General features: G+C 34.3%; 3 protein-coding genes across 3 annotated transcripts in view; 1 reads left to right on the forward strand and 2 right to left on the reverse strand.

Annotated features, from left to right (window-relative positions):
* Window positions 1-4205, reverse strand: part of LOC104907951 (hypothetical protein) — a 4285-nt gene extending 80 nt beyond the window's left edge. Inside the window, exons 1-2 of the mRNA XM_010696979.4 lie at window positions 3774-4205; window positions 1-553 (exon numbers count right to left, since the gene is read on the reverse strand). The exon at window positions 1-553 is cut by the window's left edge and continues 80 nt beyond it. Of these exons, the coding sequence (XP_010695281.1) occupies window positions 269-553; window positions 3774-3899 (411 nt within the window). The 5' untranslated portion in view covers window positions 3900-4205 and the 3' untranslated portion in view covers window positions 1-268. The remainder of the gene's footprint in view (window positions 554-3773) is intronic.
* Window positions 4206-12697: 8492 nt separating this feature from the next.
* On the forward strand, window positions 12698-13204 carry LOC125494043 (secreted RxLR effector protein 161-like). The gene has a single exon (XM_048637542.1). The coding sequence runs from the start codon at window positions 12698-12700 to the stop codon at window positions 13202-13204; it is 507 nt and encodes a 168-aa protein (XP_048493499.1).
* A 10162-nt stretch (window positions 13205-23366) lies between these two features.
* Window positions 23367-41075, reverse strand: LOC104907952 (NEDD8-activating enzyme E1 catalytic subunit). Its single transcript, XM_010696980.4, is given in 11 exon segments — window positions 23367-24031; window positions 26910-27027; window positions 27897-28018; window positions 28530-28586; window positions 28669-28731; window positions 28822-29054; window positions 34957-35159; window positions 40404-40512; window positions 40515-40566; window positions 40698-40744; window positions 40747-41075. Coding segments are annotated over 11 exon segments (1392 nt in total). The 5' UTR covers window positions 40847-41075; the 3' UTR covers window positions 23367-23743.
* Between the last annotated feature and the right edge of the window lie 31014 nt (window positions 41076-72089).

Genomic DNA, 72089 nt, shown 5'->3' on the forward strand with positions numbered 1-72089 from the left:
AAGCTGCTATCGACTAAAACTATGTATTATGATCATCATTATTTCTGCATATACATAATCTCATACTCCTTGCCCTTACCATTCAAACAGGGAGTGTAATTGCACTCACATCTTCTAAGCTACCATCATCTATAAAGAATATACTTAATCATAAATATTGAATTTTCAATCCTTATTATTAATTACTAACAGAAAATTAGCATAATCTAGTAGTACTAACATGAATTCCAGAGCATAATTAATATAATTAACTTGGTTAATTAATTAATTAATTAAGACTCCACCTATCAACGTTAGTAGCGTAACCAGGAGGGAGATTAGTATGAGCAGCAGGGTTTGATCTCCCTCTTGAATGAACAAATTGCTTGTTGTTGGATTTGGTAGTGTAAGATGGTGCTGCAGAACGCTTTCCTTGCTTATATTTCCTTCTTGGTTGTGATGATTGTGGAATAAAAACACCAGTTCCTTTGCTCATTTCTCTCCTACAACTTTCTTGGTACAAATATTGTGATGGCATTATTGGTGGTTGACGAATCGTTGATCCTGAAAACCCCTGCAGATTTTACAAACAGACCTTGAAAATCACTAACGCAGCATGACTTGGAATAATACTATTTAATAGAAAATAATATGTCCGAAGTATGTTTTTAGAGGAAGTGGCTCTTATTTTTTTTAGCCTCTTCTATAAGATAAAAGGCCCTTCCAGACTTAGCTTGGTGTGTATATATATAGATATATATTTTGGAATCTTTTTTGGGAATTCCGTGGTAAGATGAATTTCTTCTATGTCCTCGTACAGTGTTACTCACCCAGAGACCCAATAAGCCCCAAACCCTCCAACCTCACAATAATATTGAAATTTTTGCTTCTATCAAGATTTGAACCTTAGTCTCTCATGTAAAAGATAAAAAGTCATACTATTGGACCCAAAGATCCTTGGTGCTTGTCTGCTTGATATATATATATGTGTGTGTGTGCGTGCGCGCGTGTGTGTATATGTACATGTACATGTACATGTACATGTATGAACAGTAGGTGATAGCCTAGTGGTGTTGGCATCGAGTCTCACCCCTTATAAGGAGGGATCCCATTCCCCCCCCCCCCTCCCCTTTTCCTTGCAAAGAACTTCATCTTACTTTTAAAAAAATGTATATGTATATATGAGCTTTTTATTTATCCCTTTCGCTATACATGTTATTCATCAAGTTGTAAATCGGTAAATGAATTGGTATGTGAAAATCAGGGCTATTAAAAAATATTCGATCCGAAAATCCACCGATTTAATCCGAAATTTTGGATATTCGATGCAATTTTAAGATTTCGGATATTTTGAATTGGATATCCGAAAATATTCGGATTTTAGGATCGAATATGGATAGGATATATCAAAAACGTCAACGGCACGATTCGAAAATCCGGTAATCCGATTCGATAATTCAATCGGATTTGGATTGCAATTCCTCCGATCCAATATCCAGACATTGAACATGAACAAACAAGTGAAAATGACAGCTTTGGACTAGTTAAACAAAAATCAAGTAGAAAATCGCATTCCGCGTCTTCCATCATACAACAAATTAGATAAAACCGCAATCGACCATGCGCTAAGTTTTATAGACAGCTATTGGAGCTTGAAATTGGATTCAATTATTGGACAAGTTAATGCTCAATAGCTATACTACTTGATTGTGTAATTTGCAAGAAAAGTCCTACTTTTTTGTATTTTCTGGTGAGAAAATTCCTTCTTGAAAGTACGGGATCAGCCGGGTTATTAAAAGAAAAAGGACACTCCTCAAATTGGAGATAATTCCGACATTTTTTTTTCCTTTGGTATTTGCATCTGATTTACCCTTCTCCGTCCTACTAAAGTCAGTCCCCATCACCACTAGGCCAACACTTACTTGTTGGTCCGACATTATCTTAGTTAATTCTAACTACGATCAACCACTCAATTAGCAAAGTGACACTTTTTTTCTATATTAAAACTTTTTAAAATTTTAAATTACACTATACAATTACTATTTAACATAATAATTATTTTTTTAATACAGTTACTCTTCTTACATTAGTTTATCATAATAAAATTTTCATTTTGTGACATAGTAACTTTTTTTTCACGTAGTCAATTTCACCATCTATATCTACTCATCTTTTATATATTAATGACCTTTATTTTCATAAATCACATGAATTGATAAAAGGTCGAAACTAATCTAGTCTTGACCAAGTCTATATATGCTTTTTACCAATTACATAACTTGTCTTAACATATATATATATACTAGTCTTAAATGCACGCAATGCGTGCGATAACGTGTGATAACAAATGAAGTAGAAAATAAAATTAATTGGGTAGAAAAACTGTTTTTACATTTTATTTTCTCAAGAAACTGATATTTTAAATGTCCTACTTTCCCCCCTTTTTTCATTCAAATGAAACAGTTAGTTATCCTCTGTTTTTTTTTTCTTTTTTTTTCTTTTTCTATTTTTTGGTGTCCCCCATGTGTTGCCTTATATAATACTAGCCTTACATGCACGCAATGCGTGCGATAGCGTGTGATAGCATATGAAGTAGAAAATGAATTTTTTTGAATAGAAAAACTCTCTTTACATGTTATTTTCTCAAAAAACTGATGTTTAGTTTAAATATCCTACTTTCCCCCTTTTTTCATTCAAAATTGAAATAGTTAGTTATCTACCTTTTTTTTCTTAAATTCTTTTTTCTATTTTTTGGTGTCCCCCATGTATTGCCTTATATAATAGATATATATATATATATCTTTTGTACTTGCTCTCTATATCAATATACTTGCAACACTTTTACTTTATACTATAAATATACTGCATGATCTCTTTTTTTATTAGTTGCGGCATTTTAAATTTTGCACTATTCATGTATTAAAATTGACATAAAAACAATGGTAACTCATATAAAACAGGCTTAGCATGTAGATATGCTAGAATTATCTCTATGTATATTTACAAATATCAATTTTTCATAATATTTTCTAATAAAAAGTTAAAGATATTATAGTTATAGTTATGATGTTGACATAAATGAATGTCATAACATTGCAATAAATAATAAATGGACGAAGTATTAACTTTCACCACATCTATTTGACAATATTAATATAAATATTATTATGTAAAATATTGTTGGATTAATGTTAACATATGTTTTCAATACATAATATTCTTACGACTCTTTTACTACCATATAAATTAATATTTTATTGGTCTAAATTGTACTTTGACAAGCACAAAGACAAAGTATCTCAAGTATTTTAAATAGAAGGAATCGACACTTATAAATTAGTTAAGCTCATTTTGACCAGATCAGTTAGCCTTTCTTTCACTAGTAAAGATACGACCTTGAATCCAACCTAAATATATATAAGTTGTAGCATTTTAACTAAATTACACGTGTATTATCATTTTAACCATTAATATATATTTATAAAAATCAATCAGTAAAAATTATAAAAAAAATAAACCATTTGAAAAACACTAAGATAATTTTAAGTATATCTCACAAACGATAATATGTTTTTTTTTTTTTTTTTTTTTTTTTTTTTTTTTTTTTGCGGGGAACGAGAATATGTTTTTGTATATGAATATGAAGTATTAGTGAAAGAATCCGCCAGTTAGTAAAGAAATGATACAGATTCACAACGTTGTAACTTGTAACTAAAATAACAGAAGATGTATATAACTCCAGATATAATGAAACAAGAGCAGAAGGGTGAAGTATATGCAGGAGTAAAAAGTACCTGAGGAGAAATTGAAGAGAAATGGACAGCAGGGTAATCCTCCTCATCTTCATCTATCAAGAGAGATATTTGCCTGTTTAAGTCTGCAAAGAAAAGATCATCTTCCAGGGCTACTTCTACAGCCATTTTTAGGAACTCAAGTAAAAAAAGAAATAGCTTGATTTAGCTTCCTACTTCTTGTTTAAGCTAAATTTGTTAGCAATCAAACAAGGAAGAAAAATTCAGAAGAGAATAGTTGTACTGTATATTTCTATCTTTGTTTTCTAAGCTTTATATTGAGTGGGAAAGGAAATCAAATAGGCTTTTAAATAAGAATGGGAAAGAAAGGGGTCATGTGAGTTGGAGCACATGAGAAAGGAGGTGGTGGGATCGGGCTTGGGCCCGGGCTCACACAAGTAGGAAAGGTTGGACGATCTGTCTACAGAGAGACTATGAATAAAGTGGGACCCTATAAGAATGATGGGTTCAAGTTGGGGAAGTAGAGTAAATTATTGTTTGTATTATCCAGTTGGAGATTGCTATAGATGGTGATAAGTAGCCGGCAAAGCTCCACATCCATGTTACCATAGTCCATATGGATCTCCTAAAGATACTAAAAGATAGAGTTTCATCTTATATTTGTTTTTAATACTTGGTTGTGGATGGATGTGTATAGCCCTCATATCCAAAAATTGTGGTTTATAGATTGAAGCTAAGTGGTCCTACTATGATATTAAATTAGTAATAGGGTACCAAATTATTGCTGTATGAGGAAGAGGAAAAAGTTTTGATCTAATTAAGTATGGTACTAAATTAGTTCAAAACTATCTAACAAGGAAGAAATTAGTCAAAAATAGTATATATTTAATAATGTACTTTTAGCATTTCAATTTCGTAAGCCTAGTCCACTATATGCCATCTAATAGCATATGTTTAACATAATACGTTAGTCAGTTCATGGTCAGATTAAATGGAACTTTCATGATAGTCAGTACATGATCAAACTAGTTTGGAACCTTCATCCTATTCAGTTTTGTTTAGTTCCTAGGTCGCACCATACTTGCTTTCGGATGGTTTCGCGAGGCAGATCAGTTTCTAGTAATTCTACTAGTTTATGGCCTAGGCTTATCTCAGTATCTATTATATATAAGAAAAATAATTGATGGGTTAAACTTGAATATCTTGAATTAAATTGGAAAAGAAAACTAGTTTATCAATTGAAAAAAATATCTCCGGGTTATCATGAAAAATAGTAGTTTTGTTCAAAATAGTTTATATCCTAATCTGTAATTAATTTCAAATGCATTCACCTTCAAATTTGGTCAAGTTTGGATATGATCAAGTGCAACTCAAATCAACTTTGGATCAATCAACAACGAAATCTTTCATTTTAGGTTTCTGTCAAGCTAAGTTTGTGGTTTAATTGAAACTTGATTGGATCATGTTATAAATCAATCAAGTGTTGTTTAGGTGGTCCAATTTCGAGCTTTATCATAAATCGTATCATTCATATGTTTGTTTGTAATTAAGTGGATTAAGATTCAGGTCCAAGTTAATTTTGTTGAGTCCAATTATGGATTTGGTCATCAAAAAGAGTGGAACAATTATTATTCTTTCGTTAAAACCATTGTTGTAATATGTAAATTGGAAACGCAATTCCAATTATTATGATTACTACTCTTATTAATGAGTTCATTGTAAAATTGTACATCTTCATAGTCCTTCTGTTTCACATTAATTGCAACAATTTCTATATTGAATCATCCCATATTCATCGCAACTATTTCGATCTCCAAATGTCAAATATTAGTTGTAACATTTCCATTTAAGTCAAAGACTCACAATTCTATTTATACTTTCTCACTCTACAACTATATCCACACTTTTATCAAAATTGATGAAACGATTCCGGTTAAGATGCTCTTAGGGAAAAAAGAAAAAATGTGTTTTAGAGAGAGAAAGAGAGTCCCCCCAAATAGCCCCAAAAAAACCCTAGAAAATCACTCAAAGTTATTGCATTCAATCCGATTATTTCCTTCCAAAACAGCCAAATCTCTTCTCGATTTTGCCGATTAGGCTGTGCTTTTGTTCAAATCTCTAGTTTATTTAACCTAGGTATAATTACTAATGGTTAGCTACAAGAATAGCCTCAACTCTATTAATTGGAGGATAGGTGGTTACGATGGTTCAGTACCATCAAAGCTTCGTTTTTCATCCATAAATGTGTGCAGAAAGAGTGTAAAAGTGGTATAAAGTTGTTGGCTTGTGTGCGATTAATTTGTGCTTTGCTGGCTAAGTTGATTATAATCCTATGATTTCTAGGGTTTAAGTTCAAATTTAGGGCTAAAATTAGGGGGGGGGTTTAGCAGAGCCTTTAATTCTCTGTGGAGTGGTACCTTTTATGAAGGATATTTTCCTTCGTTTGTTGTGCAGTCATTCATTCTGGTTTTAGGGTTTGGGTGTTGAAGTTGCAGAGTCATTTTGGTGAAAATTTGTTTGTCCTTTAGGACATTATGGGACGAATTGCATTTAATGTGATTGAAAGTCTCAGTTCTCTGTTAGTTTCAGTCATGATTATCTCTGTTTTACTCCAAAACCCTATTATGTATATAAGAAGGGTTCAGGTTGGTTTTCTTTACAATTTCTCTCTAATCTTTTAACATATAGACTTCATAATTTCTTGCTCTCTTGTTGTGTGTTCTGCTTTGTTTGTTGTGCTATTATGGCGAGCGAGAAGTCCTTTAAAAATGTCCTTCTCTCTGAAAAATCTCTTGAGTGTTGTGAGACTTCTAAGGCAAGTGGTGTAGAAATCCCTATTCTGCTAGTATCTTTTGCTGGTGAAGTATTGGCGAGGGAGGAGGTGGAGGATGATCCTCCTTTCCCTGCTATATTTCCTAGGTTTCAAGTCTTAGATGATATTCCCCAAGTCAAGAAAGATGTTAAATATCTTTCTAAGTCTTGTTTGGTAGGTAAGATGTTGGGTGCTCCGGTGGAGTTTCGTACCATAATTTCTAGAATTAAGACAAACTGGAAGTTTGTTAAGGGTGATATTGAGTATATGGAAATGGTAACAATTGGATTATGGTTCATTTTGCTAATCCTAATGATTATTTTTTAGTTTGAAGTGAGAGACCTTGGCATGTTCAAGGTCAGTTATTTGTCATTCATTGTTGGAAGCCTGATTTCGATCCCTTTTGTGAGGAGCTCAAGTGGGTGGAGTTGTGGGCTTGTATCCCTCGGTTCCCTACTCAGCTTGTCGTGCATGTGCATGTTAAGTTTTGATGATGAAAAATAATATAATATGTTATAGTATGAAAGTTTGTAACAGATGGTTGAGAAAGGAATAAATAAATGAAGACTTTGAAGAAATGAAGAATCAAGATTGAAGTCCAACTTTATATTCCTAAGTGTAGTTACTTTATGCAAAGTGTAATGTACTTGAACTAGGTGATATACCATGTGCTAAATAAAGAAATATAAAATTAGTATAATTATTATTTTCTTAGAGTTAAGGATATAAATAATTATGTTAATATTATATGTCTATATAAAAGGAAATTAACATTCGAAAAACAAGTTTATTAAAAATAATAAAGTTTTAATAAAAACCTTTTATATAAAAGAATTTTTCATTAAAACGTGTTTTTGATAAAAACGAGTAAAACAAGTTTTATCAAAACTGTGTAAAATAGTTTTTATAAAAATAAGATTTTCAAAAATTGTTTTTGGAAAAAGAATTTGAGATAAAAAAAAAGAGTATGAGATAAAAAGAAAATCTATTGGTTATTCAAGATATAGATAAACATTGATTTAAGGAAAACCTATCTTTTTAGAATTGAAGATAAAGATGAAAAAGGATAAAGTTTATTTTCTAAAAAGAAAAGGTTTATCCCTTAAATTAAGGAGTAGAAGATAAATATATTTTGAAGGATTTTCGTCCAAGCCATGTACTATAAAAGGGTTTTATAATTCATTCTCATAACTCACATTTTTAGAGAGAAAAATCGAGATATTAAGAGCTGAAAACAATTTCCTAAGGCACAGAGTATAGCACTGTTCGAGTCAGTTTGAGTTACTATTCTACGATTGTAATTGTCCTCTAAATTGCTTGAATAAGAAGCACACATTTGAGGATCTTTTCTTTCTGTAATTTCTACATTATACAGAGTCGCAACACTTATAGTTAAGAGTTGGGGAACACTACTAGGGTTAGTAGTGGGGGAGTCTTATTGTATCAAGAGGTTGGTATTTTAGGATTCAAATAAAGGAGTTTGGTTCCTGTGGACGTAGATCTCAGAGGTGAGATTGAACCACGTTATATTTGTGTTTGAGTGATTTATTTCATATAGTTTTCGTTTTAATTTTTGCAAAAACTCAAATCAAAGATTTACAAGTATTTCGCACAGTGCCATAGAAGAAGTTTTGCGAAAATCGATTAGATTTCGTCACTCAATTCAACCCCCCTTTCTTGAGTGTCACCTTGTGTTCTAACAAGTGGTATAAGAGCAGGTTATTCTCGTAAGACTAATCTCTAGAGAATAGAAATCATGAATATGCAAGATGACTCTCGCGATAGGCAATCCAAGTGTCCTACTTTCAATGGAAAGGATTACGGATGGTGGAAGACACGAATGAGGATATACATTTAAGGTTCAGATTATGAGTGCTGGAGAATCATAAGAACAGGACCTATTCTTATCCAAGTCAAAGATGTTGAAGGAAAGATGGTCGACAAGGATGAAGATTACTACAATTCGGTCGACTATGCAAAAGCCGGAAAAAATTTCAAAGCCATGATTATTCTCCAATATGGAATTGGATCTGATGAATATTCAAGAACTTCGGCATGTACTACTGCTAAGGAAATATGGGACACACTGGAGTTGGCCCATGAAGGTACGAATGAGGTAAAACAATCTAGGATAGATTTGCTCTCCAACAATATGAATTGTTCACTATGAATAAGGACGAATCTATTAAAGAGATGTTACTAGATTCACACTAATACTAATGAACTATGCTTCTCTAGGAAAAACTATTCTTCTGAAGATTAGTAAGAAAAGTGTTAAGGAGTTTAACAAATGATGGCTTCCTAAAATCACTGCTATTCAAGAGGCTAAAGACTAACTAAACTCTCTACTAGAACAACTTAATTGGCTCATTAATGATTCATGAACTTGTTTTAGATTCTAAAACTAATGAACCAAAGAATAAAGGTTTTGCCTTTAAAACTGAAGTAGAAACTGATGATAGTGATAGTGATGATAAGGTAGCATTTCTCACTAGAAAGTTTCAAAATTTTCTAAAAAAGAACAGGAACAACAACTTTAGAAGAAGTGGAAACTTCAAAGGTAATGGTACTACTTTTAACCCCAAGAAAAGTGCTACTAACTCTGGTTGTTTCAAGTGTGGTGAGTTCGATCACAGGATTAAAGAATGTCCCCTATGAGATGATGAAAAGCCCAAGGAAAAACGAGAGCAGTCAAAGAAAGATTCAAGAAAGCTATGATTGCTGCAGTTGGGGAGATTCGGATTCTGAGAGACAGAGCGTGCACAGTGCCACGAGGCCAAACTATGTCTGAATGCTGTACAACAACACTAAGAGGCATGTGCCAGACGATCACATCTATGCTTGATGGCTAAAAGTTCGAACCTCTCGTAAAGACAGTGAGGTAAGCCTAACATTCCTTAAAACCCTCAATTCATCTTCTTTCAAAAATCAACTTGTCACCTTGCTTGGAAACGTATTGATGATTGTCAAAACATGAATGATAATTTTGATATCATGAAAAAGGAAATAAAAAACTTGACCAGCAAAGATAGATAGAACTGGAATATAAGGATTATTGAAAGAAAATAAAACACTATGAAAAGATTGATGAGAAAGACATAGAGATAAACACACTAAAACACGAAAAACTCTTGCTGATACATCGTAAATGGCACAGTGCCATCCACTGTATTCGAAACTGAAAAATCGTGTCTTGAAAAACAAATTGAAACATTAAATCATGAGTTAGTTGAACTTAAGAATTCAAGACAGAAGTATAGGATTGTTCCACTAATGCTGCCTAGTGATGCTAAGATAAGTGAAGAACTTGACAAAGTTAAAAGAGATTTAGAAATTTCCAGAAAAAAGTAGTGACTTAAATATCTCAGTCGAATTCTTGGAATCACAACTATCCATTACTCGAAATATGCATGAAAAGTGGACTAACGGAATAAATGCTCTAAATCACTTAACAAGCACCACAAACAATGTGAACAAAAGTGGGTTAGGATATACTAGTCAGCAACACAGTGTACAGCACAGTGCCAGAACCTTCGAAAGAGACTTTCGAAAAAGAAAATACGTGGATCTACCTGAATATCTAATTTGCAACTTTTATGGAAATAATGGTCACTTAATTGATGACTATAACATAAAGAAAAAACGAATTGCAGAGAATGTTAAACATGTTACTCAAATATGGGTTAGGAAAGACATACTACATGCTCAACGAAAGAAAAAGGGATCCAAGCAAATCTGGGTTCCTAAAACTAACAAGTGATTCTTTTGCAAGTAAATGTGAGAGGAAGCAGCCTATGGTACCTCAGCAGTGGTTGCTAAAGACACATGACTGGTGATAAATCTCAATTCCTCTCACTAGTAGCCCACAACGGAGGGTGTGTTACATTTAGCGACAACAAAAAGGGAGAAATAATGGAATAGGAAACGTCGGTAAATCCCTAACACACTCCATCGAGAATGTAATGCTGGTAAATGGATTAAAACACAATTTGTTAAGTATATCACAATTGTGTGATCGAGGTAATGTTGTTGAATTTCAAGCAAATATGTGCAGAATCATTAACAAGGACACTCAGGGAATTAATTTGGAAGGTAAGGTTAAATAATGTTACATAACTTGTCTAAACACCTTACCTAACGATAAAATTTCTGCATGAGGCTCTACAAGATAACCTCTACTTTGGCATAAAAGACTTGGACATGTTATGTAGACTGCTTAACAAATTAAGAAAAATGGATTTAGTTGATGGCCTACCATCTATAAACTTTGATTGGGAAGCAATTTGTGATGCGTGTGCTAGATGCAAACATGTTCGATCATCTTTTAAGTCAAAAACATTTGTTAGCACCTCTAGACCATTGGAATTAATTCATATGGATCACTGTGGTCCAATGAGTGTAAGGAGTAGAGGTGGTAGCAAATATGTATTAATACTTGTTGATGATTTTTCTAGATTGTTGGCTTATTCTTGGTGAAAGATGAAACTTTGATGTATTTCTAGTTCACATTCGAAAAGTTCAAAATCAAACAAATTAAATGTTATCTGTCCGATTGATCATGGCACTGAGTTTGAAAATACAGATTTCGAGAATTTTGCAATGACAATGGAATTGATCATAACTTCTCTGCACCAAGGACACCACAACAAATGGAGTTGTAGAAAGGATGAATCGTACTCTAGAAGACATGTCTCGAACCATGCTATTATATAGTGGCTTACCTAGAAATTTTTGGGCCGAGGCAGTAAGTACTGCATGCTATATATATAATAGAACTAAAGTACGATCCATCTTGAATAAAACTCCATATGAACTTGTTAAAGGTAGGAAACCAAATATATCTCACTTAAGATGTTTTGGATGTACTTGTTATGTTCACAACAATGGCAAGGATAATTTGGGTAAGTTTGATCCAAGGAGTGATGAAGCAGTGTTTATTGGATACTCTCCTCATAGCAAAGCATATAAAGTATACATTAAAAAACAAATGCGTATGGAGGAGAGTGTGCACGTCATATTTGATGAAACTGATAAAAGTTCTCAAGATGTGCAGGTAGATGATGATGATGAAGACTTCTCTATTGGACTATATAGAGAGTCACTAGACAACCAGAATGTTGAAAAACAAACTGACACAGTGTATGGCACAGTCCGAGGAACAAAACAATAATTGTGATGAGCGTGAACAAAATACAGAAGAAGTAACTGAAATTGCCGAAGGTCAAACCTTATAAGAACCAACAGAAGATAAAGGCAATCCAATCAGAGCATGGCACTGTGCCATCTAACGCAACCTTCACTCCAAGGAAATGGAAACATCAAGGCTCACATCCTACTTACTTAATACTCACGGACATCACAAAGGGAGTTCAAACTCGTTCATCTCTTCATAATTTTTGTGCTTTTAATGCTTTTATATCTGAAATTGAACCTACAAACTATAAAATTGCATTAACTGATCCTGATTGGATTCTTGCCATGCAAGATGAATTGAATCAGTTTAAGAGAAATGAAGTTTGGCACTTAGAACCTCGTCCCAGTACTCAATCAGTTATTGGAACAAAATGGGTTTTTCGAAACAAATTGGATGATAGTGGGATGATTGTTCGAAATAAAGCTAGACTTGTATGTCAAGGATTCAACCAGCAAGAGGGAAATGACTATGAAGAAACATTTGCTTCTGTGGCCCGTTTAGAAGCTATTAGAATTTTGATATCCTTTGATGGTTTTAAAAATATTAAATTATTTCAGATGGATGTCAAAACTACCTTCTTAAATGGCTACTTGAAGGAAACAGTGTATGTTGAACAACCTCCTGGCTTCATTGATCAAAATTTTCTTAACCATGTTTTCAAACTTGATAAAGCACTTTATGGTTTAAAGCAAGCTCCTAGAGCTTAGTATGAACGCTTATCTATATATTTAATGGAAATGGTTTTAAACGAGGTTCAGTAGATAGAACACTGTTTCTGAAAAGTAAGGGGGAAGAATTGTTGGTTGTCCAAATTTATGTTGATGATATTATCTTTGGGGCAACTACAGAATTATTATGTCATTATTTTGCTAAACTAATGAAAAGTGAATTTGAAATATCTATGATGGGGGATTAAGTTTCTTCCTAGGTCTACAAATCAAACAACTTGAGAATGGAATAATGATACATCAACAGAAATATGTGAAGAAGCTATTGAAAAAGTATGGTATGGAGGACTCAAATACTTATCCTACACCTATACCTACTGCAATTAATTTAGATCTGTACGAAAATGGTAAGAAAGTAAATAAAACAATCTACAGAGGTATGATAGGCTCACTTCTCTACTTAACTTCAAGTCGACCAGATATTCTGCACAGTGTATGCCTTTGTGCCAGATTTCAGTCTTGTCCAAAAGAACCACACTTCAAAGCTGTCAAACGAATACTTAGATATTTAAGAGGCGCTAATAACTTGTATCTATGGTATCCTAAAGGAGGAAATTTTGACTTGATTGGTTTTTCTGATGCAGATTATGCAGGATTTTTCGTAGATAGGAAGAGTACCTCTGGAATAGCCACCTTTTTAGGTCCATTTTTTATATCATGGGCCTCCAAGAAACAAAATTATGTGGCTCGCTCCACTGCAGAAGCTGAATATGTTGCAGCCGCCTCATGTTGTGCATAGGTATTATGGGTAAGACAACAACTTCGAGATTTCGGAATTATGATTGATAATGTGCCTATTATGTGTGCTAATACAAGTGCAATAAACATCTCAAAAAATCCTGTTCAACATTCATGTACTAAGCATATAGAAATAAGTATCATTTCTTACGTGATCATGTCGAAAAAGGTAACATAGCCCTTGAATTTATATGTACTGAGGCCCAAATAGCTGATATTTTCACTAAAACCACTTGCTCGTGAACGATTTGAAAAACTTAGAATTGCATTGGGATTGATTTCTGGTACTTAGTTGACTTATATGTTTCATTGACCCACCTTCACATGTTCAAATGAGTTTGAAAGATTCTACCTAAACTAAGTCAAAAAAAAAATTCTATTATAAGCCAAGACTCCTGAAAAGGCTATTGATGTTGTCCTGACAATCTACACCTAAGTTGCTACATAAAATTCAATAAAAGAATCATAAATGTGTCACACGTTTTTTTCTTTAAAATTCTAATTATGTTTCTTTGACAAAATTACAAAATCCTTTCGGAAGTTTTAAATTTTTTTTCAAAAAATAGTATTTGCAAGGTAGTTTGTAGTGCATGGTACACCTTAGCCTAAACACAAACCCAAACCCTCACCGGTCTACTAACAATACGGCCCATCCCCCATACCACTCTAACCTACTTCACTTCCAACTCTCTCTCCTTCCCTCCAACTCTCTTTCTCCCTCACTCACAAACCCTACCTATGGGACAGAAAACTACACGCCGGTTTTTCAAAAAGCCCACTGATGCTACACCGGCGACACCTCCTTCTTTCTCTTCTTCCGTTTCACCACCGCCGTCTACACCTCCTTCTCCCCCAAAAGTACCTACTCCTCCTCCACAGCCGTCTGTTTCAAAACCCCTCAAATTGACAAAAACAACCGTCTCAAAACCCCCACCCAAAAAACCATATGTCCGAAAACCCTCCACCCGCAAAACTCCTGAACAAAAAACGCCACCTCCGTCACCCTCTGTTGTGCCTGACGGACCGCCCTCAACCCCAGAGCGGAAAACTTCTGCTGCTACAGGTCCATCTTCCTCTGCCCCGTCAGCGTCCAAACGACAACGCTCTTCTTCCTCTTCCACCGGAATTAAAGTTCTCTCTGGACGGGTTTTCCCCGAATCTTGGATATCTAAGCCAGAATTTAAGTTTTTGTTTGACTCTGTTGAAACTCATGGTTGGTTACAATTGCTTTCGTTTACTGATGCTCTTTATGAGTTAGAGGTCAAGGAGTTTTATCAATCTTTGGTTGTGTCTGATGATTTCGAACTTACGGCTACTATCAATGGAATAGATATTCATATGGGTGTTGACAATTTGGCTCAAATTTTAGGAGTTCCGTATGTAGGCTTTTCAGATTATAAATCACAAAATTGGCCTTTTATAGATGGGGTAGACAACGCTACTATTACTCACGCGCAAATTTTTTCGGCCTCGCTTCTTTCGGCCAAGAACAAACTTCTTAGAAGTTTAGTCACCAAAACCCTTCTTCCTCGAATTGAAAATTGTGGGGATTGTCTAATAATGGATCAAGTATTAATGTGGATATTATCCCATGGCAGTCCAACTAGTCTTCCTCACCTTATCTTGCTTCATATGAAGCATGTGTCTACTTCTCCTCCCTTCTACCCTTATAGTATATGGCTCACTCGAATTTTTAGGGCCTTTGATGTGTTTATTCCCACCTCTAAGGGAGTTGCTTGCCGGGATATTATGAGCGACGGGATGTTAAGCCGTATGGAATTGTGTCATGGGAGGGGAGCTGTTAAAGAAAGATTTTTTGGGATTTCAACCTAAGGAAGCTTGTGTGGGTTGCCTGAAGATGCAAGAAGATGTTGGGCAAATAAAGAAACAACTCCAGCAAATCCAGGCACGTATGCGGGCCCGTGATACACTTGCGGTGCAGTAACACAGACAGCTCATGTCTGCTCTCTCTCTCTCATTCTCAAACCATACCCACCTTGATCTTGGTTGTACTATGTGCATCTGGCTAGTCTTGTAGGTTTTTTTGCTAAACTTGTCGGTTTTGAAAAGGTTTTTTTTTGTGATACTTTATGGTTTGTTTTTTTTTTTTGGATATTAATGTTGATTGTGAATTGGTGATGATTGTAGCACTAGCATCACTAGCTGGATTGGTTGAGCTTATGGTCTTATTTTGGAAAGGTTTGGCTGTGTGGATGTTTTTTGTCTTTTCGTGCTTTTTGAAGATGCCAAAAGGGGGAAAAGGGAATATATAATATTCTGCTTGTGTTGGTAAGATATTTCATGTTATGATATGTGGATTGAATATAATATATGAGCATGTGTTGATATTGAAAAATTGATGCTATTAATCTAATGTATAAATGGATGATAAGGGAAATAAGAATCAAAATAATAGATGCATATTTTGAGGGGGAAAAGTGATTACTTAATAATATTATATTTAGTGTTTGTCATCATCAAAAAGGGAGAATTTATTGTGTATGTGCATGTTAAGTTTTGATGATGAAAAATAATATAATATGTTATAGTATGAAAGTTTGTAACAGATGGTTAAAAAAGGATTAAATAAATGAAGACTTTGAAGAAATGAAGAATCAAGATTGAAGTCCAAGTTTATATTCCTAAGTGTAGTTACTTTATGAAAAGTGTAATGTACTTGAACAATGTGATATACTATGTGCAAAATATAGAAATATAAAATTAGTTTAATTATTATTAGTTTCCTGGAGTTAAGGAAATAAATAATTATGTTAATATTATATATCTATATAAAAGGAAATTACATTCGAAAAACAAGTTTATTAAAAAATGATAAAGTTTTAATAAGATCATTTTATATAAAAGAAATTTTCATTAAAACTTGTTTTTGATAAAAACGAGTAAGACAAGTTTTATCAAAACTATGTAAAACAGTTTTTATAAAAATAAGATTTTCGAAAATTGTTTTTGAAAAAAGAATTTGAGATAATAAAAGAGTATGAGATAAAAAGAAAATCCATTGGTTATTCAAGATATAGATAAACATTGATTTAAGGAAAACTTATCATTTTAGAATTGAAGATAAAGATGAAAAGGGATAAAGTTTATTTTCTAAAAAGAAAAGGTTTATCCCTTAAATTAAGGAGTAAAAGATAAATATATTTTGAAGGATTTTCGTCCAAGCCCTGTACTATAAAAGGGTTTTATAATTCATTCTCATAACTCACGTTTTCAGAGAGAAAAATCGAGATATTAAGGCACAAAGTGTAGCTCTGTTCGAGTCAATTTGAGTTACTTTTCTACGATTGTAATTGTCCTCTAAATTGCTTGAATAAGAAGCACACGTTTGAGGATCTTTTCTTTCTGTAATTTCTACATTATGGAGAGTCGTAACACTTAGAGTTAAGTGTTGGGGAACACTACTAAGGCTAGTAGTGGGGGAGTCTTATTGTATCAAGAGGTTGGTATATTATGATTCAAATAAAGGAGTTTGGTTCGTGTGGACGTAGATCTCATAGGTGAGATTGAACCACGTTATATTTCGTGTTTGAGTGATTTATTTCATATAGTTTTCGTTTTAATTTTCGCAAAAAACTCAAATCAAAGATTTACGACTATTTCGCACAGTGGCACAGTGCCATAGAAGAAGTTTTGCGAAAATCTATTAGATTTCATCACTCAATTCAACCCCCCCTCCCCCCGTCTTCTTGAGTGTCACCTTGTGTTCCAACAGAGCTCTTGCACTTCAAGTCAGTTGCTAATCTGTTTGCTGCTAATAATATTGGCTCCCTAATTAAGCTTGATCAAAATTCTTTCCTAAGAAACAAAATTCGTTTTGCTCGTGCTTGCATTCGTGTTGATATTACTGCTCCTCTTTCTAAATATACTGAGATTGTTAGGTCTAGTTGAAAGATGTGTGGGTATGTAATTTGGTATGAGGATTTTTCCTCAGGATGTTCGTTTTGTGGTGATGAGGGTCATGCTATTGAGAAGTGTCCTTTATTGTGCTCTCCGCAAAAGTATTTTCATGTTAAGTTGTTGAAAAATCCTAAGCAGAAGATGATGTTTGAGAGTTTATTGAAAGCTAAAAGGCAAGAAAATGATATTACCATGGTTGTGGAAGCTAATGTGGTTCATGTCAAGCCCAAAGTATTCATTAGAAAGACTATTAATTTTGCTAGTGTGAAAAATTCTGACATTAAAGCTGGTTTTAAGCCAAGTAAGGCTGTTGGTAAGAATATTAAAATTGTTGATTATGTGTTACCTATAAAGAAACATTCTATTTCTCCTTTTGCATTGGGTAAAGATAAATCGATTTTGATGGCTCCTTATCCTAAAGTAATGTGTGGGTCAAACTCTGATGATGAGGCTTCTTTTGATCCTATTCCTTGTGATGTTACCCCTCCTATTTCACGTCGATTGGCCTTGGTATGTCTGATGTGAGTGGGGAAGGCCTTGATTTCTTGTGTGATGCTCCCCCTAGTCATGAGCAAGCTATTGTGGGATGTTTCCCATCCTCTTGCAATGCTGATTTGCCTTCGTATGTTTGGTGTGAGTGGGAAAGTCCCTAATTTCTTGTGTGATGCTCCCCTAGTCATGAGAAATCTATGGAGGAATTCCCTATTCCTCTATAGGTAAAGTTTCCTGGTGAGTTTGTTACTGAAAACCACTTTCTGCCCCTGATGCATGAAAATGTTGATGATGAGATCTCTCCTATTCTTATTCTGTCTAATGATGATTCTGCTACTTACTTGCTGGATGAAGTTGAGGATATTATTCAAGGCATGGGTACCTTGCCTACTACTTCTTTTTCAGTCCTTGTCTTCTAATAATTCTTTTGTGAAAAAAATTGAGGCTATATGGGTTGCTCCACAGGATCAGTTGGCTATCTCTTCTACCTCAAGTTCTACTAAGAGAAGGAAGAGTAGCTTAAAGGATGAGGGACACTCCTCAGCCCCTGAAGACAACTAGGCCTTAGTGCCTTAGTTAAGTCCTTCTACCGCCCTATTTTTATTTAAATGTCGGTCGGCTTTTGGACTATAAGGGGAAGTAAAAGAAAAAATTTGTTTGCTGAAATTAAGAGTTTTTGTGTTATAAATCATCTTGATATTATGGTGCTTTGTGAGACAAAATCATCAGTTGCCCCTATTCATGCTGTGCTATCAAAATATGGATTTGTGCATTTTGATTTTGTCCCTACAATAGGGAGATCAAGTGGTCTTTGGATTATCTGGAAAGATAACATTAGAAATCCTATTTCAGTTAATGTAATATTCAAAAGCTTTAGGTTTTTGGCTTGTAATATAACTCTGATATCCTTAAATTTCTCCTTTTTTTGCATTATGTATTTATGCGCCTGCTGCCATGGATGGCAAGCAAGCTTTTTGGGATGAAAATTATGAGTATGTTGCTTCGTTAGATTCTCCGTTTATTATGATTGGTGGTTATAATGAGATTAGTTTTAATTCAGATAAACTTGGTGGTGCTTTACCTAGTGCTACTAGGTTTGAGCGTATGCATGCTATTAAAAATCACCTTGAGTGTGTTGAACTTCCTTTTATGGGTCCAAGATTTACTTGGCGGAAAAACGTGGGGGGAAGGCAATGTTGTAGAACGTTTAGATAGATGTTTGGTCAATTTCGATTGGCTCCATCACTTTCCTAATGCGAAGATTAAGCATCATATTTTTACTTCTTCGGACCATTGTGCTATCTCTTTTGTACTTATGTCTTTTAAATAAAGAATTTTCGTTTAGGTTTGAAAAAATGTGGTGCTTAATAAAGGACTTTGATATGCTTATTAAGAAAACTTGGTGTACTCAGTTAGATGGGTCTTTTATGTTCAGATTAGTTAATAAATCTGATCTTCTTAAAACTAAAGCCAAAGAGTGGAATAGAACTTGATTTGGTAATATAGCTCGGCTGATTAATGTTATTGATGTTAAGCATGAAAGTATTCAAAAGAGGATAGAAATTGATAGGGATAATATTAATTGTCAAAATCTTCAAGATCAGTTTTTAGAAAAAAGGCGTAAGTTGTTTAATTTCCAAGATAAATTTTGGCATCAAAGGGCTAAATCTATTAATTTTGGCCAAAGGGGATGCTAAATCAAAATATTTCATACTTGTGCTACGATTAAGAAAAATAGGAGTAGTATTAACTCGTTTACTACTAAGGATGGGTATATTCTTTCGGATCTCAATTATATTTTTAATGTTATTTGTATGGAGTTTAAGGAAATATTAGTTCCAGATATTACTTGTTGCTCATTTAATTCAGATATTAATTTTTCCCTAATTACTGATATAATTTCGGAAGCAAATAATGAATTTTTATGTCAAGTTGTTTCAGGGGATGAAATCAAAGTTGCGCTCTTCGATTTAGCGCCAGATAAATCTTTGGGCCCCCGATGGTTTTCAACCTTTCTTTTTTCAAAAATATTGGGGTCTTGTCGGTAATTCGGTTATTAAAGTCGTTCAAGCTTTTTCCCATTCAGGTCATCTTTTGGCTGAGATTAATCACACTTTTATCACTTTGATTCCAAATATTGATAATCCCTCGGCAGCTAACCATTTCTGACCTATTAGTCTTTGTTCTACGTTGTATAAAATTATTGCTAAGTTGTTAGCTAATCGTCTTAAAGTTGTGTTAGGTAAGATTATTTACCTTTTACAAGGTATCTTTGTCCCTGAGAGATTAATCCAAGATAATATATTGTTAGCTCATGAGGTATTTCATTGTTTTAAGAATAAACCTGGGAAGGAAGGTTGGATTGCCATTAAGCTTGATATGAAAAAAGCTTATGATTGTTTAGAGTGGAAATTTATTCTGGTAATGTTGGAAAAATTGGGGTTTGATCAGAAATGAATTTATTGGATTAGGCGCTGCATTGCATCTGTTTCTTTTTCTGTTCTAGCCAATGGTCTTCCAGGGGAACGATTTTCTCCTTCCAGAGGGATTAGGCAAGGGGATCCTTTATTGCCTATCGATTTTCTTAGTGCAGAAAACCTGGCTAAGGAAATTTTTGCTTTAGCTATGAGTGGAGATAAATTACTTGGTGTAAAGCTTGGTAGGTCTGGGGCTAAAATTCCTTTTTTGACTTTTGTTGATGATACGATGTTGTTTGCCAAGGCCTCTGTTCAATGTTGTGAAATTATTAAGTCGGTTCTTGATAAGTATTGTGCTATGTCGGGTCAATTTGTTAAATATAATAAGTCCTCTTTCTAGTGTGCGAATAATGTTTCGGATGATTCTTGCGATAGTTTTAGCTCCATTTTACAAATGGATAATTCTTTCTCGTTGGGTAATTATCTTACCCCATCATTGATTCTCATGTCACTAAGAATACATTTGAAAAAGTGGTACAGTCTTCCAAAGCCCAATTGTCTGAATGGAAAGCTAATTCTACTTTCCGAGCTGGTAGATCTATATTGATTCAAGCTAACCTGGCTACGAAGGATAATTTTCAAATGCGTAGTTTTTTGTTGATGTATTCTATTCATGTTAATTTGGATAGAACGTATATAAATTTCTTTTGGAGAAAAAATCCCGATTCAACTTCGAGTAATTTGATTGGGTGGGATAGGATTTGTGTTCCTAAAAAGTATGGTGGGCTAGGATTTTGTAAAGCTAATGTTAATAATATAACTCTTCAAATGAAACTTTTATGAAAAATTATCAAGAACCATAGTAATCTGTGAGTTGATCTTGTTTCTAAAAAATATTTGAAAATTTGTTCCCTATTTGAGTATATCCCTTCCAATAATTGTTCTCGGCAATTAAAAAAGTTAATGTCCATCAAAGAATATTCTAAAAGAGGGCTTAGATGAATTGTTAGTCTAGGTGATTTCATTTCTTTCTGGAATAACAATTGGGTTTTTCCCTATCCTATTTCAGAAGTTTACCCTCAGGTGGATGGTTGGACTAATATTAAAGTAAGTAGGGTGATTTCTAATGATAGAAATTGTGACAAGGAGCTTTTGGATGAGCTTGTTCCTATGAATATTAGGAATGCCCTTTTGGGGATTTTCGTTCCTGTTGTGGCTGAGGAGGATGTTCTTGTGTTGGGCCTTACTCCGGGTGGAGAGTATTCAGTTAAGTCTGGTGCTTTATTAGTTCAGGGTCTGGCTATTGATCCTCCGACTCCGGTCTTCTTTTATTGGATCTGGAAACTGGTTGTCCATTCCAAAATTAAGAATTTTCTTTGGAAAGTTTGTTTAGATGGTTTACCTACTAAGGCTAGATTGGGATTTGGAAACTGGTTGTCCATTCCAAAATTAAGAATTTTCTTTGGAAAGTTTGTTTAGATGGTTTACCTACTAAGGCTAGATTGGGAAAAAAAAAAAGTCATGTTTTTATGCCCCAAGAGTGTTTGTTTCTGTAATTTTCACTCTGAAGATACGAATCATTTGTTATTTCATTGTCCTTTCATGATTGATACCTTCCGAAAAATTAATGATTTGTTTGGTTGAAAGTTGTTACCTGTGTTTCCAGTTTCGGTTGATGTGGTGGGTAATGTTAATTCTGTTAGAAAGGGTAATTTTGTTTCTGATTTTGCCAATTTTGCTATGATTTGGCGGTTTGTCTGATTTCAGCGTAACAAAGTAATTTTTCAGGAGGCTTCTTCTTCTGTGATTAGCCTTGCATATTCTATTCCTAATTTTGCCAGAGACTGGGAGGCCTCTCATGTTAGTAATGATGTATGTGATGTGTTGGTAGTGCCTAGCTCGTCTCCAGTGGTTGATCTTCTTGTGGTGTGGTCCTCCTCGACTGAAGGGAAGTTCAAGCTTAATTTTGATGGTTCGAAGTTAGATGATGGTAAGGCCTCGTTTGGTTTTACTATCCGTAATCTTTCTGGGGATTTGTGTCTCATTGGTGCTATGGCTCTCTCTTCAATTGTTCGTTCAGGCTGAGGCTTGGGTGGCCTGGAAAGGGTTGAGGGCTGCTCTTTCTTGGGATTGGCTCTCTTGAGGTGGAAGGTGATAATTTAGTGGTTATTAACGCGATCTGACAATGTTGGAAGGTTCCTTGAGCTATTCGTTCTCTGGTGATGGACTCTCTTGTGGATTTGCGGTCTTTCAATGCATCTCCATCAATCATTGTTTTCGGGAAGCAAATCAAGTGGCGGACTATATGGCTCACCAGGGTCATTCTTTTTAGTGCTTGGTTTATTAGTTTTCTTTTAATGATGTTTTTTCTTCCATCCCCCGAAATGATACTGTAGGTTGGTCTTATGTTAGAAGCCATACCTAATATGTTTCTCTTCAAAAAAAAAATTAAAATTGATGAAATAACGACTAAATAAAGCCCAACCCACCTATCCACACCAAATTTTTATATACTTACTATCTTATATCAAATAAAATTTTTCAGTATAATGATAACATGTTCCACTATTTACTTTCTAAAACTCTGTGCACAAGGGTGTGATGCATCAAATTTTTTTTTATTATTTTTTTGAAGGTAAAAAGAAGGCGCTGTAACTAGACCGGAATCTCGCACAGGTCAACCCGGTCCAAATTTGCAGGCAAGGCCCCTTGGGAGTAAGGGGGAATAGTAAGAAGAAATCCCCACCCCCAAAGTGCCTCTAGTGGGGTTTGATCCCACAACCTCTAGGTTGTGGAATACAAACCAAACCAGACCTAGTACTACTTGATGTGTGATGCAGATATATGGACAAAGGGAGTAATAGACTTCATCTGAGTATGTTCTCATAGTATTCAATAACGTTGCAGAAAAAGTTCCATGGAAGTGTGACTCTTTCAGTTATATAATCAAGTCCAGTCAATGACAAGTTCAATTAAAATTAGGTTATGTTAATAATATATTAATTTGAAAACAAGTATGGTGCAAGTTTCATTAGGTTTCTACTTATCAGATTTACTTAGTTGTAAAGTCATATGATGAAATAGAATACGATTCATACTTGGATCTTGATTATTAAGTCAATTTGGGTGTCAGGTTGATTTTTGGTACTGTTGGAACAAACTAGGTTTTGGGATCAATTTTCCAGATCGTGCCAAACCATGATCATTTTCGATTACATTCCTCAAATCGGGTCAACTGCATTTTAAATCCAAACTCACTGTCGACTGTCCAGAAAACTCAAAAACTATTTGACCAGCAGCAAGATGCACCCAGTGATAAGAATATTGAACGCAGAGTGCAAAAATGTACATTTTACATTCCTAAGAAAATAAGTATATCTGGTGGACTGTTCCTACCAATTCACTAGGGAACACAACAAGCAGCAGCTCAATTGATCATGCATTACTGAAGAGCCAACCTGCTTCAGGCTTTTGGTAAATGAGTTGAGGTTCAGCCACTATGAAATAGTTTACACCCCTTCTCAAAATAATATAGCGTAAACTAGTCAAACACTACCGCCCCCAACAATAAGCTCTACCCACCTGAAACTGACGGTCAGGAGTCCAGACATGAACCTGATTACTTTGATCAATGGATAAAACTTGAATGATGGGCAGCATGAAAAGGATAGAAGATTTGGGCCACATGGATCAATCAAATGCAGTCACTGCAACTATGCACCACCAGCAGTATCCATCTCCGTCATCCCATCGACTCTCTTGTAGGCAACACGTAATTTTCTTAAACTGGACGTTTTCTTGTTGTTCTTGATAGATGTGCCAGATACATGAACAGTGCCACTGTAAGTTCTTTCCATCAACTCGAATAGTGGTTTCGAGAGATTTGAGCGAGTCATCTCTTCAAGCACAGGAGGTGCCTGCATGTACAAGCTTTTTCCTTGGTATGTCACACTTGCTTTTGACAGCTGCAGCTTGGGATGCTCCGCCAGCAGTTCAATTAACTGTCACACATGAGGAAGATGTTAGCCGGAGCTACTCCCTTTCAAGAAAAAGGAAGAGTAGCAACTCTTGATAGTGCATATTGCCTAGTCCAAGACAATGCATCTGCACAAATCATTTTCTGCTCATACACAAAATAAGAGGAACATCCATTCAATTCTGGTGTTGGAAAAATAAATCGTACTTTGTGCATCAAACATCGACATCCCGAATGAAAAGTAAAATGCGTAAACTGAATCAATAAAAATACTTCCTCCGTTTTTTTACTTGCAACACTTTTTTTTAATCAACTCCAACGCAAAATTTGGGTAGGAGAGAGGTAGAGAGGAAAAAAAGAGAGGGCCCCATGTGATTGGAGATAGAGAGAAAGGAAAAGCAAAAGTAGAAAGTTGCAAGTAATTAATTGTTTCCCTTTTAGGAAAGTGTTGCAAGTAAAAAAAACGGAGGAAGTAATAAAATTATTTCAAATCTTCACAGCTCGATTTGGGCAGACTCTTGTGTTTGAAAGTTGAAACCGCCTGGGATACATGTTCCCATGACTGGAGCAGGAAACTTTAACCCTGAAGCAAAAATCCAATCATACCACTGAAGTCCATATTAGCTTTTGATCTCTCTATAGTCTATACCATAAAGAATCCAGTTTGAGAGAAAATCACGTAGCGATTTCCCACCCAGGAGATGGTTATAGACACCAAACCCCAAAGAGCCAAGCCTCAATCTCCCTTAGGCTTGCTCCTAACCCTTTTTCTGTTCCTCGTTACTTCACCCCTAACCAAGGAAAATTTACACCTGAGGATAAGCAGGATGAAAATTGACAAGATTTCCAATATGACACTATTGAGGGTAATACAGACACTCAAGAAAAATGATAGGTGAACAAGAGGCTCTTGATGACGCGCAAACATAGTTCGAAAATGCGATTTCAATCACGAGCGCGGTAACGAACACGGTGATGCCTTAACGGGGATGATGTAGTTGTCATACCGCCAAATATCAGTTCAGACCATGAGATATCCCTTGGACTTGTCTAAAACGCAGTTTTTTTTACACCCTTACAATGCGGGAAGTATCAGTTTTGTAGATTCAAAAACCTTTACGACACGGGCGATACGATAAGAAGCAGCCTTGTTTTGACACCATGTGCGCAAACCCGTTAAGGAGACAGTTCAGGGGACCTAAAGATGCTGGGTGTCCCCTGATAAATGTCATTAGCAAAGAAAACCAAATGCATGAAGAAAAATCAAACTATCACCTACCCCTTAGCAAGAAAAATGACTTCACATTAGAAACGAAAACAGAAACCAACTGACGTGCCCTTCAGGCTATGCCCCAAAGAACCAAACCACCCCTGAGGTCACACCTTGACCAGCAAGCAACCACTCATCCACTTCCCCCGCCTAGATCCAAAACTGGACTTTTGAGCCCCATCATCTTATCCAGATAAAGTTCCATCTTTTTTAAAGTATGACGCCCTCATGGGTGTGATTCTTTTACTTGGCATATCAACCACCTAATTAGCCACAAGAGCAGCATACAAAAATGGCAATTCTTCATAAAAAGCTCTCAGCTGTCAATATTGTTAAAAAGAGAATCCCATAGTGTTTCCAAAGGCTTCAGCCAAAATATTACACACTAGCAGGAACACTAGTAAGCCTAAAATTTCAAACACAAGTCCTTTGACCATAGTCCATTCTGAAAAAGCTTGTATTAAACCTTGAATCAACCTTTTTAATTTTTATCACCTTCCAACACTCATGAAACCTCATGTAAAGCAAATAGTATAGAGCAAAACAAGGTCAATTTAAATAGGCATGGGAAATGCATGGGCCAAGTGGTTAGGGTGGCTATGAAGCAAAATGTTATACCTATCATGGACAGTGAAGCAGGTATGGGTTTACTCCACATAACAAAAAAAGCTCATCTACAATAACATGTATGATCTGCACCATTGATTCTAACTTTTTTCTAAAGGGTAATGGTGGAAAGTGGGCAGCATAGTTCATGTTGGAGACAGGGTGGTGAGTGGGTGAGTAACTGACTCAGTTCAGCAGGAAGGGGCAATGCCGCAATGGGCCAGCTCCACCGCTGTTTTGGTCAGCTCTCCTGCCCTTCCGAGCTTAATCTTGGCAAAATAGTTGATCGAATATAACCTGAAACTTTAGATCAGATCCATTTTTTGCAACCTTGTACTAAGCTAGGTAATCAGCGCCTGGCAGGAACTCCTGATCTATCAATTCGATGGTAAGAACTCAATCAGCAGCACGGGGCTAGACTAACTCCTATATATTTGATCATGTCTGCTGTCTCACTCTGGTTCATCCATAGTCCCGTATGCCTCAACTAAGGTAGAGTCAGATCCAGCTGAGGTACCTCATCTTCGGTGAGCATCCAAAGCAAAAGTCCCCGGGAAACACAAACTTGTCCGATTTGAGATCCCATCTACGAGCGGAAATGAACTTGCAGCCTAAAATCCCGGGAAAATGTGAACTTTCTGAATTTGAAGAAGCAACTTTTATCTCTACCGTAATTCATATTAGTAAGCCAGTCTCGAATTGGAGTAAAAGACCTAAGTTAGCTCACCTCCATTTCCTATTCAAATGGGCAGTGAGCCAGGTCTGATTCTATCATTCTAGCTGCCAGTGTCTTGGGCTTCATACCCTAATATCCATTGCGGGAGTGACCTCATAGTGTGTATAAAAATTTTAGGTGGGTATAGGGGAACCACCCTCCCTACCCCATTGCGAATCCTAACTTTCAATCAACATAATGCATTCTGACATAGACACACATTCAACAGTGGAACAACTACTGCTCACATGTGTTTTATAGTATGGGGAAGAAGTACATATAGATGGAGATGACAAAAAGCTTTGGAATAACCTTCTGCAGAGTGCAAGAGGTATCCAACTCAATAAGAACTCCAGGGCCGCACACAAGACAATCCTTTTCTTTGTCCAACTCTGTCACTTTGGTGTGTAGACCTTCAACACCGTTGTACCTGCAATTAATACCAAGTATTTTAACGGATGACACAAGCTAAAAAAGAATGATCTCTCAAACACTCCTAATGTATTATTTTGCTTTTCTCATCGCAGGGGAAGATATAAAGCAAATTATGTCAACCCCAAAACTCAAATCAAAAAAATAATAAAATAGCCATTAGATAATTCAAGCAAAATCTAATAATAGAAAATTGATGATAGCAAGTTGCAGTAGCAGCCTATCAATAGCTCTGCAGCATTGTGTCCGACACTTCAATATATCTTTTCTCACCACCCCCATTATGAGACAAATGAATGCATTTCGATTAGGGTCGTATTCTATGGTTACGATTCTATCATATGTCTTTTTCATTCCGCCGAAAATCGATTTTACGGTTATTCATACAGGATAATTCATTAATCAAAGATTTCAACTATTGAAGTGAGTACCAGAAATCTTGGTCATCTATTTTTAAAATCTATAATCAGACTTTTTTGGAGCAACTACTTGTGATATAACTAACATGTGATAACTTTAATGCCAATGTAGAAAGATTCCGTGACAATATCAGATGAAATCCCCTTCTAGTACATCTTTCTTATCATCAAACCATCCTAAATCTAGCAGCTGTGTAAGAATTCTAAACTACTAGGGAAAATGTCATGAGGATGTCGGTCAACCACAGTACATTTCTTAGATATTAGAAGCATTTGGCTTTTACTACCTATCTATTAATCCCTCGGCTTCTCCAATTAACCGAAATCAAAATACTGATAAGAAAATTGAGAATCCTGAAATTGCACTAAAGAGCACATTCCATCACAAAAGGCATCACATAAAATGAAGAGTAAGTGAAGCTAAATAAAGAGGGATTGTAGGACACACGTTAAATAGTTGGATAAGGTTTTACTGCATCCAGATGCAATCTTTAGAGTTTCTAGGGTACAAGCAGCTGATATAATAGCATTGGTTGATGCGATAGCTGGTATAATATTTTTTACAACTCCCTGAAAACAAAATTGGCAAAACAAGTCATAAATAACCATAATAAAATAAATACTTCAATAAAATCCTGTTACTAATAAACAACTGCACCCTATTTGGGCCTCCGGAGGGAGTGGAAAGAGTTTGTACTTTATGGAATCAAGATCTCAAAATATCGAATTCCTTAGTGATCAAAACAAAAATTATGTCATCACAAACAGATTAAACATACAGAACACCATGCGGCTTTATAAGGACAGCTACTGCCAATAATTGGGGGTCCAAAACAGGGTCATAGATGAAACAATATAGTTGCCACTTGACAGAAAGGTCCACTTAAGACATACACTAATAGTTGAGAACTTGAGATACCAGGTCAAATTTGTCCCTGGTTCATAAAATAATCTGGCAGAGACAGTACCAGTGACTTATTCTGGCAACACAAATCCAGGAAAAATAACCCTTGGGAACAGGGGTGAAGTTAGGCTTCTCCCCACCCAACTCCTTTTTCTTCCCCTTTAAACTCCCACATACCTGAGTTAGAGAATATGTGACTCCTGGAATGCCGAAAAGCTCAGCACGCTTGAGAGCCTATAAAGTATATGGATGATCAGACAAAGGAAGAGACGAGATATAATCAATTCAACTCAGATGGCTGCACCTACTAAAGTACCTCCTTATAGACCCATTGCATGTGCTCTGGGTCATCAGGATCAAAAGCTTTCCCACTGTTAACCTGTTCATTCATTAAAATAATAATTAAGACAACAAATTATCAGATCATGAGTATGAAGATAAAAAAGTTGTGGATGAACTAGTGAGCAACCTCATCCCATTTAATTAGATGAGCATATTCTATACAATGTGCAGCGGTTCTAGGTGTCTCTGCAAGAGTGCATAATGGAAACTTGACTTGAGGAGGGAAAAGCCAGATGGTACATTCAAAACAAGGTGTCATTCCTGGTAAGATCACTCTAGCATTACCCTTAAAACCTTCAGTTCCACCATCCACCATAGGCTTAACAGTTTCCACCTTAGGCCTATCATTCTCGTCATACTCTGTATCAATAAAAATCAAGCCTTTATAAGCATAGGTATTGACCAACACAAACATAACATCAGAGAAATTTGCCGTAATTCAAAGCCGAACATATGTATATAAGTAGCAATATATAAACAACCATCAGAATATACTTTCTGGAAGTGGACTTTCATTTGCCATTGGCACACAGACTAGAATCAAACTGTATTTATGTACCACCTGTCCTTATAGAAGAGATATAAAAAGTCAGCAGTAATACAATCATGGATATTCTTCTCTTGCTTCAGATTCCCAACAAATTGAGGGTCATGCTCAACATAACACATTTGTTACACCTATCTGTCCTTGAACAATCAACATTCTAAACATTTGAACCTCTACACTGACATGCTAAATATTGGTTGTTTTACACACCAAGTTTCAACATACATAACTCAATTTCGTTGTGTAACAAATAGAAACAAGAATCAGTACTGAAGAACATCAACTTAAAGCTAAGACTAAAAGAAGCAAGGATGTGCAGAACTGACATACTGAAGGACTAATATACTCATTGAACCAACACCCTAACAATTTAGAGGAGATCTTACAGTAAAAGTATGGAAGTTTTTTATCAACTTCGCTACAAAAGTAACACATCAACTTAAAGCTAAGATTCCACCAGACTCCGAAATTTTGTAAATGATATCAGAGCAAATAAAAACTACATGGTGTCTTCAACAGCTCAGAAGATAGCAAAACCCGACTCGGCCCACAAGGTACATGTCCACAATTCTTTTAAATTTTAATGAGAGATGAAAGGAAGGAAAACATCCAACAAAAAAAAGTTGTCACGAAAGATCAAGAGAAAGATATGGAAGGATCAACAAGGGTCAAAATACCCATAATACAATTCAGAAAGTCAGTCCACCCCTCTTGTCAGGATGAGAAGGTGAGCTAGTCGTTGCCTATATCACTGTGTCCATCATCTAAGGCTTCAGGGTGGAACAGCAGCAATTGGAGCTCAGTGGCAGCGGCTTTTCTACACGCTCTCACAGTTACCAATTTAAATGAATCTTTCTTTCACGTATTGCCTAACTTCCAGTTTTTACTTCTCCAAAGTTTATATTCTGCAATTGGTGCGTAGAACCTTTCAACTTTATTTGCCTTTAATCTCCATATTTTAAACTTTTGATATCATTCACAGATATTCATCCTCTAAATATACATCACTTTGCAGATGAGATTCTCACCCAAGTAAAATGGAAAAAAAATTCATCTTTCTTTCTACAGTAAATTACTGAAGGTCTAAAGCCCGATTTATACTTGGATAGCTTAAATAAGTTCTCCAGAGTATCAGATTATTACTCCTGCGTCTCTCAATACTTTTCCCATTTGGTTTGGCGCAAATACTAAGGATAGGTATTGTGTAGGCCAATCAGTAGATAGTGGGTTAGTGGGGCCAAATGATGTGCTCTTTTTGTTCATATTATTAGGTGACCTTAGCCCATATAAGAAAATGGGTCAAATATTCAAGAACAACCCTAAAAGGTAGGTGGGTAAAGTACCGCGAGACGAAGAGAGTACAAAAATAAAGGAATGTTCACGAATAATGAGCAACGCAAGTGGGAATAGTATTTAAATATTTATGATCAAGAGTTGGCAACATGGTGTCAAAACAAGGCCACATCGCATCGTATAGCCCGTATCGTAAAGGTTTTCAAATCTACCGAACCGATATTACCCGTATCGTAAAGGTGTAAAATAACCGCAATTTAGTCGGGTTTTAGGGATATTTCATGGTTTAAGTCGATATTCAGTGTTACGACTATCGAATCATCCCCGTTCCCGCATCACCGTGACCGTGACCGCGACCGTGATCGAAACCATATTTTCGAACTATGGTTGACAAGCCTGAGTCAAGTTTGAGGGTTTCTAATCTCAATTTGTCGTACTTGTGACTGCATCCAAGATTAATGACCTTGAATGCGAGTCTACAAGCTCGAGTTAAATACAACCCAACTTGGGCAATCTCATCTCATTATCACCGCTAGATATGAGTTAAAGCTATGATTTGTTAAGTGGTTTGTGCTCGGGTTTATAATAAGCGGGATGAAAATCTTTAAGCTAAAACCTAATCCATTTAATAAACGGGTTGTGAACCAACCCTAACCCAACCAATCTATTAAATGGATTATACATGAAACCCATATAACCTATTTAAGTATTATTACTATTATATCTAAATTAGATTAATTATTCAAAAAGTACAAAAAGGACAAATTCACGAAGGAAAAAAAATCCCTGTTTAAAATTTATTAAACAGTTTTATTGACCAATTTCACATTTACCAACATAATGATTTGGGATATTCTATATAAGTGAGTTTTACGGGTAAAAATAGATTAATTTTGAGTTGGATTTCTTACCTTAACCTAACCCGTTTCATCAAACATATTGATTAGTCAACCCACTTAATTAAAGAGGTTGAAAATGTCGACCCTAACCGGCTATCTTCAAGTTCGTTTCAGGCCAGGCTGTCGAGCCATGTCAACTTTTTCAGGCCCTAGTTTAAACTCCCAAATTATTAGTAACAGATACATCATAACCACCAAATAGGAATATTCACATCAAGTTGACTTGTCTTCAAGATGAGCCCAATCCAGAATGTTTCAAATTCAGATGTACACAGATTGGCTTTTATCATATGATCAGACAAGTGATAAGTCATCAAGACAATTAGCAAACTTTGTAACAGATCCATTCGCCAAGAGTGCAACCAGGTATGAACCAAAGTTAGAAATCATATAAAAACTTTTTGGGAAATTATGCACGGACCATGATAACCATGAGACATGAGGCTTAGCAAAATACTCAAATTGATTGTGAATTTGTTAATGAGGTAGCCTTGAGATTAGAGAAACCTTTGCAATATAACCTTTTTATAAACTGGAAGCTAATGTCATGAATACATAACGTATTTTTTCTACCTCTCTATCCCTTTCTCTTTATTATCAATGAAGTATATTCTTCCCTCTCGGACAAGCAAAAAATAACAGGAGGATAAAGAGTAAGAATGAGCTATAATAGAACTTTGTTAACATAACAAAAGAAGTTTAAGTAAAAATAAATCAGTGATAATGATAGGAACATGGAGGAGGAGAAAGAAAGAATGGAAGAAGACACAGTTTGAGTGTGTTCTTAATTGCGTAAGCTTCTCATTTTCAACAACGTTATCTTAAATATCTCCTAAACTCAGGGTTAACCAGTGTATACACCAAAAACAAAGTTGATTTAGTATTTACTTAAAGGGTCACCTAGGATCATTTTCAAACCTTTCAAAAGTAGGAGTTTACACACTTCACTATTAAGATTTGAACTTTAATATGGATCGTGATTTTTTAAAATATATATGGTTTCCCTATAGTTTTCTAAAATCTATATGATTCAAACTCTTTCATATGGATCGTGACTTTTGCAAATTACAGCCTTTTAAACGCCTGAACTTGTGATTACAGTATTTTAAAATAGAAGTTGTTAATCACAGCCCAAAAACAAATCAACATTTACTATTGGGAGCTTTTTCCATTTTTCCGGTGAGTTTTTCCTAAAAACGACGTCATGAAACCCATTTATCATTTCCATTCCGATTTGAGATTCAGCATACTTGATAAACCCATGTAAAAGACCAAAAAAAAAAAAAAAGCCTCAATCATTATTCTCTGTCTTCTCTCTAACCCGATAGCTTCGTCTCTCACTTCCTCTCCTTCGGATTTTTCACCATATGCATGTAAAAAACTTTTTTTATTCTCCATATACAGTCGCTCGATGTTCATTACCCCTTATGTTTCTTCAAAATACATCGAATGCCCTAAATGACTAATGGTCGTAAACTCTATTAGTCATTAACTCCTAATTTTGTTATTAACTCTATTTGACCAATTTAACACATCTTTATCTCTCTTCTTCCACAATACTCCTCTTCTTTCTTTCTTCACTCAGCCCGTAGCCCCATGCCCCTCCACCTCCACCGTTACACCAGCGATAATAATTCTCTCCGACCAAACCTCTCCCTCTTTAAAGCAATTTCTCTTTCTCTGATCTTCTAATTTCTTCTTCTCCTCCAATCTTCAACTTTCTCATCTTTGGACCACTTTGACTTGTCACTGCCTCTCTTCATCACCACATCTTCTAGATCTCAAAATTCTTTTTTCTACTTTACCTTATTCGATCATCTAATTTATTGAAAAAATCCCTAAGTTTTTTCTCTCTATTCGTGGTTCATCTTCCTTCACTTGTTGAAGCACCAGTAAAGAGTGGATCAGAAAGAAAAAACGAGAGAGAAAGAAAGACGATCACTACGCCCAACACTATCGGGTGAAACCTAACCTCAAAATATCCAACATTACAGATTCTCAAAGCAAAACCCAAAATCTTAAATTAAATAACATCGAAGTGAGTTCAATTTCAAAGTTGACTAAACAATATACATGGTGTTTGTGAATGAGTGAGACATTAGAAAATTTTCAGACGAAGACCAACAGCATGAAGATAGAAGCTGAAACTTGCAGGAACTTGCAATTAAAAATTGATTTCAAATTTGGGGTTTTTTCATTTTTTATTTTTCCTTTTTCCATAAAATGTTCAAAGGTGGGAGACAAATGTTAAAAGAGGAAAAAGACTTGGGTATATAAATGTAACCCCTATTAGGATTATAATTAGTGCCCCTAATAAAAAGATGAATAATTGATGGAGAGTTGAAATTTTTTAATCATGGAGAATAAAGGCACAAAACTTATGGTGATTTCATGATGAATAAAGGCACAAAATTAGTGGGGATTTCAAGATTGTTTTATCTGGAGTGAATTGTAGTTCATGGGTTTAACGAACTACAAGTAGTGATAGATAGGTTTATCAGATTATTACTTTGTTTATATATGCAAATGAAAATAGAGGTGTAGAAGAAGATGAAAGTAAAAGACTAGAGGAGATAGAAAGTGGGTTAAAGAGAGGAGTGGCTAAAGGTGGAGGGGCGGGGAGCAGGTGGTCGGAGAAAGAAAGAAAAGGAAGGGGGGGGGGAGTTATGGAAGAAGAGAGAGGAAATGTCTTAATCAAGTCAAATAGGGGTTAATTACGGTATATTACGGATTAATGACTAACAGAGTTGACGGCCACTAGTCATTAAGGGTATTATGTGTATTTTGAAGAAACTCAAGGGTATAAGATGAATTTTGGAAACATCGATAATATATGGTTAATAAAAAAAATTGCCAAGGGCATATGGTGAAAAAACCTATCTTATTTTTATTTGTCATTCAATCTTCCATTAGAGAAGTTTCAATTATCTGGTTCAAACTTCACCAACCCTGTCATTAATTTCGTCATAACGCAATTGTAATTGCAGGGGGAATTTGGATATAAATGCAGGGAAGAGACCACCATTGGGGAAGCTATTGAACCACAACTACTCATGATGGATGTGTAATTAGCATCTTTTTAGGGTTTAAAGTTGAGATGACATTGGGATGGAGAAAGAGGAAGAAAAAGTTAAGAAAAGAAAAGAGAGAAAAAGAAAAATCCGTTACTTAAAAGAGATGGATGTTATCTCTTACAAGGGTTAGTTTATTAAGAGGAATGCTACATTAAATCGTGGTGGAAATGGTAAATGGGTTTAATGATGTCATTTCAGGCAAAAGTCACCAGAAAATGGAAAAAAAAGGTCCCAAGAGTTCATGTTGATTTGTTTTTGGGCTGTAACTAAAAACTTTTATTTTAAAAGGCTGTCATATATAAGTTCAAGTGTTTAAAAGGCATTCACAAATTTCTCTTTTCTAAAATCTGAACGGTTTCTCCGTAGTCTTTAGCTTTACCAGCTAATAGAAAGATACCTCTCAGAAACTGTGTACAACATCAATAAATAAACCGATGAAAAGGACATACCTAGAAAGCTGCAAGCCACTGCATTTATATAGCTTCGTGCTTCAACAGAGTCAAGCCCAAGAGCAATTATGATGAAATCATTGTAGAAATCGATATCCTTGTCCTCAATCCGGCAAAAGTGCGAAACGATATTAACACCACTAACTCTTTCCATGACACGTTTTGCAGCCACCTCAGCCTTTGGTTTCCCCACATCTTCAAGCCTAGGGGGGCAGGAGACACGGATTGCTGTTATTTACTTTGAGAGGATTCAAAGACTTGAGCATTCTTACAGATACAATATAAAAGATAAGACCACGCAAAGCATCTACGTATTGCCCCCTCAAAGACAGAACGACGGTTGGAGACTTTTTCAACTTTCTTCATGAGACAATAAGCAACACATGAGCAGCTTAAACCATCGCAAAGCCAGAAGGCGTTCAGAACTTCAGGGAGAGGAATCATGTGCAGTTATTTATGGCTACTTTTCGCCTCAAGACTCTAAACTTGGAAACTCGTATCATTTAAGCAATATTTCGGTATCTGGAAAGTAGCTGACTATGCAAACCTGGCTATGTAAATTTTACCAAACATAAGGATTTAACTTTCAGCAATATGAAGAATCTTTTCAAGCTCCGGTTCCCTTTATCTTACAAAGTTCAATTCGAGATTTTACACGAGAGCTCACTCTCTATCACGTTTTATGTTTCAGTCATTTGTTCTCTGCCTAACCTATTACTAATTTCTAGAGTAATTTAAAAGGACAGCATAAAGTAGAAAATGTATTCCTTTTTAGCTAAGAACAAACTTATTATTCAAAGTTCTCAAAAATGATGAAATCGATGTAGATGTATGCTTATTAACCACCACCAACCCACCCCCCCCCCCCCCCAAAAAAAAAAAAAAACCCCAAAAAAACAAAAACAAAAAAGAGGGATTACATAAGAATTTCACTGTAAAGGAATTTACGTCATCAAGGAAAAAGAAGGACCACAGAACTAGAAATCCAAGATTTTGCTTTACAAAAAGCAGTCAATCAAACTGGAGACCTTGAACTGCTCCCATTAAAATGATTTCAATATTGATTTGTCTCTCTCCTCATACAATTACTTTGAGTCTGTTGGATATAATGCAACGCTAGGAGCAAGAATAATTTTCGATTTCTTACTAGTTTTGAGAAAAGCCTTTTCCCATATTGAAAGTGTAGAAATTTTTTGCCTTGTTTAAATATGTGAGTTTTATTAATGATGTTTGAAGTAAGTCCCTTGTGGTTTGGGTTAGAAGGGGGCATCCCACACGAGCGCCGCTATCCGGCTGGTTCATGTTTGTGACATGTGCGTGTTGTAGTATGTCTACCTGTTTGGGCCAAGTCGTACCTGAAAGTCCTGTCATTTTGAGACTCTTCAGTTACAAAGTCCATTCCACAAAGTTTTAATGTTTTCGTAACTATCGCTTGATTTTTTTCCCCTATTAAACGGTTTCCTTGATTTCCTCTGCGGTTAGGATTTGGTTTTTGGTTTTAAAAGAAACATTTTTGCTTGCTTGACAAAAAGCAGAAAAACATCTTCTCTTCCTAAAATCTCCTTAGTTCTGAGCATATTATGAGTTCTTAATTTCTCTTAACTGAGTGCACATTAAGACTTAAGAGAAATCACTGTGTAAAATCTTGGGGGCAACACTATTACCAACTGCACCATAGTCAAGGAAAATTTTGCTTCTAAGATAGTGTTCGTTAAATATGTCACAATCCTACAATCAAAAATCAGCCCACATTCTAATAGTTTTCTGATTTTGCAAAGTCTATCTCACTAGTCAACCCCTTCTAATTAAAAAGTTATCAACTTCCATATAACATGATTATAACCATGCTATGATAGTGACAGCATCATCAGATTCTTAAGGGACCCTTGCCCTACAACATGTGCTTGCTCGTACAGACTTAAAAAATTTACACATTTAAACATGTATATTTATACCCTAGAACTTTGAGTTTTGATATTCCTGATATTATACTCTTTTTCTTTCCTTTTTCCAATATTTTAGAAAACTTCATGTAAATCATAAATATAAAACAAGTTAATACAAGTTTGTATACATTTAGTAGTTTAGTAAGATTCCTCAGAGAAGTTTAGAACATTTATATTAGTTGAGATAAGTACAAAAGTTCATATAAGTTTCAGTTAACTTCAGAAATTTTCAGATGGAAAGAACGGAACCTTAGAGCACGAAGAAGGATCACAGTAAACGATTCAGCAATAGTAACTAGGGTGTACTCCTCCAGGAATCTAAGTGTCTTTCTCGGAAAGAGGCTTGCTCCATTTCATTAGAGAGCTTGGTACATACATGACTTATTGCCACAGAGCTCGCTGCCTGCTTGCCCCAAATCTAAGGCTCAAAAAGATAGTACGAAAAGGTACCCTAAACCTCACCTCAGAATGATTGACAGCCCCTCTCTTTGCGCATATTAACATGAGTCTATACGTTGTCTATGTGCCGCCCACCTCTTAGAGGCTGCAACGAACACCGGATAATTATCACTTTTCACATTGACCTAGTATTTGGGTTGTGAATTTCCTTTCTCGTACTTATTGTACCTTAATTTTGAGTTTTCAATAGACTTAGTCTCGATGACATCGATCCTATTATTGGATTGATGGTAACGATCATTCATGTTTTTCACAGAAAGTCATGGATTCGATCTTAGCATACTTCATGTACAACATTATTCAATCTTTAGTTTATGTAATAAGATAATGAAACATAATGCCACACATAATGTACTTGGTTTCATCTCTATTATATAAGGGAAGGGGGGAACAATGGTGTCCTCTTTTGAAACGCCTATTTTGCCCCCCTTCCCCTTTCTAAATTACAAAAGGAATGTCAAAATCAAAATCGGCACTCAAAGATCACTACCGAAAATTAATTTACAACACTCACTCACAAATCACTTAAAAGAAGAAACTTTACAAATCACTCATACAATTGAGAAAATCACGTTATAAAAATCATGCAAATTAAATCACTCAAATAATCAGGAAGCTTTATTAAAACTAATTAAAATTAACATAAAAACTAAAATTACTAACCTAGAACGTCAATACACAAAAACATTTACAAAAATTTACTTACAAATCACTATTCTCAAGAATCATTCACAATTAATGGTGGGCCTTGATGAAAAAATAGAGGTGTATTTGTAGTGAAATCAGTTAGAAGTTAAACAAGGAAAAAAATTATTTACTTTTTTTTTATAGTGTTTCCTATATATAATAAAACGTTTACATATATTTGGACCTATCTTTTTCTTATATACTAACGTTTAATTATTAAGGTAAAAAGGTTTATGTAAAATATTATTTAAGAATTAAAGTACAACATATCGATCTCTATTATATAAGGGAAGGGGGGGAGCTATGGTGTCCCCGAATGAATAGACTATGTTAACCCCTTCCCATTCTAAATTACAAATTTACTTACAAATCAAAGGGGGCATCAAACAAAAATACCAAAATATAATTATAACAATCACTCACAAACTACAGCCTGAAAAAATTGACATGAAATCAAAGTGTTCACTTTCTTTACAATTTATGAATTATTGTACTTAATTCAAAAATCAACTAAAAAATTACAATATTAGAAATCATAAATAAATTCAATAAAAATTTTATTTTGTTCATAGAATTTAACTTTCGAAAGTAAAAAAAAAATAAAAAAAAATAATAATAATGGTGAGAGACTTAAGTGACAAAAACTAAACCAATCAAATTTTGCAACTAAAAACAATTATACTTTGTATGTCTAATGTTCAAATTTCGACTCTTATGCCGAAGAAAATCGAGTTTCTGTTTTGAAAAAAATTCAAGCACGCATCGCGTGCAAAAAATTCTAGTATCTCTGAAAGGAAGGACTGAGGAGTGCCACATGGCATAGGCGTTATTGACAACGCCTTGAGGGTCTATACTATTCAACTTATTATTCTTGAACTTATCTTAAATTTTAAACTTCCTAAATTTATTCTAGAAGTTCAAGAAACTTTCTAGAATTTTTTTAAACTTCTTATTAACTTTTCCGTAAAATGTTTAGAACTTATATGAACATTTTACTTTTTGAACTTCTCTTAATTCTTTTGAACCTTCTGATGTTTCTTAATTTTTCTAACTAGTCTGAACTTTTTTTAAAATTTCTGGAAAACAAACAAAATAAAAATGAGTTAAACAGATTAGACCCTTAATATATAGTTCCTTCATTTCTAAAATCTTAATACATTCAACATTTGCATAATAACCACTATTCATCTACCAACTTTATCTCATATTCTCTCACAAGTCACAAATGTATAAGAAAAGATATAGTCAAGTGTGGCATTATTTGATTCATTTTAAATGCATATTTTAAATAATCTGAACTTTTATTGATTTTTACTTATACATAATTAAAGATTTAGGAACAAAGTAGTGCATAGGATAGTGTGTAGGCAAGAAATGTTGCATGTATTTAGAAACGGAGGAAGTATATGTATCGACGATCCATGGAAGAACACTATCATATGGACTGAGACCTCTTGCGGAAAGCACAAGTACTTCAAAGGGCTCACCATATATGAAAGTGTGCCAACTGCCAAATGTCAGGTTATTTTCAAAATCTAGTAAATTTGGTTTATGGTGATGCACATCTTTTACAGCTTCCCAAAATTTTCCAAGGACAACTTAAAGAAACTTTCCCATGGTCATCATCTTCATTGCTCCTTGTTCTCACCATGTACTTACAGTTAGTGTGTCTAGCCCCTAGAAGGTGGAAGCGTCCACCCCTGCGCCGCCTCCCTAAGGAGAAGGGAAAATCAAATTTCACATAATATCTTTGTTCCTTTGGCAGTTAATAACGCTTTAGCAGTAACACCAACCATGTGGACACCTACCAGAAAATACCCACAATTACTATCCATTGCCACTTGGATTAAGTTCACAAGTGACCACCAATAAGCTACAACCAAACAGACCACAGGAGGAAAATCAAGGGTTCATAGTCTGTCTAGGTATGTGCATCTAAGAAGTTATATCATAGTTCTAGGCTACCTTGCATCCACATTACTGATAAACTCTTCGCGCACTTCATCTAAAACAACTGTACAATTAGTTCTGTCCCAACTGTGCAAGCTTTGGCTACCTAATACCTAAAAATATACCCAATAATTTAACTGCAACACAGCTCGTGCACACTCAGAAATTTTCAATGAAGGGGCAGAAGGTATCATCTATAACAAGGTAATCTGATGGCATCACAGAATAAAATATATCAACATTGTCAAACAACCACATGCCCTCATAAGGTGGACTTAAACCCAGCTCCAAATTGTTGAACAAATAGTCAATCAACAAATCAAACTCTTTCGATTCAGGCGAAAATCAGTAACACAAGATTCAAATATTTAAAAACGCTTACAGTAACAAAGAAGAATCAAAAACCTGAATAAGAATTGACGATTAAGATTGGTGACTTCGATGCGGTCCATATCAATAACATCAAGGTTCTTAAACCCAGACAAAGCCAAGTCCTTCAACAATTCACATCCTAACCACCAGCCCCAACCACCAAAACTCTAGCATCTTCTTGAAGATAATCTCTCAACTGCGAAAATTAATCAAAACCCAACAAAATTAGAGAAAACCCATACAGCAAATCAGGCAAATAACCTCGCACACCATTTGTTCGATAAAATGCCTAAATGAAACTGAAATAAAATAAAAAAAAGAAAAAACCTCGGGACTGGGTTCAAAGTTGGGACCGACGAGGTGCCAGGAGCGCTAGTCCTTATTGGGCGGCTGTTGGCGATTGAATCGACCATTAGAACGTCAGTGCAACTTTCTTGAGTCTCCTCGACTTGTAGAATATCTGTATCAATATGCATAAGTTTGGGATGACAGAATAATTTTTGAGCTTAATTTATACGCTTGTGATTTTTGTTTGTTTTTTAATTTTTGGGTTTTGGAGGGTTTCACGTTTAACTGTTTTAAGTTTTCACCTCTCTTAATACTGTTGGCAATGGGTGCTCTGTCTGCACTACTCCGGGAGGGGAGATGCCTCTGTCAATATTCTCAAATGGGGGTAAATTAATACTGATTTTGGACCTACTCCTATGTTTGCCTTCTAAATTACCTTTTTCTCCACCATTGTGCTTTGTTTTAAGGAAAAAACACCGTATTTATATATTAAAAAAACTAGTTTTCAAATCATTTTTTATTCATGTGAAATCAGATTTTTAACACAATTGTTATGTAATTTCTTAATTTTTTTTTATTGTAAGTTGCAACAATTATTACTTTGACTAATTTCATCTATTCGAATCACTTCACTTTTGATAAAAAAAAAAAAAAACAATTATAGTTGACAACATCGTCTTTACTCTATGCTAATAAAATCATCATTAATTACTCAAATTGCCTCATAAAGTTGCGTTTATTTTATTAAGGATTATTAATCCCCTACCCTAGTTTAACCCTCTATGCTAAACTACCTTTTTTATTTTCTTACGAACCATGCCCAAACTCATTGTTGCAGTAGAAAAAGACATAATAAGTATTTGTCGTTATACTTTAATTTCTAGATTTGTTTATGGTGATATATAAATTTTATATATTTAATGTTTAGTTGAATATTGTATCCAAGTCTATTATTAAATAGTGTCCCAATAATTCGTATGACTAACAATAGCTAACACATTTTTAACATGAAAAATATCTGAATGATACTTTTTAGAAAGTAGAGGGTAAAAATTTAATAGATGTAGGACAGAAAGAATAGAGAAAAAATATGAGTGTCAGCCACAACTTCAACTTCTAATTATTAGCATATAAACACTAACGCATATAGAATAGAAGATGAGAAAGCAAAAAAGAAGATCATAATGATGATATCATGAATATATTAAATTACATATAAAACTAACCTCTATTAATAATCAAAAAATTTCAATTAGTTAAGTAGAATCAAGTTCATGGACAAAAGAATAAGATCTGACATATAATATGTGAAAAGCCAAACAGGAATAATTATGTATACAATAAATATTCTATGAATAAAATAATTAGTGAATTGCATAATACTTTTTCACAAACTTTTATTTGATTCATGTAATGCCACCTTGGTATGATATAGGTTCAAAATTACAAATATGTATTTTATCTTTATATAACTCAATTTTTAAAAGTATGATTTTCAAAGATACAATTGATATTGTCCCACATATAAGACACTATTTTTATAGTTATTTTACATGTCATTAAAATAAAGAATAAATAATACGTTATTTTTCATCCAAATAAATAAATTTTCATAAGTTGTAAAACTATATTGTATATGAAACTTATTTCGAAACCTATTTCGAGCACTCTCCAATGTTAAAAAAAATTATATATTGTGAATTTGTAACAAAAATTATATTCAATTTACATAGTATAATAATTTAGGTTGTTTATCGAAAATCAGAATGTAATGTTCACTTATCCAAAACACCTTATATGTATTTATATCTATAGTGAACACTATTTTTTTAAAAAAATTAATAATTAAAAACAATAACATGACATGCTTAGATGGAGCTCTCTATAATATTCTAAGGTTGTTTTTTAAAATCAAACTCTAATTTTTTCATCATCCAAATCTAATATATATGTAACTTTTCGCATAGATAATTTTAGTTTTTGTTGTATAAATAAATTTTACTTAATAAATTTTGTTGCAATACTAAATTGTTTGGTTCAGTGGAGCAATTAAGGCTGAGTTTTGAAAGATAATATGTCTAATTCTGTAAATTGGACTATTATAAATGCTATAATCACATTTGTACACTATACATTATAGCTTAATTATTATTATATTTACAAAAAAGACAGACTAAAAATTATCTTACCATTCATATAATTAAATATATTTTCACGAGTTGTAAAACTATATTGTAGATGGTTCTCATTTTGAAGCATATTTCAAGCACTCTCCAATTGTAAAAAATGATAATGTTTTGAATTAGGTAGCAATTTATATTGAATTTACATAATATAATAATTTAGGTTGTTTATTCAAAACTAAACATAAATTTCTCCCTATTCAAAACTCCTTCTATATATTAAAATATGTGTAGAACTCTATTTTTTATGATATTTAAAATAAAAATTAATGACATGACAATCCTACGTGGTATTCTCTATTCATAAGTTTGATATTGTATATATAGATCTTATTTCGAAGCATAATTTGAGCACTATCCAATGGTACAAAATTATAATATTTCGAATTACGTAGCAAATGTTATACACAAATTATATAATATAATAATTCAAGTTGTTCATCCAACACGAAACTCTATTTCACTTATCCAAAACTCCTTATATGTATTTAAATCTATGTAGAACTCTATTTTTGTAAAAAAAAATTTAAAATAACAATTGATGACATGACAATCTTACGTGGCGCACTCTATTCAGAAGTTGTAGAACTATATTGTATATGGATCTTATTTCGAAACATATTTCGAGCACTATCCAATGGTACAAAAATTAATTCTGAATTACGTAGCAAAAGTTATACACAAATTACATAATATAATAATTTAAGTTGTTCATTCAACACGAAACTCTAATTTCGCTTATCCAAAACTCGTTATATGTATTTAAATCTATGTAGAAATGTATTTTTGTAAAAAAAATAAAATGAAATTGATGAGATGGCAATCCTACGTGACATGCTCTATGCTCCCGAAAAGTTCCTATATATATATATATATATATATATATATATATATATACATACATACATACATACATACTAGCTTTGAAGCCCATGCATTACACGGGTTTGTTGCTCAATTTACTTTTTGCAAATTTTGTTTACACTATTGATTTTGTGTTGTTGTTAAATGAGATTTTTCAACACCATTGTATTTATATACTTCCTCCATTCTTTTTCTATTGCAACAATTAGTTGGAGATCTATATAATAATATTCTTAGGTTGTTTTTTAAAATCAAACTCTACTTTTTCATCATCCAAACTCTAATATATACGTAACCTTATCGATATATAGATTTTAGTTTTTGTTATAACAAAAAAGTTTCCGTGACAAATTTTGTTGCAATACTGTATTGTTTTGGTTCGTTGAGTAAGACTGAGGTTTTGTAAAAAAATGTATTTGATTCTGTAATTCGGACATATGATCAAAGGTTATAATCACACATATATATAAGTTACTATATTTATAGTAATTATTGTATTTATCTAAAAAAAAGACTAAATAATGACTTACAATTCATCTAAATAAATATATTTTCATGAGTTGTAAAACTATACATTGTAAATTGATCTAATTTTGAAGCATATTACAAATGCTCTCCAATAGTAAAAAATTATAATGTTTTGAATTAGGTAGCAAAAGTTATATTTAATTAAATAAATATAACAGTTTAGGTTATTTCTTCAAAACGAAACACTAATTTCTCCCAATTCAAAACTTCTTTTATGTATTTAACTATATACAGAAATCTAGTTTTTTAAAATATTCAAAATAAAAATTAATGATATGACAATCCTACGTGGAGCTCTTTATTTCATAAGTTGTAGAACTATATTATAAATGAATCTTATTTCGCAGCATATTTGCAGCACAATCCAATGGTACAAAAATTATATTATTTCGAATTACGTAGAAAAAATTACATAAAATTTACAAAATATAATAATTTAGGTTGTTCATTCAAAACCAAATGCTAATTTCCCCTTATCTGAACTCATTATATGTATTTAAATATATGTAGAACTCTATTTTTTTAAAAGCTAAAAATAAAAATGCATGACATGACAATCCGATGTGGCGCTCTCCATTTCATAAGTTATCAAACTATATTGTAAATGGATCTTATTTCGAAGCATATTTCGAGTGTTTTCCAACGGTATAAAAATTATAATATTCTAAATTATGTAGCAAAATTTGTACACAATTTACCTAGTTTCATAAATTAGGTTGTTGATTCAAAACATATACAATTTACGTAATATAATAATTTAAGTTGTTCATTCAAAACCAAACACTAATTTTCCCTTATCTACAACTCATTGTATGTTTTCAAATCTATGTAGAACTCTATCTTTTTAAAAGCTAAAAATAAAAATGCATGACATGACAATCCGACATGACACTCTCCATTTCATAAGTTATTGAACTATATTGTAAGTGGATCTTGTTTCGAAGCATATTCCGACTACTCTCCAACAGTATAAAGATCATCATATTCTGAATTACGTAGCAAAAATTATGCACAATTTACTAATTTGATAAATTAGGTTGTTGATTCAAAACAAAACTCTAATTTTCGCTTATCTAAAATATCATATTTGTATTTAAATCTATGTATAACTCTATTATTCCGAATTATGTAGCAGAAGTTATACACAAATTATATAATATTATGATTTAAGTTGTTCATTTAGCACGAAAATCTATTTCGCTTATCCAAATCTCTTTATATGAATTTAAATCTATGTAGAATTCTATTTTTGTAAAAAAAAAATTAATGTCATGACAATCCGACGTGGCGCGCTCTATTCATAAGCTGTAGAACTATATTGTATATGAATCTTATTTCAAAGCATATTTCGAGCATTATCCAACGGTACAAAACTTATAATATTTCGAATTACACAGCAAAATTTATACACAAATTACATAATATAATAATTTTTTTGATCAAACATAATATAATAATTTAAGTTGTTCATTCAATATGAAACTCTAATTTTCGCTTATCCAAATCTCCTTATATGTATTTAAATCTATGAAGAATTCTATTTTTGTAAAAAAGGAAAAAACAATTGATGACATGTGAGTCCTATGTGGCGCGCTCTATGCTCCAGAAAAGTTCCTCCTCTTTATATATATACTAGTATTTGAGCCCGGGCGTTGCTTCGGGTTGGTACTATTTTACAAATTTGATATGCATTTTTTTCCATTCCGATCAAAATATATTAAGAAAGACTCAACATTTAAAAGGTACAAATATAATAATGTGGACACTTAAAACATGACTAAAAGTTGGTTGAGATGGTAATTGCGTCATATATAATTGCAAGAGGTCATGGGTTCAAATCTTGTTACAAGCTAAATTTATTTTTGTTAATTGACATGACTTGTCACTTGTACACATATTGGACAATCCTAGTGATGTAACCGAGGTGTCACGTTGCGTGTATACATTGCGTGGAGGTGCCACGTGGCGTATATACATTGTCACGTACACCTTTTAATATATTTGTATAGATTAATTGATTTTAAATGAATCTTATTTCAGAGCATATTTCGAGCACTATTCAATAGAACAAAAATTACAATATTCCAAATTACGTAGCAAAAGTTATACACAATCTACATAATGTAATAAGTTAGGTTGTTCATGCAAAATTAAACTCTAATTTTAGCTTATCTAGAACTTCTTGTGTGTATTTAAATCTATGTAGAACTCTATTTTTAAAAATATTTAAAATAAAAATTAATGACATGACAATCCTACATGGTGTTGTCTATTTTATAATTTGTAGAACTATATGGTAAATGGTTCTTTTTTCAAAGCATATTTCGAGCATTATCCAATGGCACAAAAATTATAATATTCTGAATTACGTAGCAAAAATTATACACAATTTACATAATATAATAATTTAGGTTGTTCATGCAAAATCAAACTCTAATTTTAACTTATCTAGAACTCTTTATATATTTAAATATATGTAGAACTCTATTTTTGTAAAAGAGTTCTCGTCATCCAAAACTCCTTTTATGTATTTGAATACATGTAGGACTCTCTTTTTTAAATATTTAAAAGAAAATTAATGACATGATAATCCTAAGCGACGCTCTCTGTTTCATAAGTTGTAGAAATATATTGTAAACGGATCTTATTTCGAGCATATTTCATTATCCAATGGAACAAAAATTATAATATTTCAAATTACGTAACGATAGTTATAAACAATTTATATAATATAATAATCTAAGTTGTTCGTGCAAAATCAAACTCTAATTTTTAGCTTATCTAGAACTTCTTATGTGTATTTAAATTTATGTAGAACTCTATTTTTAAAAATATCTAAAATTAAAATTAATGATATGACAATCCTATGTGGCGCTCTCTATTTCATAGTTGTAGAAGTATATTGTAAATGGATGTTATTTCAGAGAATATTTCGAGCACTATCCAATGGAACAAAAATTATAATATTTCAAATCACGTAGCAAAAGTTATACACAAGTTACTTAATATAATAATTTAGGTTGTTCATGCAAAATCAAACTCTAATTTTAGCTTATCTAAAACTCCTTATGTGTATTTAAATCTATGTAAAACTCTAATTTTTGTAAAAGATTAAAATAAAATTAACATGGCAATCCTATGTGGCGCGCTCTAATGGCCTCGAAATCTTGAGGAACTCCCATATGCTTCTGAAAAGTTCTTCCTTTGTATATAAATATTTTAAATAGATCTTATTTCGAAGCATATTATTTCAGGCACAATCCAATGGCACAAAAAATATATTATTTCAAATTATGTAGCAAAAGTTATATACAATTTACATAATATAATAATTTAGGTTGTTCATTCAAAACCAAAAGCTAATTTTAATTCCCTTATCTACAACTCATTATATGTATTTTAATCTATGTAGAATTCTATTTTTAAAAAGCTAAAAATAAAAATGCATGACATGACAATCCGACGTGGCGCTCTCCATTTCATAAGTTATCTAACTATACTGTAAATGGATCTTATTTTGAAACATATTTCTACTGCTCTCCAACGGTACACAAATCATAGTATTTTGAATTGCGTAGCAAAAGTTATACACAATTTACCTAATTTGATAAATTAGGTTGTTGATTCAAAACATTCGCTTATCTAAAATTCCATATATGGATTTCAATCTTGGTAGAACTCTGTGTTTGTAAAATGTTAAAATATAAATTGATGACGTGACAATCCTACGTGGGCGCTCTATGAGCTCGAAATCTTGAGGAGCTCTCTATGCTATCGAAAAGTATCTCTTTATATATATATATATATATATATATATATATATATATATATATATAATATATATATATATATATATATATATATATATATATATTGACAAAAGAAACCTTTTAAAAGTTGAAAATTTGAGAATTTTTCTTAAAAGCATTCTTTGCATAAAACCACAAACTTAATTTTTCTACAAGATGAAATTTTTCTACAAGATGAAATTTCAATGTGATTGTTGAGATATATAGGGTGGTGATGCAGTTAATGGAAATATGGGATTAAAAGGAAATAAAAGTGTCAACACCGTAATTGAGATAATTAACATCGATTAATGGGAAATTGGTTTCATCTTGCAAAAAAATTAAGTTTATGATTTTTTCCAAAGAATGTTTTAAAAGGTTTTTATTCGCAAATACTTTAAAAAGTTTTTTTTTTCCCAAATTTCTCTTATATATATGTGTGCGCTTGTGTGTGCGCGCGCTCTAGTGAAAACAACGTAGTTATGTGAGAATCATCGTTATATCTATCTATATCTATATACACTAATAAATCTATAAAAGTTATCATACGTGTCAATCGTAGGTTTTAGCTTAAAGATTTTCACCCTGCTTATTATAAACCCAAGCACAACAACAATCACTCTCTTAACTTTGCCAGGTGTCATGCGTAGAGAAGCCACAGTGCATGTGTAATCCGTGAGAGACATTTACTCCATAATTGAGGATTTCTTAATCAATTGTAATCTATAATATATATTAGATGTGTACATGTAATGCGTACGATCCTACGATCCGATTTTAGCAAAATGATCCGAATCGTCAACAAAATCGCAATGCTGGTACAATCGCAACAAAATCGGCCAGGACCGTATAGGATTGGTAGGGTCGGAGTGGGATCGGACGATCATGTTTTTCTTTTAGATTGTTGCAAGATCGGTCTAGGATTGGTCATGATTGGTCAAGATTAGAAGATCCTACTTCTTTACTTATTAAAATGATCCTTAAAGCAAATAATTTTTTCTTTAAGCGCAATGAATGATAACCCAACTTCAGACACACAATTATTTCTCTTCTCTAATCTTTTATGACTCTTGCGAAGCCATATTAACTTTAAAATATCAATATTATATGAGAAACAACAGGTATTTAGCATCCATACTGTTTGAAAAATGTGCATTGATTCATTTGGAAGCATTTTTGTTACTATTTTTTACAATTTGATAGGATCTTATGATCCTACGATCCGATTCTATCAATTCAATCCTATCCCCCTTACTTAAAGTGGGATCCTGATCTTAACAACATTGTATATACCAACTAGTTTTAAACCCCGTGCAAAAATGCACGGGATGTCAATTGTTAGAGTTCATTTTGAAAAAAGTATATCATGAATGTGATATACAAAAAAGAAAAATTCACATTTAATTAAAAAGACGCAATTCTCATATAATATGCAACAAGTTAGACGATAAAACAATTACGAGTGACAATGTAAACAAATTGAAAGAAAAAACTATAACACGTCTTGAAATACTTCCTTACATACTACATTAGTGGTAACATTGTAGTTGCCACGATCTTTATCACATATTAAAATTTTCAAACCCTTTTTGCTTGTAACTCTTGATACAGCCACATAGAATTGTCCTTGGCTGAATACTAGCCAAGGGAGATATAAGCCTACGTGAGCTACTGACGTTCCTTGGCTTTTTTTTACCGTCATTCAAAAAGACAACTAGTGGAAACCGTCTTCTCTGGAATTCGATCAGGAATTTTGTTGCGTCTGATGGTATGAGTGCCATCATGAGAATAAAAAAATTCTCCCCCCACATTATTGTCGGATAAACAACAGCTTCCATAATGCAATCGCCAAGATGCTTGACGACTAATATGGTACCGTTACATAGCCCAAAAGTCTGGTCGATATTCATTAGGAGCATCACCAGTGGCCATACCTTCAATCTTATATTATGATGTTATAATCCCCCGCACTTAATCATATTTAGAAACTCAGTAGAGTACATTTCATGAATTCTACAATTCCTTATATCGACTAAAATTGCATCTGTACTCATATATGTTTTTTCACGTAGCAAATGAGAGAATACATGAACATTAACCATGTCAGCAATTTCATTAGTTGGAGTGATGTAAATTTTATTTACTTGTTATTATGATCGGGACAATTAGAGACAAAACGAGATAATAGTTTTTTTATTGATTTTGTAGTAGCTTTTAGGTTAGTTTTATGCTAAATTTCTTCTTATTTCCTTTAAAGTTGTGCAATACTCCTCCTTTGTGCATTTTTCTTTTGGTGATTGGTTTTATTTCAAGACATAAGAGAGCAATTAGAGGGCGCTTGCACAAACACAGGGCCAAGAAACTAGGAATAAAGCTTTAAGGAAGCTCAAAAGAGGAGAAGAGGAAGATCAAGGGTTAACCCGAGGGCTCGGGTCGCCCGATCCGCCCGGGTCAGTCAAGCACACAAGGAACTTCCCTCTTGACGAGATAACCCTCACGAATTAGTTGACCAGAGGGTTCGGGTTGACTTGACCCGATCGGGTCGGACTTTGGGCCAGCCTATTTCGTACCCGATGAAGCCACCCACCCGAGTTGTGTTAAGTGACCCACCCGGGTCAGGCCCACCCGAGCGCTAGGGTCTTGTCTCCCGTCGGGGACGTTGGGTTTTTCCAGAACGTTTTATTTCGTTTTCGAATTTTGTACGGGTTTTTTCTTGTAATTGAACTTGTTTTATTTTGGACTATATGAGGGAATCTTCTCTCATTTTTGGTTAAGATAATTTACATTCTAATCAGAGAGAGACTTTATTTCACTTTCACTTTTTCTTCCTCTAATCTTGTTTAGTTTATGCTTTGTTTGCTTAGATCTTATTTTATTAGTTGATTATTTCCCCTTTTTTCTCTTTCCTCTATGGTTATAGTAATGAAGTTACTTTAAGTTTCTCTTTAATTTATTTCCATGATGTGAGAGTAGTTATCTTACTAGGGGAAGGGATGTAACCTCAATTCACTCTTTGGATCACGGATCTAAGTTAGGGGGTTAACACCTAGGGTTAAACTTGTTGATAAACTTGCTTGATTTGGTTTGTTGGGTGCTTGATCAACACTTGACTTACTTATTTGGAATCTCTAGTGAAGGATCGAGAGATGAAGTTAGGAAAAAACTAAGTTTGGTTGCTAAACTAGGATCTCCACAAAAATAGGTATCTCCTAGTTTAGGGAAGCTTGATTATAATGTTGTTTTTGATTTAGCTAGATTAGTTTCTCATGCCACGAGAATCGGTTATGAGCGACTAATTAAGCTCCTCTAATTAGCTCGAGAGAGAAATTAGAGTTCATATGTGCATAATTTCCCCTTTTGATCCCCCATTTCTTTCCCCTTGGCTTTGATGATTGGATTCTTGGATTGAATGTTGGTGAATCCCCTAATCTCCTAGTTCCATTACCCTTTCTTTTTTATCTCCTTTACTTGCTTTGTTGATTTGCTTTGCCAACATCCTAGTTTTCTTAGACTTTAGAATTATTACTAAACTTTCAAAAAAAATCCCAAAAATAGATTTAGCTCAATTTAATTAGCGAATTAACCCTTGATTAACCTTACTTCCTTGTGGTATATACTTACTCTATATTGAGTAGTTTAGGTTATATTTGGCGTGCTTACAACGAGCCCGTTAAATTTTGGCATCGTTGCCTGGGAAGTAACAATTAACATTGTATTATTTTGTTAGCTTTGAGACAAAATCACCGTTTCTTTTTTGTTTACCTCTTGGTCGATTGATTACTTGTGTGATTTGTGCCTTGTTATTCACTAGTGGAAAAATCCTTAAATATAACAACCAAATTGATTTGGTTCTCCCAAAATCGGATTAGTAAGTTTAAATTTTTTTTGGCGAAATTTTTTGGGTTTTTAATTGATTCGATTTGGAGGAAAATCGGATCAGATTTTATAAATTGATCCGATTTTCTTCTAACCTTATCGGCTTAATGGGGGAGAAAATCCCAAAGCCCAACTAACCTTGAGCGCTTAAGCCCAACTCCCCACATAAAAATCGAACCGCTGGCCTAACTTCCCCATCATCTTCTTCAGTCTCTCTATTAAGCCTAACTTCCCCAAATCAGTCTCTTCTGTGTCTTTCTATTTAAGGTTTCAGGGAAATCCTAAAACATATAAAAAAATCAAAAGGATTCAAAGAGAAAAGGAGATAAAGCGAAAAAGCCCTCCCCAAATCTCTCTTTCTATCCTACTCCATTCTACGACTTTTCAACCTTCTAAGAGCATCATTACCACTGTCGGTCTAGCTCCATTTCACATGCCATTTCCAAAGCTGCAACTTGTATTCTTTTCCTATAAAAGGTAAATCAAATCAATCTCAAACTCAAACTTTTATCTCTCCTCTATTGAATAAAATAGAAAATTGACAAAAACCCATCATTCTTTCGTGATAAAACTAACCATATCACACTTTCCCCATTTGTTCTTATAGTGTGTTTGGTTCATTTTTGGTAAAGGAAAGAAAGAGAAGAGAAAGGAAGGGAAGAGAAAAGAATGGAAGATAATGGAAAAAAAACCTAAACTTCTCATGTTTGGTATAAATTTTCTCTTTCCTCCCAAATTCCACCATTTTTGGGAGGAAAGGAAAGTGAAATGTTATTAAAGGGTCTTTCCTTCCAATTCCTCCCATTTCCTTTTCACTTTATTTTTTTTTAATGAACCAAACATTGAAAAGTATCAAATTTTCTTCCACTTCCTTTCTTTTCCTTCCAAATTCTTTCTACCAAACAAGCTATTAATAATTTCGACCTAATTAAACAAAACCCACCTCAAAGCACTTGTCTCCAAGATCATCGCCTCCCTCGCTTTCGGATCTGGCATTACTGATGAATTTGTCTCTCCTCTTCAACGCTCTCCTCTTGCCGTGGAGGTTTCAAGCACCGCCGTCAACGAGTGCTGTCGAGTAGGAGGCAACTCTCGAGTTGCTGCGAGGTTGAGGGAAGAGTAGTCAAGGAGATTTCATCTAGGTTTTCATGTTTTATTTTTTATTTTTGTTTTGATTTATTTTGGGATCTAGATTGCAATTTCTGAATTTTTATTTTCTTAATAATTTTTGAGTTTTCTTTGCTGTATTTGGGGTTTTAGTTTATTTTTATTTTTCAATTTCCAATTTTCGTTTCATATTTGTTTACATTTTTGTATAAGTTTTTGGGTTATATTCATTACATTCTTGATTCTTGTATAAGTTGATTTTTTTCGTTATACCTCATAGAGATCGTATAATTTTTTTTTCCTTTTTTAGTGATATTGGAAATATAATGAAAATTTTATTTTTAATCCATCTATGTTGTTTTATGTTTTGTTATGTTAATTGTTTGTATAATAATTTGGTTGATTGTAGTTATTTCACTCGGAACAATACAAGAGGGGGGCGAATTGTATGTGTAGAAATAAACGTAACTTTTTGCGAAATTTTAAACTTAAACAAATAAACAAGCTAAAGAAACACAAGGGATTTTTACAAGGAAAAACTTCTTGGGCCCAACAAGAAGAAACAACCTCGACCACTAGGGATTTTAAACTCAACTCTTTCACTAATTAGGCCAAACAACTTTGTTACAACCTAATTCTACTCACGAGCCACACCCTGAGTTCCTAAACTCAAGTTCACTTATCACTGTTCCCTTATCAGTTGTTCCTCTCAACTTCACTTGAAGTTTTCTCACGTTAACTTGCTTTACTCAAAGCTTCTCTCTTACAGAACTTCACTCAAAGTCCCCTTATCCCAAAAACCAAAATACAAATGGTCGAATAAACTTAGTGGAATTAGAGTAAGAAGGCAAATAACAAATGGCTTTTATGAGAGAATGAAGGCACTGACACTTTACTTAGTTAAACTCACTAAATCACTTAGTCAGACATACTTTGGAACTTAATTAGACATTAGTATTTATATTGGTAATAACTTAGAATATGAGATTAAAACATGAATTAGTGGTAGAACCATTATCCCATGATGTTCCTAACCTGGAGGAACACGTTCCTTAATCATCCCATGATCTCCATGATCACTTTTAAACATGGGAGAATTTCAAGTTGCTGCTCCTTAATTTTAGCAACCACTTTAAGAATTATTTAGAAAATCTGATTTAATTAAGAAAGTTGTAAATATTAACACCGAAATAAAATCCTTTTAATAAAAATATTATCTTCAAGATATTTCCGTAAAAACCGAAAAGAATTTTTATTATCTTTGGTAAAATAAAATCTTTTCCTTAAAATTTTCCTTAAAATCAAATTTTTCCTTAAACAAAACGGTTACCTAGCGTTGTAATGCTTCATCGTAAGTCTAGTTCCTTTTTATTGTTAGTTCAACGCCTGTTCATCAGTTCCTTACAAAGGAACACGATCATTCGCATTCTAAATTGCCACAGTTCCTTACCATTCTCACTCGTTCCTTTACAATGAAACTAGAAGCAAAAAGCCTCGCTTTAGTCTTATTGCTCCAATGCTGCTCCAGTACCAAATATAGAAACATCTTCACTTAGTCTTCAAAATCCAAACTTGATTTCTTCCTTGACTTAGTATTCTCTTTGTTCCTTTCATTGATACCTTGAAATTCACTCACTTAAACAAATTGTTAGTCCAATACTTAGTTTGCATCTTTGTTCCTTTGTCATCATCAAAACTAGGGTTCAACAATTTCCCCTTTTTGATGATGACAACAAAAGTACAAACTAAGGAAATAACAAATAACATAAGGGAATGAAAAAGATAAAAGATAAAATAATAAAGGCAGGATTAAGAGTCTTAATTTTGATTTTTCATTTACCTATTTTTTCAATTTTGATTCATTTACCTCATTTTTTTAATTTTTATTTTGTAGTTTGTTCCGTAATCTTTTTCCCCCTTTGTCATCGTTAAAAACATCAAACTCGTGGTGATTTCATGAATATGGATCAATACCTTGAGACCATTAACAAGCACCATAAAAATGGTTACGTTAGGATATGCAAAGGATAGACTAGCTCAAACAACAATCACAGAATACTAGTCATTCCAAGTAAGAAGTTATGCATGCAAGTCACAATCGAAGACAAATATAGCAAAAGTCATTTATATATAACACTTGTTCCCGTAAAGTACAAAGAAAGAAAAGTAAAGAAAAGAAACAAAAACTAAGATGTCTTGTTCCATGAAAAAAACAAGAACTAGACATTTGGAAGGGAAGGGGAATGGTGTTCCTCAATAGCTTCTTCTTCAACCACATCTTCCAACTTCTTCATCACCTCTCCATGGTGCCCATCAAGTTGCTGTTTCAAACTATTAATGGCTTGGACCATTATCTCCATGTTCTTTTGTTGTTCAATCACGGTATCACTAAGGACTTTCATGAATCCCATCATCTTATCAGTTTTAGCATCTAAAGTCCAATGAAGGTGATTATAGAACTTAATCATATATTGAGCAGGGAGACATACTTCATTAACCCAGCCAAACTCATCTGAAGGAACATGTTCCTTTCCCTTAGAACCAGAAGCAGAAGATGGTTTAGGTGGAGAAACTGGGGTATTTTCTTGTGAAGTACCAACTGTTCTCGGAAGGGAAACAGATGGTGAGGTGGTAGTGTAAATGGTAGAAAGAAACGGTGGTTGTGGTGGAAGGTCAATAGAGGTAGAGGAGAAAGGGTTGGTTTCATGTATCTCAACCGTTAACTGTTCAATGCTAGAAGGAACAGAAAAGGATGAGGGAGAGATGAAAGAGAGGTTAGGGAGGGGCATAGGTAATTTTAGTGAGGGTGGAGGAGTTTGTTCCTTAGGTGAGTTGTGGTCATGTTCCTCTGCATCAGATAGGAGTAAAGGAGAGTCCTTATTTGAAGGAACAGGGACAGTTTGAGCAATTTTCAATTTAGAGCTTTGCCTAACTCTTTTAGGAATAGGATGGGTAGGCTTTTTAGCAACAGTTTTGCGCCTCTTGGGTTTCCGTTCCTTTGGTTCTATGGGGTAGGAACGTGTTCCTTCACTAGTACTTCTGGTATATCCTCTTCTACTACCCTAGGCAGTTTTCTCTTGTGAGAGTAACTAGGAGCAATTCTCCCTTGATTCAACACTCCCTCTTGCACAGAGAGATCCAAACCATGCAACGTTTTTTCATTGAGAATATTACCTTGTTTTATTCCTAAAGTTGGCCAACCGGATGTTTTCACTTTAAAGTGAGTAAGAAGAGAAGTAATTAAGGCTCCATAGCCAACAACACAATGGTTTTCAACGCAATGAGTGAGATGTTGGATAAAGAGAGAAGGAAAGTTTATTTGAATGTGGTGGTCAAGACAAAACATGTAGCACATATCTAAGAGACCCACCTCATTCCTCTTCTCAGTTCGAGGAATGAGTGCTCTCCAAACAAGATTAAACAAAATTTTGTGAATAGGAGAAAGAAGGTTGTGGTTGATTTTGTTTTGGCAAGTAGTTCCCCCGAAAGATTCAACAATCTTGTCTTGAGGGAAATTGGGAAAGGAGACAGTTCCTTTCTTCTCAAAATACACATCAGTTCCTTTGCAAGGAACTTCCCATATTTTAGTTAACGTTTCTTGAGAAAATTTTATTTTCTTCCCCCTAACTTCAGTAGTACAAATTTGGTGTTGTTGAAATTTGCAAAAAAATCATCCATAGCTAAAGGAACTAAGGCATCGTTAAATGCGGTTTCAAACAGGTATTCCATACTCTGTTCCTTTAGTATGTCGGTTAATTCATTGAATTTCACTTCCTTGGCCCACTCCAAATCTACACAAAAACCTAAAAATACCTATAATCACTTCTTTCCACTCGTTTCTTGGATGAAGAAGCAACAATTCCTTTGGAAGGAACAGGTGTAACTTCTTCTTCCCCCTTAACTTGTTCCGGGAATTCTTCTTCATCATCTTCCCCAATTAACTTTATAGGTGATACCAATTGTTATTTTTATTTTGTAGTTTGTTCCATAATCTTTTTCATCATCCTCCCCAATTAGTTTTCTTCTTTTCACACTTCTTCTAGGTGATTCCAATTTTTGTTCTTCATCCACCATGGTTGTTTCTTGAGATTTTTCAATTTCTAGGGTTTTGAATGGAGAAGAGGGGTTCCATTTGAGAGATTTTGGGAGTTTTTGTGTTTGGAAAAGGTGAATTGCGTGAGGTTTTTGCCATTTTGAAAAGAATTTGGGATTTTATGGCATGTGAAGGGGTGTGAAGGAGATGAATAATGGTGAAGTTGAAGTGACTAAGGAATACGGTTTTGGGATGAAAGAAAGAAGAAGATGCATGTAACAGTAAATGAGGAGTTACACGCGTGAAAATTATAAGAAAAATAAAAAAATAAAAGATAAAAATAAAAGAAAACAGATAAACTAGAATCATGACTTGATCAAATCTGATTCCTATATTTTTGAGATTTTCGGATCTTTTTTATTTTTATGGACTTTTTAATTTTTGGAAAGAAAATGAACTCTAAGGAACTTGTGCTATAGGAACAACGTATGCTAAATATCAACGTTCTTCATATTATGCATGTTTCTTTAACTTAGGAACAATAAGGGGAGTATTATGTGACATTTGTGAGTTGTTTTATTCCTTTGAATCCATGTTTATGTTTTAACATCTTTATTTGCAATGGTCTTAGGCAATCAATCATAATCACTTAATATCACATAGAGTAAGACAAATCAATTCAGACATGGGGGATCGAAAAAGGAATACTTAAGTTTTATTAAACCTAACTCAAGCCTTAATTTTTCAAATCTATCTCTTTGTAGAGGCTTAGTTAGTATATTAGCAATTTGATTTTCAGTTTGACAAACAAGTTTAATCAAACCTTTTTCCACATTTTCTTTTAGAAAGTGATGTCTGATATGTATATGCTTAATCTTGAATGATGCACTGGATCTTTTGAAATACTAATGGCACTAGTATTATCATAATAAATAGGAACATAATTAAAGTTTATTCCATAATCACCAAATTGTTGTTTTATCCAAAGCATTTGAGAGCAACATGCAGCAGCAGCTACATATTCTGCTTCAGTACTGGATAAAGCAACTGTGTATTGTTTCTTGGTGCTCCAAGAAACTAAACAATGATTAGAAATTGAACCATACCTGAGGTGCTTTTCCTATTTACAAGATCTCCAGCATAATCAGCATCAGCATATCCTCTTAACTCAAATGTATCACTTCTTGGATAGAAAAGTCCAAGATCATCCGTTCCTTTAAGATATCTAAGAATTCTCTTCACGGCATTAGATGAGATTCCTTGGGATTTGCTTGAAATCTAGCACACAAACCAACACTATAAAGCTATGTCTGGACGACTAGCAGTTAGATACAAAAGTGAACCAATCATCCTCTATATTTCGTTTGATCAACACTTGTTCCTATGGATCTTCATCTAATCTAGTTGAAGTTCCCATAGGAGTGTGATATATCTTTGAGTTTTTAAGGCCATTTTTCTTTAGCAGTTCCTTTATGTATTTTTGTTGGTGAATAATTATTCCTTTTTCAGTTTGCTTAATCTGTAACCCAAGAAAGAAATTTAACTCACCCATCATACTCATTTCAAATTCATTACTCATGAGATTTGAGAATTCTTTGCATAATGTTTCATTTGTTGCTCCGAAAATGTGTCATCAACATATATTTGAACAAGTAATATGTCAGTTCCTTTCAATTTTAGAAATAAGGTTTTATCCACCTTTCCTCTTTTAAAGTTGTTCTCTAAAAGGAACTTTGATAATCTCTCATACCATTATCTAGGCGCTTCCTTTAACCCATAAAGAGCCTTGTCAGACATGGTCTGGGAGATCATTGCTTTCAAATCCAGGGGGTTGTTCAACATATTGTTAGTCGAGTACAAACACTTAAGCAACTACAAAAGGGGGTGTGAATTGTAGTTGGGAAGATTTTCCAACTTTTTGCGGAAATAAAAGAATGATTGACTAAGAAAGAGATAAATGCAGAAACAAGAAAGAAATAAGAACACGGGATTTTTACAAGGAAAACTTCCTGGGCCCAATAGGAAGAAAAACCTTGACCAAGAGAAACTCGGACCTACTATGTTCCTCTAGGAACTGGTTCCCAGTCAACTTGTTCCCCCTGAACAGTTGACTTTCTCTCTTGACTTCACTCGAAGTCTTTTCTCTTTCTCTCTTCTCTTTTCTCTTTCTCTTTTTCTCTCAAAATGATTACAGATTTAGATTCACTCAACCCAATCTATAATACACTAAGTAATAATGAAAGAAGAGAAAAACCGAATACACTTTCACTAAGATATTACACTCAAAATTCTGAAAGCATATGTTAAAAGATTGTTACACAAAACTATTTGTAGAAGACAATCTTCCCATGATCTTCTCCACGATCTTCTCCACGATCTTAATGAAGCTTGAATTAAGCCACACTCCTTCCATGATCTATCCGTTGCAAATTTCGTTGGAGTTAGTTGGTTAGTTTCCACAACTTCAGCCACTAACACACGCGTTCTCATTTTCCCACGCCTTGTAAGTAGGTGTGTTGTTGTGGTTCCTAAAATCTAGGAACTACCACAACTCATCCTCATTAGGCGCTTGTTAGGTTAGTTTTTGACGGCTCTTCTTTAAGGATTTTATCCAAAAGGCTGCACACAATAACTTCACAGAATATTATGGAATCACAAAATATCATCATTTTTACATCCATAATATAAACGGTTTGTCACAAATAAAGTTTAACAACTTAATTTTTGATTAATCTCCTAATCAATTCTCCATAAGTTATTTAACATATTATTTATGATAACTAAAAGATAATAAATAAAAAGAATAAATCTAATTTATAAACTAAGTTCAAACAAGAACAACTAAATCTAATAACATAAAATAAACTAATAACACACGAATGAAAAAGAAACTAAATTAAACAAAGTTAATTATTTGTCATTATCACAATAGTGAAACAAAAATATTCCCCCTTTTTCATGATGACAAATAATTGGAATTTTTTTTTATGTTTTTATGTTTTAAGAAAGAACGAAAGAAATCAGAAAAGAAATAACACACAAAAAAATGTCACACAAACTAGACCTAAGTAGACTCAACTAAGATTGGGAACAGGATCATACTCTACAGGGAATAGGGAGAAAAACATGCATAGGAACTAAGTAGGAACGAAAAAAAAAATTTATACAACAAATCTTCCCTTTTGTCATTATCAAAACTAAGGTATGAACCTGCAGCACTAGAGAGTCAACAGTCTAGGCATCAAGCAAGTTGCTCAAACACAGATCTCATAATATTAGCCATCCAAACACAAAAAAATAAGCAGGCAGAAAGCAACAATATTAGATTTTAAGCAATATGCAGAGTAAAGTAGAAAAATAGAAGAAATTAAAAGTGCTTCATATGTCTCAAAAGGACACATAAAGAGAGAACCAAAAGAAAGTGTTTAACAATAATTACAGCAAAAAAAAAACTTGTCCAATTGTTTCAAAGTTAAAGGAAGTTAGGGCTTTGAGCGTTTGAAGAGAGAGGAGACCACATAATCAATTTTTGAGATCACACCATGCACCTTGTTCCTGATCCCCGTATCAGCATTCTTGATAGCTATCATTTGTTGTTGCTGCTGAGAATCCAGAGCAGAGACAGTGATCCTTATGGCATTGATCCTGATGCGGAGTAGGGTCAAGGAGTCTTGAATTTCCCGAAGTAGCTTGTTGAGCCCAGTAGTAGATAACAACGGAAAATCCAAAGCAGTAGAAGGAACTGGATCCGAGTCTAGGTGAATAAACACTGTTTCACCTTGATCCTGCTCCTTCAAAGACTTGGACCCAGCTAACCTTTGACTCTTCCTCACAGACCACTTGGAACTCCCTCTTCACCCAGCTTCCTCTTACTACCCACCTCAACATTGACAGGCGTTTCTTCCTCCAAAGTCTAATTTCCGTTGACCAACTTAAACTAAGCCTTGACAGAGTGTCCTTGGTAAGATAATTTTCTGGCTCAAGACAAAAGGAGGGACTGGCAGGCAATTTAACTTTGCAATTTTTGAAAACAGAGGAGAGAAGGATACCATAGCCAACTTTGGTGTTATGTGAAATGCAGTGAGAGAGATGTGAAAGAATCGAAGAAGGAAGGTTGATTTTGATGTTATTTACAAGGCAGTACATAATGAAGAGATCCATTAGTCTGGCCTGGGTTGTTTTTAAGGAACGGGGTAGAATGAAACGCCAAACAAACTGGAATAACAATTTGTAAGGGGGACAATTCTTTTTGATCTAAAAAGACGCATTAGAATTGCCATTAAAGAAAGCAAGAATTTTAGCATTGGAGACTCCATTAATGTTAAGTTTCGCCCACCCTTAATATATTCTTGTAACCTCAATTGGGACATCAAACCATTCCCCAGCTTCTTTTCAGTCAAAGTAACAACACATCATTCACTACACTCACACATGCGCCTCAGTTATGTAAACTTGAACAAAATCTTTCATTATTTTTCAAAAGACCCTCATCTAAACTGACAATTTTCCACCATTTAATTTTAACATTGTCTTTCTTTTTGCACCATGCAACATCAACGCAAAACCCACAGAAATTGGGATGACTTTGTTTTCTTGCCTCGCTTTGTAGAAATAACTCCTTTCTTGTTCACTTTCAGCTTCATTTTCACCATCTTTGTTTCGAGAGAGAGAAACAGGAGCAGAGGATTCAGATTTTGACCCAGTGGAATCTTCTTTGTCTTGGATGATCTTGACGCTGATTTCATCAAGGATGGTGTTTTCTCTCTAGGAAAATTTTGTGATCACCGGTATTTTTACTGTGAAAGACATGGTGAAGGGTTTGGAGGGAGGTTGAAGATGAGCGATGAGATAGAGAGAGAGATGAAATGATGTGAGAGTTTGAAGTTGTGAGGGGGTCAGTGATGTGATGGGTTGGGTTATAAAGTAATGACGATACCGTGTGAAATAGAAGTAGAAGTAGAGGGTTAGGTTTAATGAAAAGGTTTATTGGGTTTTGGAAGAAATTTAATGAAGTTTCTTCATTTAACTCAGATTAACCGAACATGTAATTGTGGTAATAATACATGTTAACGCATTTATTTATGGAATGGAGGTGTGAAAAGAAAAGTAAGCAAGGAAATTTGGAGGGAAAAATAGAAAAATAAAAAATACTCTTGCATATGAAAAAATGTGTCCATAATGTACAAACTACTTACGTACCAAATATGTGCAAGGACAATAAGGGTAATATTCAAAGACATATGTGAGTCCTTATACATAACCCTAGGTGTATGAATTTTAATTCATGAAAGTTGCAGGACATACTCAATAAGAATCAGTTTTTGGGGAATTAACATCATTTGTACATTTAAACAATTTTTATCATTCCTAGTTCCAAGCGTATCTTTTCAAACCTGTCCCTAGATAGAGGTTTAGTCAATATATCAGCTATTTGATTTTCAGTTGGATAAAAATCAACTTTGACTAATCCCTTTTCTACATTGTCTTTTAGGAAGATGACGAATGTGAACATGCTTGACTCTAGAGTGATGAACTGGATCCTTGGAAATGCATATGGCACTAGTATAATCACAGAATATAGGAACACACTTAAATTTTATGCCAAAGTCACGTACCTGTTGCTTGATCCATAATACCTGGGAGCAGCAAGAAGCAGCTGCCACGTATTCAGCTTCGGCTGTTGAAAGAGCAACAGTGTTCTGTTTCTTTGAACTCCAAGAAACTAAGCTTGATCCTAAGAACTGGGCAATACCTGAGGTGCTTTTACGATTCACCAAGTCTCCAGCATAGTCAGCATCGGAGTAGCTAACTAGATCAAATATGTCACTTCGAGGATAGAACAAACAAAGATAATCACTTCCTTTCAAATATCTAAGGATCCGTTTGACAGCTGTCAAGTGAGATTCCTTAGGATTTGATTGGAATCTAGCACATAAACCAACACTAAAGGAGATATCAGGCCTACTAGCAGTTAGATAAAGTAAGGAACCAATCATACCTCTGTAGAGTTTCTGATATACGGACTTACCACTTTGGTCCTCATCTAACTTTGCTCCTGTTCCTATTGGAATATGGTTGGTTTTTTCTTGATCCAGTCTATATTTTTTCAATAACTCCTTTACATATTTTTGTTGATGAATCAATGTTCCTCTATTAGTTTGCTTGATTTGCAAGCTGAGAAAGAAGTTTAATTCTCCCATCATGCTCATTTCAAATTCACTACGCATTAACTCAGTAAATTCCTTATAAAGAGATTCGTTAGTTGCACCAAAAATTATATCATCTACATAAATCTGAACCACTAGGATGTCTGTTCCTTTAGATCTAAGGAACAGGGTCCTATCAACCTTTCCTCATATAAAATCATTAGAAAGTAAGAATTTTGAGAGTCTTTCATACCATGATCTAGGAGCTTGCTTAAGCCCATAAAGAGCTTTATCTAGCTTGTAGACGTCTTCTATTAAATACCCATTTAAAAAGGCACATTTGACGTCCATTTGGTACAACCTAAAACCCATGAATGCAGCAAAGGCAATCAAAATTCTTATTGCTTCTATTCTAGCTACAGGAGCAAAGGTTTCATCGAAGTCAATACCTTCTTGTTGATTATACCCTTTGGCTACGAGTCTGGCTTTGTTCCTCATGACTGTTCCATGTTCGTCCAGCTTGTTCCTGACGACCCATTTCAGCCCAATTACCTTTTGGTTTTTAGGCTTGGCCTCAAGATGCCAGACCTTGTTCCTCTGGAACTCATTCCGTTCCTCTTGCATGGCATTTATACAGTCAGACTCCAGAAGGGCATCATTGTGATCTCGTGGTTCTGTCATAGACAAAAAAGCTTGGAAAGCACATAAATTTTTCAGTTAGGATCTCGTTTGAGTTCCCTTTTCAATACCACTTACGATTAAATCCAAGGGATGGGATTTTAGGTGTCTCCATGGTCTTGGTTCAAATCTCCTTGTCTTTGCTCCTCCAGCTTGAGGATCTTCATTCATTTCATTCTCTAGATGAATTTCTGCTGCCTGTTCCTCCTGTATGACAGGATCAGGAACAACTATCTCTTCTTCGGGAATATGCTTTTTGTCGCTTCCTGCAAGTGTTAGTTCCTCATCAAGGTTCACTGACTCCTCAGAACGAGTCAGTCATATTTCAAAGTCATTTTCATGACTTAGGTCCTACAGGGAGTTAGTTTCATCGAAAATAATATGGACACTTTCCTCAACACACATTGTTCTTTTGTTGTAACTCTATATGCTTTACTATTTAAAGCATATCCAATAAAAACAGCCTCATCACTTCTAGCATCCAACTTTCCTAAATTGTCTTTACCATTATTATGTACAAAGCATTTACAACCAAAGATTCTAAAGTATGAGATATTGAGTTTTCTTCCTTTGAGTAGCTCATAAGGAGTCTTCAGGACAATGGGTCTCAGCATGACTCGATTGATGATGTAGCATGCCGTATTTACTGCTTCAGCCCAGAAATTCTTTGAAAGATTGCTAGCTATTATCATTGTTCTTGCCATATCTTCCAATGTGCGATTCTTCCTCTCCACTACGCCATTTTGTTGTGGGGTCCTAGGAGCTGAGAAGTTGTGATCAAGTCCTTCATTTATGCAAAACTCATCAAATTTGGAGTTTTCAAACTCCTTACCATGATCAGAACGCAAGTGATTAATTTTAAAACCACTTACTCTTTGAGTTCTTTTTGCAAAGTTTACAAATTCATCAAATGTCTCGTCTTTGTTATGAAGAAAAATAACCCAAGTGTATCTTGAAAAATCATCAACTATAATAAGTACATATCTCTTACCAGATCGGCTTTGGATTCGAACAGGGCCACATGAGTCCATATGAATCAATTTAAGAGGACTTTGTGTGCTTACCATCTTCTTCGGTTTGAACGAGGATCTAACTTGTTTTCCTTTTGCACATGGTCCACAAACTTCGTGATTTGAGACTTTTATTGTTGGTAGTCCAACAACTAAGTCCTTATGAGTTAGCTTTTGGAGCAACGCCATACTTGTGTGACCACATCTTTTATGCCAAAGAAGTGGTTCATCGTCGACGGCACTTAAACAAGTTAGGTTGTTCCTAGGAACAAGGTTGAGATCAACAACATAAGTGTTTCCTTTCCTAGTTCCTTCCAGAATCTTGGTACATGTTCCTGTATTACTTACTACACAACACTCATCAGTAAAATTTACACTGTTCCCTTTGTCGCAAAATTGAGAAATACTAAGTAGATTGTGTTTCAAACCCTCGACCAAAAATACATTATCTATGGAATGTGACTTAGACTGTCCTACCTTACCTATAGCTACAATATTACCAGTAAGATTGTCTCCGAAGGTCACAGTTCCTCCATCATAGGCTAAAAGCGAGATAAATTTCTTTTTATCTCCTGTCATGTGTTTGGAACAACCGCTATCGAGGTACCACAAGTTGTTCCCCCTCACTTTAGCCTGTATCCAAAGAAATCAGTCAATGGTAGGAACCCAGTCTGACTTGGGTTCCTCTATTGGGCTAGTATTTCTCTTAACTTTCCACACTTGCTTAATTAAGCGAGTGTTCATCTCAATATGTTCTTCTCTGTCAGACACTAGGTATCCACTGTTCCCACAGTAAGAGCATATTCGGCTGCTTGGAAGATGAACATATTTTTTCATTTTGTTTTCTTGTTGTGATTGAAACCTAACCCACTTCTTCCTTCATTTTTATACTTTTGTATCCAACTCACTGGATCAGGAAGTGTTGTTCTTAAAGATTCTATTTTCTCTTTAAGTACCAGATACTTACTTAAAACCTTTTCATGTTCGAATTTTAATTTCTCGAACTCGGATCAGGTATTTATAGAGGAACTGGTTCCTTCAGGAACAAATAGTTTCAATTCAGCCATCTCCATATTCAAGAAATAATTTTCATTTTTAGCATTTTCAAAAGCTTCTCGAATACGTCGGTTTTCATCAAAAACTTCAAAGAATCTTTCCTCAATATTAGCATTTACTGTTTTAAACCAATTTGAATGTCCTTTGGTGACTTCTAAGGCTTTTTCAAGATTTTCTTCTCTAACGCAAATGGCCTTGTAGTCATCCAAAGTTTCCAAAAGAAGTTTTATTAATTGATTCTTTGAAAGTTCTTTTAACTCTTCTTCAATAACATTAATCCGTACCTTGTTGTTTGGCAAGTCTTCTTCCTCGTCTGTCTTTGCCATGAGACACAAATGAGTTGTTTCCTCTTCTGGTTGTTCCTGCTCCTCGTCTGAATCCGATTTTCCCCAGGCAGCAACCATGGCCCTTCTCATATCAACTTTTGAGAACGATTTTTGTTGTTCCTTTCCCTTCTCCTTGTATTTTCCTTTGCTCTTGTCATTTTCTCAGAATGGACATTCCTTTACGAAGTGTTCAGGACTTCCACATTTCTGACAGCTTAGCTTCCCTGACTTTTTCAAGTTCTTTCCCTTGTAATTCTTGTTGAAGAACTTCTTGAATTTTTTCACGATCAATGCTGCTTCTTCATCATCAGTTTCTGAATCCTCTTGTTCATCAGACTTGAGAGCCAAAGCTTTAGGTCTACTAGAGTCAACTTCATGAGTTCCTAGATGTATTTCATGAGTCAACAAGGAACCAGAAAGTTGCTCGATATTGAATGCGGTGAAATCTTTTGTTTCAAGCAAAGCAGTGACCTTTGCCATCCATTTGTCATCCTGAGGTAGGCTTCGTAGTACTTTTCGTACTTGTTCCTCAAGAGTAATGACCTTCCCTAGGGACTCAAGCTCATTTATTATGCTGGAGAACCTTGTGAGCATTTCTTGGACAGATTCCTTAGGCTTCATTTGAAATAGCTCATATTTGTGCATGAGCTTGTCAATTTTTGATCTCTTGACTTCGTTTGTTCCTTCGTGAGTAACTTGAAGAAGTTCCCACATTTGTTTGGCCGATTTGCATCCCATGATTCTATTGTGTTCATGGGGACCAAGGCCACAGTGGAGAATCTTTTTGGCTAAGTTGTTCATCTCCATTTTATCGAAGTCATCTTTATCATATTTGGAGAGAGGTTTGGGGATGTCTTCACCTTTTTCATTTTTCTCTGTGACTTCGAAGTCACCAATCTCTATCACTCTCCAAACTTGATAATTTTCAGCCTTGATGAAAATTTCCATACGATTCTTCCAGTATGGATAATACTTGCCATTAAACCTAGGTGGACGCTGAGTTGAGTAACCTTCTTCCAATCTTTCTCCCGAGGTGTTCAGCATTTCCAAGAACTAGCTCCTCAGTGTTAACTGATTTTGGAGGAACCAGTCTCTGATACCAATTATTAGTTGAGTACAAACACTTAAGCAACTACAAGAGGGGGGGGGGTGAATTGTAGTTGGGGAGATTTTCTAACTTTTTGCGAAAATAAAAGAATGATTGTCTAAGAAAGAGATAAATGCATAAACAAGAAAGAAATAAGAACACGAGATTTTTACAAGGAAAACTTCCTAGGCCCAATAGGAAGAAAAACCTTGACCATGAGGGATTTTGACTCAATTCTCTTTAATAACTTTAGGCCAAAAGACTCTCTTTTGTACAACCTAAACTCGGACCTACTATGTTCCTCTAGGAACTGGTTCCCAGTCAAATTGTTCCCCCTAAACAGTTGACTTTCTCTCTTGACTTCACTCGAAGTCTTTTCTCTTTCTCTCTTCTCTTTCTTTTTTTCTCTCAAAATGATTATAGATTTAGATTCACTCAACCCAATCTATAATACAATAAGTAAAAATGAAAGAAGAGTAAAACCGAATATACTTTCACTAAGATATTACACTCAAAATTCTGAAAGCATATGTTAAAAGATTGTTACACAAAACTATTTGCAGAAGACAATTTTCCCATGATCTTCTCCACGATCTTCTCCACGATCTTAATGAAGCTTGAATTCAGCCACACTCCTTCCATGATCTATCCGTTGCAAATTTCCGTTGGGAGTTAGTTGGTTAGTTTCCACAACTTCAGCCACTAACACACGCGTTCTCATTTTCCCACGCCTTGTAAGTAGGTGTGTTGTTGTGGTTCCTAAAATCTAGGAACTACCACAACTCATCCTCATTAGGCGCTTGTTAGGTTAGTTTTTGACGGCTCTTCTTTAAGGATTTATCCAAAAGGCTGCACACAAACTAACTTCACAGAATATTATGGAATCACAAAATATCATCATTTTTACATCCACAATATAAACGGTTTGTTACAAATAAAGTTTAACAACTTAATTTTTGATTAATATCCTAATCAATTCTCCATAAGTTATTTAACATATTATTTGTGATAACTAAAAGATAATAAATAAAAAGAATAAATCTAATTTAGAAACTAAGTTCAAACAAGAACAACTAAATCTAATAACATAAAATAAACTAATAACACACGAATGAAAAAGAAACTAAATTAAACAAAGTTAATTATTTGTCATTATCAAAATAGTGAAACAACATACATCTTCATTTAAATAGCCATTTAGAAATGCACACTTAACATCCATTTGATATAATTTAAATCCCATATAAGCAGCAAATGCAATTAGAATTCTAATCACTATTAGAATAAATGCTTATTGCTGCGGTCAAAGAGTGGCCTATTGTTGCGGTTTTGGGTGCGCAACAACTAAGGAGGAAACAATAGGTAATAATTATATTGCTACGGTTTTAAATCGCAGCAATATGTTTTTTTGGGTAAAACCGCAACGATATATTTATTTTCTATTTAAAACGTACAACGTATTGCTGCGGTTTTGGCTAGAAACCGCAGCAATAGCTTGGCCTATTGTTGTGGTTGTTTCCCAAAACCGCAGCAATATGTCCTTGCCAGGTAAAAAAATTTTTTTTTTTTTGGAATTTTGCAATTAAATTTGAAAGATTAAAACCATGCCAATAACTCATCCACTATCCACCAAATTCACAAACAAACCGAAGATGAAATGATATGAATCTTATTAATATTTAAAGATAAAAAACTATTACAACTTAATGACTAATTACAAAAATTATAATAAAAACAAAAAATAAAAAACTGATCTTAAAAAACGAAAAAAAAAATCAACAAAACTACAAACAGATGTACCCACTATTAATAGATTGAGCCTGCACTGCTCTTATGACGGTTGGAGTTGCAATAAAAAAAGGAAAAAAAATAAAAATAAAACCTACAACGAAAAATCACAAACATAACTAAAAAAAAAATGAAAAAAAAACGAAAAAAAATTAATGGCTCGAACAACCACTCGTTTCTTGAAAGAAAATAAAAAACCACTAGTTTCTCGTGGCTCGCGTCTCAACCTTGCGAACCAGATCTGAAAAATCGAAACCTATTGATGAAGGACGATTCAAAAACCACTCATGCTTCTTGACGATTCTAAACCCATCTCGTTTCTCGCCGATGCGAAACCCGTCCCATTGCTGGTTGAGGGCGATTAAAAAACGAGTCATTCATCACTCACCCTTGTTCGTCGCGTCTCAACCACTCACGAACGAACTGAAAAAACAAACATTGAAAGTTGAAACCGCAGAGGTGTACGTGGAAGAGGGAGGTGTGCATGGAAGAGAGGAAGAGAGAGAGAGGAGAGAGAGTGAAATCTGAAGAGAGGTGTGGAAATTGAAGAGAGAGAGGAAGAGAGGAGAGAGAGTGAAATCTAAAGAGGGGTGTGGGAATTGAAGAGAGAGAGGAAGAGAAGAGAGAGAGTGAAACTGATAGAGGGGGGCGTGAAAACTGAAGAGAGAGAGGAGGGTTTAAAACCCTAGGTAATTTTTTTTATTATTAATTTTAAAAGCCTATTGCTGTAGTTTTTCGTAGAAACCGCAGCAATATGTTGAAATAATAATTTTTTATATTATTTTAATATATTGCTGCGATTTCTACGAAAAACCGCAGCAATATGTTTGGTCAAAAATTTTCAAAATACTTTCGTTCAAACCATATTGCTGCGGTTTTCTATCGAAACCGCAGCAATATGGTAATTTTTAATTTTTTATTTTCTTTTTACGTGATAAATTGCTGCGTATGAGTAAAACCGCAGCAATACCACCGCAGCAATAAGCAATTATTCTACTAGTGAATGGCTTCTAGTCTAGCAACAGGAGCAAAGATTTCTTTATAGCCAATTCCTTCTTGTTGATTATAACCTTTTACTGCAAGTCTAGCTTTGTTCCTAATAATTGTTCCATACTAATCTAGTTTATTTCTCAAAACCCATTTTAAGCCAATTACCTTTTGTTGTTTAGAAGAAGGAACTGGATGCCATACCTTGTTTCTTTCAAACTCATTTAATTCAGCTTGCATGGCAGTGATCCAATCAGAGTCTGTTAGGGCTTCTTCATGATTTCGTGGTTCTATCATTGATAAGAACGCATGAAATGCACAAAAATTCCTTAACTGAGATCCCATTTGTGTACCTTTGGATATGTCACTTATTATGAGTTTCACTGGATGTGATTTTTGAAGTCTCCAAGGTTTTGGTTGAAACTCCCTTATAGGAACAGGTTGTCCCTCTTGAGTTCCTTGAGTGGATGAGGAGCTTTGATTAGTTGTTTCTATTTCAGCAATGATTGGCTTAGTTCCTTCAACTTGAGGAACAGGAACAGCTCATTCATCTTGAGGAACAGGAACATCATTGTATGAATGGTTTCATTTTCTTCGTTCCTTTCCTCTTTTATTTCTTCTTCTTCAATTGAATCTGTATCTTTCTCATTTGGTCGTACCAAGCCAATCTCATAGTCATCAACCTATATGCTTGGATTGAATTTGTCAGATTCATCAAAAATTATGTGACACTTTCTTCAGCACACATAGTTCTTTCATTGTAAACTCTATAAGCTTACTATGTGATGAGATCCTAAGAATATTGCTTCATCACTCCTCGCATCAAATTTTCCAAGATATCTTTCCATTGTTATGACAAAACTTTGCAACAAATGTTCTAAATAGTAATTTAGGTTTCTTTCCAAATAAAGCTCATAAGGAGTTTTGTTATGATAGTCTCATCATGGCACGATTAATTATGTAACAAAAGTATTAAAGCTTCAGCCCAAAAGTTCCTTGGAAGTTCACTAGCAATTAACATGGTTCTAGACATTTCTCCAAAGTTCTATTTTTCCTTTCTACAACCCATTTTGTTGGGGTTTAGGGGCAGAAAAATTATGATCTAGGCCATTATCTCTGCTTAAGTCATCAAATTTATAATTTTCGAATTCTTCCATGACTGATCTAATGTCATTATTTTGTGACCACTCAAGTTTGAACTCTTTTAGCAAAGACAAGGAACTCATCATAAGTTCATCTTTACTAGAGAGAAAAATAACCCAATGTATACCTAGAGTAGTCATCACAATACAAGACATACCTCTTTCCACTTCTGCTTTGAATTCTCATAGGCCACATAAGTCCATATGAATTAATTCTAATGGTTTAGTGGTACTTACTCGTTTTAGATTTGAAAGAGGATCTTACTTGCTTTCCTCGTGACATGCATCACAAACTTGATCAATATGAAATTTTATAGATGGTAATCCAAAACAAGATCTTTTGATCTAAGTTTCTCAAGTAATGAAAAGCTAGCATGTCCTAGACGCTTTGCCTAAAGAAGTGAATCATCTTCAATAACACTAAGACAATTAAATTGATTTAGGAACAAGGTCAGATCCACAATTATGTGTTCCCTTTCCTTGTTCCTTCCAGAATAACCTTCTTAGTTTTAATGTTATGATCAAGCATTTTTCTTATAAATTTTACAAATTTCCTTGTCACAGAATTGGAAAATTAATATATTATGTTTTAGACCTTCAACTAAAAATACATTTTCAATGGAGTGTGATGGTGACTTACCAACCTTACCCATGACAATATGTTACCTTTCTTATTTCACCAAATGTTACACTTCCACCTTCATAGGTTGTGAGTGAGAGAAACTTAGTTTTGTCTCCTGTCATGTGCTTGGAAACCACTATCGAGATACCAAGTGTTGTTCCCCCTCACTCCAACCTGCAAAAATCAACTAGTTTTAGTTGTAGGAACCCC

The sequence above is a fragment of the Beta vulgaris genome, chromosome 3 (genome assembly GCF_026745355.1).
Source record: "Beta vulgaris subsp. vulgaris cultivar EL10 chromosome 3, EL10.2, whole genome shotgun sequence".
Taxonomy (NCBI): Eukaryota; Viridiplantae; Streptophyta; class Magnoliopsida; order Caryophyllales; family Amaranthaceae; genus Beta; species Beta vulgaris.

Coding starts and splice junctions, on each gene's coding strand:
- LOC125494043 (XM_048637542.1), top strand. CDS start 12,698: ATGATACATCAACAGAAATATGTGAAGAAGCTATTGAAAAAGTATGGT.